This window comes from Orbicella franksi, chromosome 10, assembly GCF_964199315.1.
Source record: "Orbicella franksi chromosome 10, jaOrbFran1.1, whole genome shotgun sequence".
In the NCBI taxonomy this organism is placed as follows: Eukaryota; Metazoa; Cnidaria; class Anthozoa; order Scleractinia; family Merulinidae; genus Orbicella; species Orbicella franksi.
The window spans coordinates 29,853,030-29,925,118 of record NC_138154.1 but is presented as its reverse complement, the minus strand read 5'-3'; the positions used below and the strand labels follow the sequence as shown (position 1 = coordinate 29,925,118).

The following is a 72,089-nucleotide window of genomic DNA, read 5'->3' as shown; positions in this document are numbered from 1 at the left end:
GCGTTTTTTGTAGGCGTTTAATAGTGCCTTGGCCATCTGTTAGCGTTTGTTAAGCGTTTGGTGCGTTCTGTAGTGTTTGCAGCAGTCATATGGTCGTGAGAGCCCTGGGGCTGACATTGTCCAGCGGTATTTTTGGTTAGTACGTGTGTTGTCGTCCCATGTGCTCGCAGTGTGTTCATCGCTTTGTTAGTGTGGCGTTGTGGATTGTATTATAGTTTAGCGGTTCTCGGCGTTCCCTCCCTTCCCCCCCCTCTTTTCAGCATTTTTTTTCTTCCACCAACGCCATCTGGCTTAAGTGTGACGGATGCCTGTAGGGGGCTTGGCGCGGGGGGGCCCGTGGCTTGGTTGCGGGTTGGGCAGGTCAGTCGGGTGTTCTAGCGCCTTGGGGATGTGACTGCGGTTGCAGCCCCCGGGCTTCGTAGGCACCTTCCCTCAACTAGCGACTTGGGCGTTAACTCCCGTTTACGTAGCATCAGCCATCACAGTGATCAATAGATAATGTTATTATACGGCTGTGTCTCACAAGAACAGGGAACTACTGAATTCACGAATTTGATTGGCTGAAATCGATATTGACCGCGATCTAGATTTTCCCATCTAGACCGTCATCTAGACCGGGTACATTTTGCAGTAAAAAAGTTGCAGAATAAAATACAGAAGTATTGACTATTTTCTTCTCAAAGTACTAGTGGAAGTGACAAAAAGCCTGACGAGAAAAAAAAAAGTAAGGAGGACAAGAAAAATTAAAATTTGGCAGATTTAAGTTCAGCTCTTCGCCGTTCGCAAGCAAAACGTCAGCTAGTACAAACCAGTTACATTAAACGAATTAATTTCTTCTTGTTCGCCATATAATAAACATCTTATTAGCCGAGCTTAGTCGGTCGTGAGTAGAGAACTCACTGCGTTCGGCCTGTATTCACGACCTCGGTCAAGATTCTCCCATACAGACTTGCTCGGTTAATAAGAGCTAAATAAATCAAATACCTTCTTATTAATTGTAATTATTTTATATTCTTCAGGCCTGAATTTGAGAAGCTCACTGGGTCAGAAATGATGGAAACTTGTTATCTGGTTAACGAGTTATTTATTGGACCAGAGGAACAAAGTTAACCCAAGATAACCTTTTGACAACAGTAAGCCCAGCACTTATTTTCGGCATTTTGTATTGCAAGAAAATGGAACAAGTGAACGCGACTTCGACAAGATTAACATTTATTTCATGTATCATAATTTGCGGACAAAATCTTTCAGTTTGTGTGAGAACTGGTCCGTACCTTATAATAATTATGTAAATCGAGAATGTAAAGTTAGATGTCAAGAACCCCAGAGTTACAGATTGAAATTTTAAAATAGTCGTGGGCATAGTTTTATTCAAATGTAAATATATTTGTACATAACGTTTGAAACGAATCAATAGTGTGCATTAGTTTGTATTTTTAGAATTAAACAGGACAAAAATCCGAATGACTTTGTGCGAACGATTGAGTCAATGAATGAGTGACTGCAGTACGTGCAAGTATAAGTATAAACAGGTGGAGAGAGAGGAAGGGACAAAAAGAAGGAGGGTAAAAATGGAAGGAAGAAGAGAGTGTACGGGAGGACGGCTGGACGGCTGGACGGCTGGACGACGGAACGCACGCACGCACGCACGCACGCGCGCACGCATGCATGCTCGTGCATATGAGGGAGGAGCCAAGGGAGGCAGGGAAGGTGTGAGGGAGGGAAGGGTGGGAGGAAATTTGAGCATTCTTGGGATCAGGCAGAATTGCTCAAGCCTCCATCGATACCTCGAATGGTCAGCAGGAGTTAAAACGAATCTCCCCCGCTAGATTCGGACTCGACCCGTTAATGCATTGCATTTATCCTGTACTTTAAGGTTTTGAGGTAACAATCTTGGATGACATTACTTTTCTTGGCAAAACACGATTGCGTTTCACATTATACTAACTTTGAAGTTAAGATTTGCACTTGTAGAAACTTGGGCTCGACTTTTACCAGCCGTTCGGTAAACGAGACTGGACTCGAAAGAGCAGCGGAAATCGAACCTACTAGATAATGAGCCTTGAACAAGATGCCTTATGCAATCTCTCTCTCTCTCTCTCTCTCTCTCTCTTTTTATTTCTTTTTATGCTGTTGAGTAAAACCTTTGCACAGTAACAATATACTTAGCACCCACTGACTGAACTAGAAAAAACAATAAAGTCTTAATTTTTGGGTGTGGTAAATTTAGTTGGCACTTTTGTGGCCTTGTCTGTTAATGCTTTCAACGTCGAAAGTGACTGGAATTTTCTTTTCTGTCTAACTGATTTGCTAATGATTGGGAATGTGTAATTCTTGGCAATGATGCAGCTGACCCAGTCCCCCATGTTGCATCGGCACAACTTCATTTCTTCTATCACGAGGACTCGCCCAAGAACGAAGCATCTGAAGAAAGGCGTTCTTAAACTCTGATATTCTGAATGGATAAATTACTACGTTTACAAGCGAGTTGCTGAATTGTAAAAACTTAATGATATGAATAGTCATATTTATGTGAGGAAAACCTCCAAGGACACCGCGATTTGCCAGCACGTTCCAAATTTGAAATGGCAACCAGGTAAAAAGAGAAGCTGCAGTAATAATAAGCAGTGTTTTTGTCAATCATGTCTCCCTTAACACGTGATTCCGGTTACTTATCACTGTTGTCTGTTTTCGCCATATGACACCATTCGTTATGCACATCACTAATGGAGGCGTGCAAAGAATCAAGATGAGAGGATACAGGAAGTTCTCTATTGTTATGATAGATAGATAAAACAGTAAACTTATAGAAGTGAATATTGCTGTCAGGATCCATGGTATTGCAATAGCAAATATGTAAACACGAAAGTTTAAAGTTCTGCGTCGAAAAGGCCAGCCTATGGCGTACATTCTCTCCAAGGAGATAGCGGCAAGCGTTAAGATGGAGGCAATACTAGTAAAAATGTCAGTCAATAGCAGATTTGCACGTTGTTGTCGTTTGACTACAACCACCAGAATGACTTTCGTTTTTCTTTAGTATTTGAATTTTGAATTCCCAGTGCGGTTTAAATAACAACTACCCTAATTAGCACAAGACACAGAAAAAGTGAAGGATTCTGGTAGTTGAAATCAAATGACGTAATCATGCAAATTGCCTATTCGGACACCGATGTCACCATACGATACGCCAGACTCAAGTACGATATTGTATTAATAGCCATGTACAGAGGAACAGTCAGCAGCCCAAAATGCCAGTAAGTCAGTAACAGGCAAACTGATCAAAAGAAAATGAGCGCGCTTCCGAAGTCTCTTTTTACGAAATATCCAGATGGTAAGGAGATTTTCAACAACGATCAATGTCGCTAATAATCCAAAACACAAACTCCACACAATGTTCCATGAGTTAAAATCCATCGCGGAAGGCAATAGTTCATGGAGATGCTTTTAGTGAACAAAAATAAATTCGTATCTAAACAAGACGCTTTGCTGCGTGTACCCAGGCAGTCGTTATACTGAGAAGCAATAGCTATATTGCAATTGAGCTAAATGTTCTGCATTTGAAGTTGTACGAAATTCAATCGAATTGATGTGCTTAAGCTATTCTGCTTTTGATTGCATTTCTTGGAATCGATTAATAGCTTATTACTCGTTTGCAAGTCTTTAGGGTGTGAAATGAGTCAAGGTCTTTATATCAACCTATAAACGTTTCAGTCTATTTTCCTTAGCCTTTGTCGTTGTTATTTGCGTTTCTCAAACAAGGGAGACATTTTGAATTTCATTGTTATGGCGATGCGTGACATAGACCTACGAACGCGGTTGTCGAAATCATATACTTATCTCGTGATTTTTAGCCCATTTAGAAGTTGAAGTATTAGGAAAAGTGCTTCTGTAAATGCTTGTTTGTTCAGTACAGATAATCAGTCGTCTAGATAGCCAAAGTAAGTTCCAAATGTTTACAATATTTCCCGGCCGCAATGTAGGCGTACCGCGAAGGTACACCAACATGGCGGTTCCATACTGGTCTCTGTAAATTTGTGCAAAATATTTCGACGAATATCTGAGCTTGGGAAAACGCACAGACCTAAAAATTCGAGGAGTGTCATCTTTATTAATCTCCTATAACATCACAATTTCTTGATTTTATCCAGTAAATGGTTTTCGAATAAATTTTTTATTGCGTCAGGATTGCGTGACAGCGCAAACCAAGAATTGTTTTGCTGGGGTCACTGACATACATTAGGCCCAGTTCAGACACCGAACTTTTCATGAGCCGAACTTAATTCGACTTTGGACCGGCCCAAGTTATCAAAAGTACACCTGTTGATTCAGACGTCGAACTTAATTCGCCGAACTTTATTTGGTTTAAACCAAATCACATCGAAATGTCAGCGATTTTCAGGCAAATTGAAAACTACTTGAACAATACGTTACAATGATTTATGCATTAGGTTCGGCTCATGAAAAGTTCGACGTCTGAATCAAAGCCGTTCCAAAGCCGAAATTCCCGGCTGAGCTAGGCGGGAAGAACGGGCTGGGCCGTTCCAAATTCAAATACCCGTTCTTAACTGATTCAGACGCCGAACTTTTCATGTACTTATTTCAATGTATTTGCTTCGGCTCATGAAAAGTTCGGCGTCTGAACTGGGCCTTAGTTTCTTTCAGCTTAAATGTACAATAATTCGCTACATGAGTTTCACTCTTGTTAAGACACATAACTCTGTTACAAGCAAATAACGAGAGAATATCGTTTAGTTCGAGACTTTATCTTTATAATACTTTACGAAGTTTCTCAGAGCATTTTATTTAGGTGTACTCGAACTGATGAATTCGTAAACAAATTCTCTAACCTTTCTGCTCTTGTTACTCAGACGTTCTTGAGCTCGTGCTGGGATTCTGCTTGGTTCACGATCGCGTCTAAAAATACGAAGACGCTTCTGGAGATGCTTTTTATCAAGTTGAAGAGTTGATAGCCCCGGTTGATGACTCCTTTGATATAACATGATTCATGATTCACTCAAAATGTTCGCTCGTAAAATTGATCTCTCGTAAGGCTTGCAGCGACCCGTTCCGAAAACGCTTAACGTCCTTTAGTGTTGGTCTACCTTGAACGGTGTGTTCCTTTATATGTGATTTCATTGCCCCAGAAATCATGGAATCCGTGCTAACTTTTCTCGCCGACAACCTCTGTAAATTCCATGTGCTGTACGCATGCACAGGTGGCGCATGCGCTTTAGTGACCAGACGGCGATTTGTGACTGAACGCAGAAAAACAGAAAGCCGAAGTTTAAACCCAGGGCCTCACTGCCTGGGTAATAATTCACCCCTTCTTCAATTCTGCTTGCAGAACACTGAAATGTTTAATAATACTGTATTGGCCTAACTTCACATAGCGATCAGTGAATTTACAAGTATTGAACAATAGGCAGTAACAACCATGCATGCAAGATGCAATATATGTTTCACTAGTCAAGACAGTGATGATCAGTGATGACTAAGGCCGTTGATCATTCTTCCAGATTTGTGTTACAGTAAAACCCTGCATGTATTTACGTAAGAACCTGGTGATGTATTTATTAGAACCTACTGGCAGACATTTGCTATTTTGATAGCCAAAAACATAAGCACCTCTTTAACCAAGCAAGATCAAGCAAGCCCTTATATGTACGTGGGCTACAGTTAAATTATGATGAACATTGTAGCCTAGGCGGTGTGACTTTGAGATTGCTAATTTACATTACAAGAAAAGACATAACACAATTGTGAATAAATACTGCATATTCAAGGACAAAACGGTTTGAAACCTAGGTTTATTCATTTTTCTGGCAATCAACTCATATATTTCGTTCATAGAGATTAACAACCTAACTGAAAACCTACTGTACGGGCCAAATGAAACGACGAAGACTCGGCAGAATTCGGCATAGCAATTTAATGCGGTACTATTCAGACTAATCCGACTCTTCCCACAACAGAAAAACAAACACACAACAAAAAATCACACCCACACCCACATATCATTTAAATGTTCTACAGTCTCTTGGGACGTCTGATTGCACACCCATAACGTGTCCTGTATTTTTCGTCTTTGTCGGCTTCTACAGCTACTTAGCTTAAATTGCCAATGGCTACACCAAGATAAGAGAACCTATTTTGCAAGACTTCAAAACATGTAGCTTCTTGGACGTGGGTTTTTACTGTATTTACGTTGTAAAATGCCATTATGTTACACTAAACGAGTTGTGATTGAACAAAACAACATTCAATTCTTGATCATTGCAATGCTGTGTACATGACACGATGATCCGGTTTTTGGCCATATTTTGCATCAGAAACCAAGCAGACAGGGTAAACAAATATCAGCTCTATTCAAACAAGAACCAGGAAATGATGGCTTTTGAAATATATTTCTAAAATATATGTTTCAGTGAAATGTGTCTGTGTGTCTTCTAAGAATAAAACTTTGGTGGTAATCATTCTTGAATATTGAACTAAATAGAGACAACTCCCTGCAAAAAAACTTGTTTGACAATATTTACGTACCAGAGCAATGGCCACCTCTTCCTTTATTGTGCATTGGAACATTTAGTTATTGATTTTTGTTTTAATTAGCTGCTTGCGAATTATGAGTTTTTTTACCCTCATGAGTGTGTCTTCAAACTCTTCTGAATGGATCCTTATTGAAGGCTGCAAACATATGGCTAAATAGCTGATAATTAAAAGTTAGGGGAGAGAAATTACTTCTTTCGGTGCTATTTAGGAGTTTTGACTTTATTGCACTGAGTCACTACCAGCATCAACTAAAACAACAGAAAGTATTTTACTCAGTCCCGCAACTACTATGTGCATTATTTTTTCATCCTGTTTCACCCTTTTCACTACTCACTCCACACACAGGCGTACCTTCAGTTTACTTCTAGTTACGTTTAAGCATCCGTTTGTTTGTTTATGTTCCAATTTTCTAGCCAGAATTTTAGAAATGGTAGTTAAGTCAGTGTCATCGCTTCAGCATGCATTGCGTGCCGTTTATTGTAACTGGTAAGAAAAATGAGGATGTTATGTATGGCACTAGCGCTGGCCGTGATACTGTTGCCCAGGTTAGTAAACCACGAAGTCGGAAGTTTGATCCAACATGGCGTCTTTGTCTTGCATATATAACAAGGAGAACTTGTAATTCACTTTTCATTCTTACCATAACTTGTAAAACACTAAGCAATTTACACTTTACTTTACTTTCTATTACAAATGGAACCCAAAGTGAACTGAAGATATTAATGATTCATTTAGAGTTACTTTTACCAGCACTTAAATGTATGCACAGTACTTGGTCTTTGTATGGGTTTCTTATGGGTTTCTGTGTCTTCTATTCTAATAAAGCGGTCATTGTCTTATGCAGAGTTTTTGGCTGATAAAATTTAATTTCTTCTAATACCCTATTTTTGACATTAGGACGACAGCAGGCAGCTGCAAGAAATTGCATTTGTCTTGTACTTTAAGGTTTTGAGGTAACAATGTAGGATGACCTAGCAGAACACGATTCCGTTTCACCTTATATTTACTTTGAAGTCAAAATTTGCACTTGTAGAAACTTGGGCTCGACTTTTACTAACCGTTCGGGAAAAGAGACTGGACTCGAAAGAACAGCGGAAATCGAACCGTGTACAATCGTAAATTTTATTTTTTCTTCAAAATGTTTCGAAGACGTGCTACCTGTTCAGTTACTATAAAAGGCAATGGAAGTTTAAGAAACTGTTAAGAACATATTAGGTAATAAATTATTTCTTTATAAGCATTAGTGCCATGTTTTTTTCGCATTCTTTTGATTCAATTTTTATGCCGCTGAGTAAAACGTTTGGCGACAATTTTTAACATAGTTTTTTGGAAGGTTGTTGATTGTATATAGTTAATGTGTCAATGCAAATTAATGGATTTAATGAGACGTAACTGTAGAAAGCCTTCAGTCTACTCTTCAGAAGGTTTTTTCTAGTCTGGAACCCAATGAAACACACACACGCACACGCATTACACACACTTTATTTCAATTGAGTTTAAAAGTTAATACAAATGCAAAACTGATCCACTGGTAGTATTGCGCTATAATTTGTACACCTCTCGTACTACTATATCAAAATCTATGCAAACAACTGATATATAGGAATTTTGAGGCTTTGATAGAAGGACAACTTATTCATGCATACATGACGCACACTAGCCTCACTCAGCACGGTATGATGTTTACAAATAAATTGTCTTGAAATTAATCAATGGTTTCTAATTCAAATTCTCAAAACAGACTGATCATAGATTGCACAGTAACAGCGTACTTAGCACCCATTGATTGAACTAGAAAACAATGAAGTCTTTCTTGTTTTGGATGTGGTAAATCTAGTTAAAGTCACACTTTTATTACCTTTTCTGTTAATGCTTGCAACACCGAAAGTGACATGAATTTTACATTCCATCTAACTGATTTCCTAATGATTAGGAATGTGTAATTCTTGGCAATGATGCGGCTGACCCAGTCTCCCTTGATACATCGGCACAACTTCATTTCTTCTTTCACGAGGGCACACATGCGCACAACAACGAAGCATCTGAAGAAGGGCGTTCTTAAATTCTGTTATTCTGAATGGATAAATTATTACGTTTACAAGTGAGTTGCTAAATTGCAAAAACTTGATGATATAAGTAGTCATCTTTGTGTGAGGGAAATCTCCAAGTACACCGCGATTTACCAATAGGTTCATAATTTGAAATGGTAGCCAGGTCAAAAGAGAGGCTGTAGTGATAATGAACAGTGTTTTTGCTAATCTTGTCTCTCTTACCGCGTGATTCTGGTTACTCATCATTGTTTTTTGTTTCTTCCATACGACATAATATGCTATACACATCACTAATAGAGGCATGCTCTGAAACAAGACGAGAGAATACAGGAAGTTCTCTAGTGTTATGATAGAGAGTTTAGACAGTAATATTATAGAAGTGAATATCGCTGCCAAGATCCATGGTATGGTAATAGCAAATATATAAACACGAAAGTTTAGAGTTCTATGACGAAAAGGCCAACCCATTGCGTACATTCTCTCTAAGGAAATAGCCGCAAGCGTGAAGATGGAGGCAATACCAGTAAAAGGGTCACCGTAAATGTATATGAACGCCAACGTTACCGGCATTACTTTGCCAGGAGTTGCCACAATAGCTATGTACAGAGGAACAGTCAACAGCCCAACCAGTAAATCAGCAACAGCCAAACTAATCAAAAGAAAATGAGCGCGTTTACGAAGTCTCTGTTTCAGAAATATCCAGATGGTAAGGAGATTTCCGGCAACGATCAATGTCGCTAATAATCCAAAGCACAAACTCCACACGGTGTTCCATGAATTAAAATCCATGACGGAGGCAATGGTTCCTGGAGATGCTTCTAGTTTGCACCCATGTAAAGAAAAGGAAATTCGAATGTAAGGAAGTAATGATTAATTGATAACAGAAACGTTGCATAAAGCAAATATAATCAGACGGTACCTCAGTACCTTGTTAATCGGGAGCTTGGTACCCAGACTGTAAATCTATGTCCACGATCCTCTGAAATACCCCTCGTCCCACCTCCTCCCCACCCCTCCACTTAAGGTCTAATTTGTAGGAAGGGTTTAGAAAGTAAACAAATGCTCTAGTACATGTTGCTGCTTGTTGGCTGGGAAGTTCTGAAAGACTGGGAAACGACACTGGATGCGTTTTTTTCCTGGGATTGTTTAAGAACTAAAACGATCCCAGTAAATAGTGAAACATTTAAGGTTACAGTATACCTTCAGGTCGGCAATTTTCTTCAAATTTGGATTTTTGGGTCAAAGTAGTCGTCGAAGAATAATCTCTAATTCCTGAAAAAAATTTTTTTGAAAAAGACTAAATATTGGCGGAGAAATGGCGGTTTTACGTTTTCGCGAGAAGTAAAAGTTTACATCTTGATTTACAGCCCTATGGCGCGTGTGCAATCAACCGAGACGAATTGTCACGAATTGACTACTTATCAGTTGATCGGCTTTGCTGTTCTGACCACCAAGCATTTTTGGTATTAGGTCTAAGTCTATTAAGTTATAAGTAAAGGTAGACCACGTTAAAAACATAGACCAGTTCGAAAAAGCGAAAGCAGCGAACAACGAGTGAAAGTACATCAATGAGTGAAAGTACATCAATGAGTGAAGATGCGAAAGTTCGCCACGAGGATGAAGATATAGCTATCGTATAAGGCGGGCAAAAAAATCGAGGGAAGAGAAAAGAAAGGTTATGTAAAAATTTGGGAACTTGAGAGTGTTGTTAATATATTCCTTTTATAAAAAATAGCCATTTCAGTAATTTTCGTTCCACTCTTTAGTTCGGCGAAAGACGTTAACGACTTAAGGCAGGATATTCCCGTTACTAAAGAAAAGGGAAGTTGATTAGGACACAATGCCAGGCAATGACATTATTTATAACATACATACATACTTTATTTGCAACTCCCCAAAGGGGCTTATCAGTTACAAAAGGAATAAAAAAGATAAAAATACGTTAATTAAAATGAATAAACAAACTGGGTAAGGAGTCTAAAATTAATTACAGTATTAAAGATTTAAAAATTTACAAAGTTTAAAATTGAATATTAAGAATTTATGAAGCAGCAGGCTTCCTTTCCAATTGCTTAAATTGAAAAAAATTTATAAGTCTTAACGGTGTATTTAGTCTTCGTTTTCGCGGTTCTATTTTCCAAAATTGTGATTATTCGTAATATAGGAATCGTTGAAGAGGTGTTGCACTTTACTATTAAAGTGATGATTGAAATAATTTTGGCTTCCAAATGTCCCGTCTTTTACATAGGACGACAGCACGCCCACTAGTGCTGACAAAAAAAAAAAAAAGAAAAAAAACGTTTCTTTTTGATATTTTGTAATATAGAAAACGTTGAAGGGGTGTTGCACTTTACTAGTAAAATGATAACTGAAAGTGAAAAATGACCATCGCAGTAAATTTTCCAGTTTAAGCAATTGGAAAGAGGAAGCCTGAAAAAATCAGGGCTTCAACGGGATTCGAACCCATGACCTCCGCGATACCGGTGCGATGCTCTACTAACTGAGCTATGAAGCAGCAGGCTTCCTTTCCAATTGCTTAAATTGGAAAATTTACTGCGATGATCATTCCTCACTTTCATTTACAACCGCAGTTCACATATGAATTATTTCATATATACTTCACATCATTTCACTCCTCTAGAGAAGATATGAACTCAATTAATTGACCTCGCTCCCAATGTGTGGCTTCATAGCTCAGTTGGTAGAGCATCGCACCGGTATCGCGGAGGTCATGGGTTCGAATCCCGTTGAAGCCCTGATTATTTTCAGGCTTCCTCTTTCCAATTGCTTAAATTGGAAAATTTATTGCGATGATCATTCTTCACTTTCATCTACAACCGCAGTACACATATGCATTATTTCATATATACTTCACAAAATGATAACTGGAATAATTTTGGCTTCCAAATGTCCCGTCTTTTACATAGGACGACAGCACGCCCACCGGTACTGACAAAAAAAAAAAAAAAAACTTTTTTTGATTATTCCTAATATAGAAATCGTTGAAGGGGTGTTGCACTTTACTAGTAAAATGATAACTGAAATAATTTTGGCTTCCAAATGTCCCGTCTTTTACATAGGACGACAGCACGCCTACTAACGCTGACCAAGCAAACCTCTTTTAATAATCGAAAGTTAATTTGATGTCATCATCAGCTGCAATGCTGAGAGGAAAATGCAAAATTTTGACATCTTGAGGCTACTCACTTTTAGGCTATGTAAACGATAAAATTTGCTGCTTTCAGATATTAGTATTTAACTGAGGTAATGGTATTTCGACCAAGAATTAAAATCATAATTGAACCGTTTCCCAGCCGCTATATTTTGCATTCTTTCGCCATAAAACCCAAGCGAGATTTCCTCTGTTGCCTTATTTCACGTGCTTCAGCGGGCGTGTAGTTAAATGGCGTTTTTTATTGTGTTGCTTTACACACCTAAACGGGGGTAAATTTTGATGGCTTTTACGGGGTTTAAAATAAAAAAGAGCAAATGTACATTTGTATCGCGGCTCGCTTCCTTGCCGAGAAATGTTGACTCAATATTTTTTGCCGCAGACTGAAGTTGCCCACACGTGCGTAAAATAACATATAGCAGATGTAAATGCAAGATGTCGCCCGCGCGAAATGGGTTTCGGCGCGTAATTACTCCACAGACAACATAGAAACAAACAACGCAACCAATTCTAAATTTCCGTTTCTTTCGTGCTGTGTTTTTGCCTCAAGACTTCCTTTCAGGTGCTTCAAAAATTAAAAGCAATCAGATCTGGGATATTAGCCTTAAAATTTCACTGAACTACAAGTGCTAATTTTATTTTCAACGTTTTATTCTAAACAATTATTGGGGCAAGACTTGGTAATATCGGGGATTTTATGGCACATCCGGCTGCAACGCAGACGAGGTAATATTTGTTTTTACTGTTATTCCGTAGATGTAACTTTTGCTAAAGAATGAACAAAACGGCGAAAAAGCCTTTGAAATTACAAGCTGCATGGTGTGAAATGAACACTTCTCATTTTTCAGGAGCAGTTAATTAGCTGCGAGCCCATTGTTCCCGCAAACTGAAGACCACCCATTCATCGGTTTGTCACAATTTTTGGCAGATTGAAAAGTTTAATTCTAAAGTCCTTTGACTTGCAGCAGTTATCTACGATTTTTCTAAAAATGCATAATTTGTGTTTCTTAATTATCAACGGTAAGCTGAAAAAGACTCATCATTTTACTCATCTTCCTTCCTGTGACATATGAAAACAACGTGAAGTTTAAGTCTTGGCCAGGAAAAAAAAAATATTGTTCCAGATTAAAAGAAGAAGACTTGACGAAGACTCGTTTTTGGACCCAAAATGTCCACTAAAACGCTGAAAACGTAGAAGCGACTACGGAAAGAATTGAATTTGACTACACAGAACGAACAGAATTCGCTGAGAATTGCCGTGGAAACAAATTTCTTTGAAATTTTAAACTGCAACTCCGTTGTAAAATGCACAACTTGAAGGTATGTAAATTATTAATACTTGATCTGCTTACCTCAGAATAGCCGACCTTCACCATACAGCTTTTCTCTCATTTTATACTAATTAATAATTCCTTTTTGGAGTGCGATATAAGTACAACGAAAAACGAAATCTACAAAACTCTTACATCGACCGGTTGATCAAAGCCTAAAAGCAGTACATTTCATCGTCGGTTTCGCAGCAACATTCTGACCTAAAGGTCCGTCTAAACGTTTTATTATAGCTGATGCTTGTAGTTTAATATCTTATGAATTTCCTCTTTCTTCTAAATCTCTTTTTGTAGACTTGATGAACGCTCAAGGATTTCCATAGTTCTTGGTTTAAATATTCCAAAAAAAATGTGGCATAATTTATTTGATTTGACACCAGTTTGATCACGTTTTTATTTCAAACTCGGCTAAACCAGACCCAACTTAAATAGCTAAAAAAACAAGAAAACCGATTTGCTATTACTTGTTTTTACTCATGCATTTCCAGTACCGTCTGCTTAGTACTGGAGTACTTTATCTCCTTAGGTAAGAAGTACCGCCGTGGAAACGGAAGTTACCCAGGACTGACAGCAAAACACTTCCTTTGAATTTTAAGAGCTTAACAGGCTTTGAATTTTCAAACGATGCTGTTAAACGGCAACCATCCTAGCACTGGGTAAAAAGGAAGGTTTGAATAAAAAGCAAAACAATGTCCTTTTCTGAGGAGAGAATAAAGAATCCGGCGTAAAGAAGTTTAGAAAGGCACTCAACCTACCTCGTCAATAGAGGACTTAGTTCCTAGTGACAGGTCTCAGAGCTAATGCTTGGAGAACAGTCACACTGCAAGGATAAATTTTATGTTGCTTAAAAAGAAGAATTTAATTTAAACAATATTTCAAAATATCAAAATGTCAAAATGTCAAACTGAGTAAGAAATAATTAGTTGAACACTTTTCCCGTAATGATTTTCAGCTGTCTGGAATGAAAAGTGAAGTCACGTTTCTGACCAAAATTTCAGTGTAGCGTTCCTTTCGTTTATCCAAGAGGGTGACATATGATCTGTGGTAAAACGTATTGAGAGATATTCTTGAGAGTTTTTTAAACTGCGTTCTAGCTCTATGCTTAAAGATTTATCCTTCATGAGTAAAGATCTCCATCTTCCCTTCTGTTATTGCTAATACCGTTGACAGTTGTAAGAATGAAAATTGCTGCTTTCAGATTCTAGTATTTAACTGAAGTAATGGATGTTTCCACAAAGAATTAAAATCCCAATTGCACTGTTTGAACCTAAGGCCCTCTTTGCACGACCCCGGGTTGTTTGTCACCCCTGGTTGAATCACCGCCGCGGGCAACCCTTTTGCAGTCAAATGTTTATAAGCGTTTACATGAAAACAGTAGTCAAGCCGGGTCAGCCCCCTTTACCGGGTAACCCTTCTCGAGACTCCGGTTGACCCGGCGAGAACCGTTGAAATTTCTTCAATTCTTGCCGGTAAAGAGTGAGCCAAAAAGTAGCCCAGCTGGGTACTTTCAGTTAAATAAACATGTTGTTTCGTTTTTTTTCTTTTCTTTTTTTTTTTTTCAGTTTGTACATCAGGACCTCTCACCATTTCGTTATGCTTCCTAGGTTTTTTGTTTGTCATCTTTCTGAATCATGTTCTTAGTTTTTGATCGGTAGAAAGGCTGGCCCAGGTCAGGCTCGAAGCAAACCATACGCTATTGCAGATTGACAACCCAGGTTGATGTAAAGTGTTTATTTTTAGCACTCTCTGCGGTGTTTCAACCCGTAGTTAAAAGCAACTCGGAGTCGTGTAAAGAGAGCGTTAACTAAATTTCCATTATTGCCTTATTTTACACGCTTCAACGGGCGTGAATTTAAATGGCTTTTTCACTGTGTCACTTTACACGCCTCAACGGAGGTAAATTTTGATGGCTTTTACGGCTTTAAGATAAAATAGAACCAATCTACATTTATTTTTTTAAACGTACGTAAAATAACATAGAGGAGATGTAACATCGTGCACGGTGTCGCCCGCGCAAAACGGATTTCGATGCGTAACTACTCTACCAACAACGCAAAAACAATTAACGCAACTAATTCTAAATTCTTTTTCTTTCTTTCTGTTTGTTTTCTCTTTTTAAGACTTCCTTTCAGTTGCTTGAAAAGTTAAAAGTAGTTCAGTTAGATCTGACTTACTTACCTACTTGGATACAAATAAGCCTTTAAATTTCGCTTAACTACAAGTGCCAATTCGCTGTTCAGCATTTTATTCTCTAAATTATTGGCGCGAGGGTTGCCACTTCCACTACTCTAATATCGTGGTGGCTAATAGCTGTTTTCACTGTCATTCAGTAGGTCTAACTTTCGCTAAAGAGTCAGCATCAAAATGGCAAAAAAAGCCATAGAAATTACAACCTGGTGTGAACTGAACACTTCTCAATTATATTCCCTGTTTACGGTATACACTGTTGTAGAATTCAAATATTTGAGGTTTTATAACTTTTATTATTAAAAGAGATAGCCGCAAAAGGCGCGACAGATAGATTTTTCAGCAGTAGTTAATTAACTTCGAGCCAAATGTTCCCGCAAGCTGAAGACAGCCCATTCTTGGGTTTGTCACTTTTTTTGGCAGACTGAGGAGTTTAATTCTGAAGTCCTTTGACTTGCAGTGGTTATCTACCATTTTCATAAAAATGCACAATTTTTTATTTCTTAATTATCAACGGGAAGCTGAAAAAGATCCATCATTTATGCATCTTCCTTCCTTTGACATATTAGAACAACGTCAAGTTAAAGTCCGCGAAAAATTAAATAATAGGGCCATTTACACGACGAAAATAAGCGGCGGATTACACAAGCCGCGGTTTAAATAAGACGCAAACTTACCATATAAATGGTACATTTTAACCAGTTTACGTCTTACACAAGCCGCGGCTTGTGTAAGACGACGGTTTTGAGCTAGGCCTAAATAAGCCGCGGCTTATATAGGACGCGGAACCACTCCTATAAATAGTATCGCGGCTTGTTTGCGGCTTATATAAGACGCGAACTTACACTTCGCAAGCGCAAGGTTTTCCCGCGCTCGTGCGAGAGCTCGCGAAATTCCGCGATTGCTATGACAACCAACACAAAAGCGAGGGAATAGCCACGAATAAGCCGTGAACCATTTATACGAGCACTTCGCGTCTTATGTAAGCCTCGCTCGTATAAATGGTTCAGTTCGCGTCTTATGTAAGCCGCGGATTGTGTAATCCGCGGCTTATTTTTCTCGTATAAATGGCCTATTATTGCTCTGCGTTAAAAGACGAAGACTTCAAGAGGGTTTGTGTTTGGACCCAAAAAGAATTGTCAGCTGAATATTTTGTGCTTCAACCACTAAAACGCTGAAAATGTAGAAGCGACAACAGACCGAACGGAATAGTCAAATTCGGCTAACTCACGCGCGGGTGTCACGTGACTTGAATTGGGTACAACAACAACCAAAACAAGTGCGTACATATTGAAAAATTAAGCCACGATTCCCCGGTTTTGTTGCACCGGAGACTGTCAGAACAGCTCGGCTAACCGAAAAGATCTGACGTTTTACGGGTTTCCGTTAAATTTTAAGTCTCCTCTCTGTTTGGATCGTGAAAATGAAAAGAGATCCACGATATTTCAACGTCAATACTGCAGCGAACACTTTACATCAGAAGATTTTATTAATCCTTAGTCTAGTAAAAATCGATTGAAGGCCGATGCAGTTCCTTTTTTTTCGTGGGACAAAGATAAGCAGGAGAAGGTCCAAGCGGTGAAGAGGTACGCTTCAGAAAAGATGAATCAAAGCAGAAAAGAAAATGAAGCAACGGATTCGGCAGCATCTGAAAGAGAATGTGTCACGTTGGTTTCGACTAGGGCTGGCGAAGAAATGATTTCTCGAAAGACACAAACATCTTGAGGATGAAATCTGTAGTTAATTAGATGAACATCTTAGAATTCCCTGGTTACATAATTTTTCTGTATCCTACCTTCTTTCCGAATGTACAACCCAAAGAAAGAGGGAAAATTTATTACCCTTTTCACAGTATTTAACAGTCACGGTGAATTCCTGAATATCATTACAATTTCTGTTGCCTAATCTAGATAGAAAAATGCAGATTTACTGGGATACTACAACGAGAAAATCAAGTGTTATAAACACAGAGAAACTGCTCTCGAAATATACCAAGACTGGGGTAGTCATGTAAAGATTGCATTGTAACGGTAGGTTTTTCCTTGTGGACGTACGGGAAAACGGGCGAACTACGAACTTGAGATACGAGACGACTGCGACGAAACTTGCGGGGAAAATTAGACTCAACCGGGGCACTCGCTTGCAAGGAAGAGCCGTTACACTCTTGGGTACCGGGATCTAACCACGAACTGGACGGACAGCAACAGCAACAACTCAGCTTGGTTCCAACAGCAATTTATTCCGAGTTAGTTTGTAATCGAAAAAGCATAACAAGTTCGGTTGTTTATATACGATTTGTACAAGCGTCTATTGTTAACAGAGTATAATAAGTGCGCTAACACAAGAACGTGAAAAGTGATTACAAGTCCTTTGAGGATAGCGCAACCTAATAAAAATTCTAACTTAACTTTCCGAGTTTATTGTTAAAAGTGTTCGTTGCTTGGCGGAGAAAGTTACAACTAAAATTACACTAAATTAAAACTACCGAACGAAATTAAAACTAGTGAATAGCTCATCATTGTTTTTTGTTTTTTCCATACGACATAATATGCTATACACATCACTAATAGAGGCGTGCTAAGAAACAAGACGAGAGAATACAGGAAGTTCTCTAGTGTTATGATAGAGAGTTTAGACAGTAACATTATAGAAATGAATATTGCTGCCAAGATCCATGGTATGGCAATAACAAATATGTAAACACGAAAGTTTAGAGTTCTATGACGAAAAGGCCAACCTACTGCGTACATTCTCTCTAAGGAAATAGCGGCAAGCGTGAAGATGGAGGCAATACCAGAAAAAGGGTCACCGTAAATGTATATGAACGCCAACGTTACCGGCATTACTTTGCCAGGAGTTGCCGCAATAGCTATGTACAGAGGAACAGTCAACAGCCCAACCAGTAAATCAGCAACAGCCAAACTAATCAAAAGAAAATGAGCGCGTTTACGAAGTCTCTGTTTCAGAAATATCCAGATGGTAAGGAGATTTCCGGCAACGATCAATGTCGCTAATAGTCCAAAACACAAACTCCACACGATGTTCCATGAATTAAAATCCATGACGGAGGCAATGGTTCCTGGAGATGCTTCTAGTTTGCAGCCCTGTAAAGAAAAGAAATTCGAACGTAAGGAAGTAGTGATTAATTGATAATAGAAACGTTGCATAAAACAAATATAATCAGACGGTACCTCAGTACCTTGTTAATCGGGAGCTTGGTACCCAGACTGTAAATGTATGTCCTCGATCCTCTGAAATAGTCCTCGTCCCAACTCCTCCCCACCCCTCCACTTAAGGTATAATTTGTAGGAAGGGTTTAGAAAGTAAACAAATGCTTTAGTACATGTTGCTGCTTGTTGGCTGGGAAGTTCTGAAAGACTGGAAAACGACACTGGATGCGTTTTTTTTCCGGGATTGTTTAAGAACTAAAACGATCCCAGTAAATAGTGAAACATTTACGGTTACAGTATACCTTCAGGTCGGCAATTTTCTTCAAATTTGGATTTTTGGGTCAAAGTAGTCGTCGAAGAATAATCTCTAATTCCTGAAAAAAATTTTTTGAAAAAGGCTAAATATTGGCAGAGAAATGGCGGTTTTACCTTTTCGCGGGAAGTAAAAGTTTACATCTTGATTGACAGCCCTATGGCGCGTGTACAATCAACCGAGACGAATTGTCACGAAGAGACCATTTTACAGTTGTCTGCTCAGTGACCTGGCCTTTGTATGGCAGCGAGGCTAGAGTTGACCTTGTTTTGATACAGACCTCACTGCTTTTGTTGTGTAAAACAAGTTGTTTTGATGCTAACTAGGTGCATTTACATGACAAAAGTAGTGATGTCTGTACCAAAACAAGGTCAACTCTAGCCTCGCTGCCATTCAAAGGCCAGGTCACTGAGCAGACAACTGTAAAATGGTCTATTGACTACTCATCAGTTGATCGGCTTTGTTGTTTTGACCACCAAGCATTTTTGGTATTAGGTCTAAGTCTATTAAGTTATAAGTAAAGGTAGACCACGTTAAAAACATAGACCAGTTCGAAAAAGCGAAAGCAGCGAACAACGAGTGAAAGTACATCAATGAGGAAAGATGCGAAAGTTCGCCACGAGGATGAAGCTATAGCTATCGTATAAGGCGGGCAAAAAAATCGAGGGAAGAGAAAAGAAAGGTTATGTAAAAATTTGGGAACTTGACAGTGTTGTTAATATATTCCTTTTATTTAAAATAGCCATTTTAGTAATTTTCGTTCCACTCTTTATAGTTCGGCGAAAGACGTTAACGACTTAAGGCAGGATATTCCCGTTACTAAAGAAAAGGGAAGTTGATTAGGACACAATGCCAGGCAATGACATTATTTATAAGTCTTAACGGTGTATTTAGTCTTTATTTTCGCGGTTCTATTTTCCAAAATTGTGATTATTCGTAATATAGGAATCGTTGAAGAGGTGTTGCACTTTACTATTAAAGTGATGATTGAAATAATTTTGGCTTCCAAATGTCCCGTCTTTTACATAGGACGACAGCACGCCCACTAGTGCTGACAAAAAAAAAAAACAAAAAAAAAACAAAAAAAAAAACGTTTCTTTTTGATATTTGTAATATAGGAAACGTTGAAGGGGTGTTGCACTTTACTAGTAAAATGATCACTGAAAGTGAAGAATAAGCATCGCAGTAAATTTTCCAGTTTAAGTAATTGGAAAGAGGAAGCCTGAGAAAAATCAGGGCTTCAACGGGAATCGAATCCATGACCTCCGCGATACCGGTGCGATGCTCTACCAACTGAGCTATGAGGCAGCAGGCTTCCTCTTTCCAATTTCTTAAATTGGAAAATATTTACCCCTTATTTTACGTGCTTCAGCGGGCGTGTAGTTAAATGGCTTTTTTTATTGTGTTGTTTTACACCCCTAAACGGGGGTATATTTTGATGGCTTTTACGGGGTTTAAAATAAGATAGAGCAAATGTACATTTGTATCGCGGCTCGCTTCCTTGCCGAGAAATGTTGACTCTACATTTTTTGCCGCAGACTGAAGTTGCCCACACGTGCGTAAAATAACATATAGCAGATGTAAATGCAAGATGTCGCCCGCGCGAAATGAGTTTCGGCGCGTAATTACTCGACAGACAACATAGAAACAAACAACGCAACCAATTCTAAATTTCCGTTTCTTTCGTGCTGTGTTTTTGCCTCAAGACTTCCTTTCAGGTGCTTCAAAAATTAAAAGCAATCAGATCTTGGATATTAGCCTTAAAATTTCACTGAACTACAAGTGCTAATTTTATTTTCAGCGTTTTATTCTAAACAATTATTGGGGCAAGGCTTGGTAATATCGGGGATTTTATGGCACATTCGGCTGCAACGCAGACGAGGTAATATTTGTTTTTACTGTTATTCCATAGATGTAACTTTTGCTAAAGAATGAACAAAACGGCGAAAAAGCCTTTGAAATTACAAGCTGCATGGTGTGAAATGAACACTTCTCGTTTTTCAGCAGCAGTTAATTAGCTGCGAGTCCATTGTTCCCGCAAACTGAAGACCACCCATTCATCGGTTTGTCACATTTTTTGGCAGATTGAGAAGTTTAATTCCAAAGTCCTTTGACTTGCAGCAGTTATCTACAATTTTCCTAAAAATGCATAATATGTGTTTCTTAATTATCAACGGTAAGCTGAAAAAGACTCATCATTTTACTCATCTTCCTTCCTGTGACATATTAAAACAACGTGAAGTTTAAGTCTTGGCCAGGAAAAAAAATATATTGTTCCACATTAAAAGAAGAAGACTTGACGAAGACTCGTTTTTGGACCCAAAAAGTCCACTAAAACGCTGAAAACGTGGAAGCGACTACGGAAAGAATTGAATTTGACTACACAGAACGAACGGAATTCGCTGAGAATTGCCGTGGAAACAAATTTCTTTGAAATTTTAAATTGACTTTACTGTTAAACACAATGATTTCGAAGAGCTATAATTATAGAACCTATCTTTTCAACAGGAAACTTCAGTCCCTGCAAGGTAGCGCCGGCAGTGAAAACAGTCACTCTGTAAAGATATAATGTTGGTTTTATTAAAACTTAACAAAATAAAATAAAAGAATTATTAAAAATAAAATAAAACTGCAACTCCGTTGAAAATGCACAACTTGAAGGTATGTAAATTATTAATACTTGATCTGCTTACCTCAGAATAGCCGACCTACACCATACAGCTTTTTCTCTCATTTTATACTAATTAATAATTCCTTTTTAGAGTGCGATATAAGTACAACGAAAAACGAAATCTACAAAACTCTTACATCGACCGGTTGATCAAAGCCTAAAAGCAGTACATTTCATCGTCGGTTTCGCAGCAACATTCTGACCTAAAGGTCCGTCTAAACGTTTTATTATAGCTGATGCTTGTAGTTTAATATTTTATGAATTTCCTCTTTCTTCTAAATCTCTTTTAGTAGACTTGGTGAACGCTCAAGGATTTCCATAGTTCTTACGTAAAGAAGTTTAGAAAGTCACTCAACCTACCTCGTCAATAGAGGACTTAGTTCCTAGTGACAGGTCTCAGAGCTAATGCATGGAGAACAGTCACACTGCAAGGATAAATTTTATGTTGCTTGAAAAGGAGAATTTAATGTAAACAATATTTCAAAATATCAAAATGTCAAAATGTCAAACTGAGTAAGAAATAATTAGTTGAACACTTTTCCCGTAATTATTTTCAGCTGTCTGGAATGAAAAGTGAAGTCACGTTTCTGACCAAAATTTCAGTATAGCGTTCCTTTCATTTATCCAAGAGGGTGACATATGATCTGTGGCAAAACTTATTGAGAGATATTCTTGAGAGTTTTTTAGACTGCGTTCTATGCTCTATGCTTAAAGATTTATCCTTCATGAATAAAGATCTCCATCTTCCCTTCTGTTATTGCTAATACCGTTGACAGTTGTAAGAATGAAAATTGCTGCTTTCAGATTCTAGTATTTAACTGAAGTAATGGATATTTCCACAAAGAATTAAAATCCCAATTGCACTGTTTGAACCTAAGGCCCTCTTTGCACGACCCCGGGTTGTTTGTCACCCCTGGTTGAATCACCGCCGCGGGCAACCCTTTTGCAGTCAAATGTTTATAAGCGTTTACATGAAAACAGTAGTCAAGCCGGGTCAGCCCCCTTTACCGGGTAACCCTTCTCGAGACTCCGGTTGACCCGGCGAGAACCGTTGAAATTTCTTCAATTCTTGCCGGTAAAGAGTGAGCCAAAAAGTAGCCCGGCTGGGTACTTTCAGTTAAATAAACATGTTGTTTCGTTTTTTTTCTTTTCTTTTTTTTTTTTTTTAGTTTGTACATCAGGACCTCTCACCATTTCGTTATGCTTTCTAGGTTTTTTGTTTGTCATCTTTCTGGCTCATGTTCTTAGTTTTTAATCGGTAGAAAGGCTGGCCCGGGTCAGGCTCGAAGCAAACCATACGCTATTGCAGACTGACAACCCGGGTTGATGTGAAGTGCTTATTTTTAGCACTCTCTGCGGTGTTTCAACCCGTAGTTAAAAGCAACCCGGAGTCGTGTAAAGAGAGCTAAACTAAATTTCCATTATTGCCTTATTTTACGCGCTTCAACGGGCGTGAATTTAAATGGCTTTTTCACTGTGTCACTTTACACGCCTCAACGGAGGTAAATTTTGATGGCTTTTACGGCTTTAAGATAAAATAGAACCAATCTACATTTATTTTTTTAAACGTACGTAAAGTAACATAGAGGAGATGTAACATCGTGCACGGTGTCGCCCGCGCAAAACGGATTTCGATGCGTAACTACTCTACCGACAACGCAAAAACAATTAACGCGACTAATTCTAAATTCTTTTTCTTTCTTTCTGTTTGTTTTCTCTTTTTAAGACTTCCTTTCAGTTGCTTGAAAAGTTAAAAGTAGTTCAGTTAGATCTGACTTACTTACCTACTTGGATACAAATAAGCCTTTAAATTTCGCTTAACTACAAGTGCCAATTCGCTGTTCAGCATTTTATTCTCTAAATTATTGGCGCGAGGGTTGCCACTTCCACTACTCTAATATCGTGGTGGCTAGTAGCTGTTTTCACTGTTATTCAGTAGGTCTAACTTTCGCTAAAGAGTCAGCATCAAAATGGCAAAAAAGCCATAGAAATTACAACCTGGTGTGAACTGAACACTTCTCAATTATATTCCCTGTTTACGGTATACACTGTTGTAGAATTCAAATATTTGAGGTTTTATAACTTTTATTATTAGAAGAGATAGCCGCAAAAGGCGCGACAGTTTAGATTTTTCAGCAGTAGTTAATTAACTTCGAGCCAAATGTTCCCGCAAGCTGAAGACAGCCTATTCTTGGGTTTGTCATTTTTTTTTGGCAGACTGAGGAGTTTAATTCTGAAGTCCTTTGACTTGCAGTGGTTATCTACCATTTGATAAAAATGCATAATTTTTTATTTCTTAATTATCAACGGGAAGCTGAAAAAGACTCATCACTTATGCATCTTCCTTCCTCTGACATATTAGAACAACGTCAAGTTAAAGTCCGCGAAAAATTAAATAATAGGGCCATTTACACGACGAAAATAAGCGGCGGATTACACAAGCCGCGGTTTAAATAAGACGCAAACTTACCATATAAATGGTACATTTTAACCAGTTTACGTCTTACACAAGCCGCGGCTTGTGTAAGACGACGGTTTTGAGCTAGGCCTAAATAAGCCGCGGCTTATATAGGACGCGGAACCACTCCTATAAATAGTATCGCGGCTTGTTTGCGGCTTATATAAGACGCGAACTTACACTTCGCAAGCGCAAGGTTTTCCCGCGCTCGTGCGAGAGCTCGCGAAATTCCGCGATTGCTATGACAACCAACACTAAAGCGAGGGAATAGCCACGAATAAGCCGTGAACCATTTATACGAGCACTTCGCGTCTTATGTAAGCCTCGCTCGTATAAATGGTTCAGTTCGCGTCTTATGTAAGCCGCGGATTGTGTAATCCGCGGCTTATTTTTCTCGTATAAATGGCCTATTATTGCTCTGCGTTAAAAGACGAAGACTTCAAGAGGGTTTGTGTTTGGACCCAAAAAGAACTGTCAGCTGAATATTTAGTGCTTCAACCACTAAAACGCTGAAAATGCAGAAGCGACAACAGAACGAACGGAATAGTCAAATTCGGCTAACTCACGCGCGGGTGTCACGTGACTTGAATTGGGTAAAACAACAACCAAAACAAGTGCGTACATATTGAAATTTAGAGAAAAATTAAGCCACGATTCCCCGGTTTTGTTGCACCGGAGACTGTCAGAACAGCTCGGCTAACCGAAAAGATATGCAGTTTTACGGGTTTCCGTTAAATTTTAAAAGTCTCCTCTCTATTTGGATCGTGAAAATGAAAAGAGATCCACGATATTTCCTTAGTCTAGTAAAAATCGATTGAAGGCCGATGCAGTTCCTTTTTTTTCGTGGGATAAAGATAAACAGGAGAAGGTCCAAGCGGTGAAGAGGTACGCTTCAGAAAAGATGAATCAAAGCAGAAGAGAAAATGAAGCAACGGATTCGGCAGCATCTGAAAGAGAATGTGTCACGTTGGTTTTGACTAGGGCTGGCGAAGAAATTATTTCTCGAAAGACACAAACATCTTGAGGATGAAATCTGTAGTTAATTAGATGAACATCTTAGAATTCCCTGGTTACATAATTTTTCTGTATCCTACCTTCTTTCCGAATGTACAACCCAAAGAAAGAGGGAAAATTTATTACCCTTTTCACAGTATTTAATAGTCGCGGTGAATTCCTGAATATCATTACAATTTCTGTTGCCTAATCTAGATAGAAAAATGCAGATTTACTGGGATACTACAACGAGAAAATCAAGTGTTATAAACACAGAGAAACTACTCTCGAAATATACCAAGACTGGGGTAGTCATGTAAAGATTGCATCACTCGGGATATCTTTGATATTACGACATGAATAATCATTCAACTGGAACAATAATGCAAATACATGATTGCAGTGTCCTTCCTCCCTTACACGAAGAGCGTGCTTAATCAATTAAAAACGTCTGCCCTGCCATCGCTCTCCCTGAAGATTACGGCTAAAATGAGGCTCTTCAATTTTTCTTAGAGATCTTTAGCAACGTACCTTGACATGGAAATCCTCCAACTACTGACACGCGTAAACATCGTCAACATACCCTTCCCGAAAGAACTTATAGCTTTTCTCTACAGCATCCTTTTTTCCACCTTGCTCGAACCACGAAGACCATGTTCGTTGACCCAAATTTTGGAAAATTTGACCATTTCTATTCTTTATTGAAGAAACAACTACAGCAGCGCACATTAACACAACAAATACAAGCGGCTGTAGGACCCCGTTGATAACAGTACGTTGTACTGAAGGGTTATCCTGGGGAAATATTCGATTATTATTATCATTACTATTATTATTATTATTATTATTAATAAAGAAAATGTTAAGGGAGCCTCGTTTTCACGGAATGTAAACACCCAGTTCAATGTCACTTGTGTGTTAGCCGAATTTGTCTATTTGCTGGAAATTGCCGTGTAAACTGATTTTTTTGAAATTTTAAATTGACTTTACTTCTAAACACAATGGTTTCGAAGAACTATCATTATAGTACTTTTCAGTGCCGACAGGATATATCTGCAGTTAGTGAAAATTATCCGAAAAATGTTAAAAAGTTTTCCACCTACCTAGTCAACAGGAAACTTCAGTACCTGCGAGATAGCGCCGGCAGTGAAAACAGTCACACTGCAAAGATATAATGTTGGTTTGATCAAAAATTATTAAAACAAACAAGAAAAAAATATAGATAGAAATACAATAAAACTGCAACTCTGCTTTAAAATGCACAACTTGAAGGCAAGTAAATTGTTAATACTCGATCTGCTTACCTCAGAATAGCCGACCTACACCATACAGCTTTTCCATCATTTTATACTAATTAATAATTCCTGTTTAGAGTGCGATATAAGTACAACAAGTACAACGAAAAACGAAATCTACAAAACTCTTACATCGACCGGTTGATCAAAGCCTAAAAGCAATACATTTCATCGTCGGTTTCACAGCAGCATTCTGACCTAAAGGTCCGTCTAAACGTTTCATTATAGCTGATGTTTGTAGTTAAATATTTTAGAAATTTCCTCTTTCTTCTGAAGCTCTTTTTGTAGGCTTGATGAACGCTCAAGGACTTTTATTGTTCTTTGTTTAAATGTTAAAAAAAAATAGTGCATAATTTATTTTATTTAACACTAGGTTGATCCCGTTTTTAAATTCGGTTCAACAAAACCCAACTTTTCAACAGCTTAAAAGAAATGACTTGTTATTACGTGTTTTTACTCATGTATTGCCATTGTCTGCTTAGTACTGGAGTGTTTTATCTCCTTAGGTAAGAAGTAGTGCTTAACAGGCTTTGAATTTATAAACGATGCTGTTAAACGGCAACCATCCTAACACTGGGCAAAAAGGAAGGTTTGAATAAAAAGCAAAACAATGTTCTTTTCTGAGGAGAGAGTAAAGAATCAGTAAAGAAGTTTAGAAAGTCACTCAACCTGCCTCGTCAATAGAAGACTTAGTTCCTAGTGACAGGTCTCAGAGCTAATGGAGAACAGTCACACTGCAAGGATAAATTTTATGTTGCTTAAAAAGAAGAATTGAATGTAAACAATGCGTCAAAATGTCAAATTGTTAAATAATAATTGGTTGAACATTTTTCCGTTACGATTTTCAGCTGGGGAGAGTTTTTGGTTCGCAAGCAAAACGTCAGCTAGTACAAAGCAGTTGCATTAAACGAATTAATTTTTTCTTGTTCGCCATATAATGAACATTTTATTAACCGAGCTTAGTCGATCTCTATGGGAGAACCTTGACTAAATAAATCAAAACCTTCTTATTAATTGTAATTATTCTGTATTCTTGAGGCCTTAATTTGAGAAGCTAACTGGATCAGAAATGATGGAAACTTGTTATCTGGTACACGAGTTACAGTTATTGGATTAGAGGAACAAAGTGAACCTAAGATAAGCTTTTGACCACAGTAAGGCCAGCGCTTATTTTCCGCATTTTGTATTGCAAGAAAATGGAACAAGTGAACGCGACTTGGACAAGATTAATATATATTTCATATATCATAATTTGCGGACAAAAATCTTTCAGTTTGTGTGAGAACTGGTCCGTTTCTTATAAAAATTATGTAGATTGAGAATGTGAAGTTAGATGTCAAGAACCCCAGAGTTACAGAATGAAATTTTAAAATAGTCGTGGGTATAGTTTTATTCAAATGTAAATATATTTGTACATAACGTTTGAAACGAATCAATAGTGTGCATTATTTTGTATTTTTAGAATTAAACAGAACAAAAATCCGAATGACTTTGTGCGAGCGATTGAGTCAATGAATGAGTGACTGCAGTACGTGCAGACCATTTTAGTGTAAGTATAAACAGGTGGAGAAAGAGGAAGGGACGAAAAGAAGGAGGGTAAAAATGGAAGGAAGAAGAGAATGTACGGACGGACGGAGGAACGGGGATCAGTCATAGCTGTGAGCCCAAAAGGAGTAGGGTGGGGGGGGGGGGGGGGGAATCCAGAATAGCAAGAGAGAATACACCATGGCGACTTCATTGTACTGTAATTAAGGCATAGTTGGAAATATCACTTTCATATCACTAAATATACACGTCGAAAGGTGAATATGGCTACGAAGATATGGGGTGGGTGGGATCACGAAATTTATCAATAGTTATGAGGGGGGATCACTTCAGTAGAATAACATTTAAAGAGGGATCAGCTAAATGTTACTATCTTTGGCCGAAAATCCTCCGACAGGCGATAAATAATGGCTGGTTCCTAAACCACTGGTGGCCTCATGGTTAGTGCGCTCGCCTCCGGATCGAGCGGTCCGGGTTCGAGCCCTGGCTGGGGACATTGTGTTGTGTTCTTGGGCAAGACACTTTACTCTCGCAATGCCTCTCTCCACCCAGGTGTATAAATGGGTACCGGCGAACTTAATGCTGGGGGTAACCCTGCGATGGACTAGCATCCCATCCAGGGGAGTAGAAATACTCTTAGTCGCTTCATGCTACAGAAACCGGGATAAGCTCCGGCCTGATGGGCCACTTGGCTCGCATGCAGACTTTACCTTACCTCCTAAACCAGGAAAATACGCTTCACAGCTTGTAATATTTAAATCTCTCGTATTATAATATCAAAATCGATACAAGAAACTAATATATGGGAACTTTAAACCCGTAATAAAAGGACAAATAATCGGTGTAAAACATAAGGACCTTCAAAACAAATTATCTTAGCGTAACCAATGTTTTCTAAGTTATAATCTAAAGACTTGTGAGCACGGTAGAATCTGCCTAGCACCCAGTGGCTAAACTGAGAAAACACGCTGTTGCCGTCAAGTTATTGAGTGTGGGAAATCAAGTTAAAATAGCCCTTCAATTGCCTTGAATATTAATGATGGGAACTCCAAAAGAACAACAAATTGTTATCACCTTGTAAAATTTTCTAGTAATTAGAAACCTGTAGTTCTCGGTTATAATTCAACTGACCCAGTGTCAGCTGACGAATCGGCGCAGCTTCATTACTTCTAACAACACGAGAACTCACACTACAATGAAGCATCTGAAGAAGGGAGTTCTTAAATTCTGATATTCTGAATTGATAGCGGAGCTCCGGCGGCCCGAAGGGCCGCCAAGCGGAGCCCCATAATCATATGGGAAACAAAAGGAAATCCATGAATGAATTTTCTCATGGTTTTCATGGTAGCGGTATTGCTCGTGGGCGCGTACGCACGACGACGACGACGACAGCGGCGGAGTTGCCCAACATGGCGGCCATACTCCAGCTAATAGGTCGACAGAGACATGCACCCTCGGTCTCTAGCAGAAGAATGCCATTTTTCTTGACGGGATTTTTAAAGAAAAGAAAACGCATTTCTATTTGTTATGTCGACAAATGATAGCGGAGGTTGATCTAATGTTTTTAAGATAGGGTTGCACTGAAGGAATTAAAAAGAAAGCAAGAATTAACAGGCAAAGAAGTAGCGAAGAAGATCGCGAAAAAGAGCGGGCCAGCGCTGGGGAAGGAGGCGAAACAGTACTGAACAATGGCGTGAATTATAGCGAGTCAAGGGCTAGAGAAAGGAAGTGAAATAATACCGAACAATGCCGTTAACCAAAGCTAACGAGGGCCATAGATAGGATGTGAAAGTACTCAGAAGACTGCAGTGCCAAGTTTTTTAAAATTCGCGCGTTGTGACGCTGTGCAGCCGTGCAAGAAAAGTCACATGATTTGGTCAGGTGATGAACAAGAGAAATCAAACATGTCCGAGTGTTACAAAACAGTAAACACAGCGGGAAAAAGTGGTTGATTCGTTGATCTGTCAAAAAGATTAGTTCAGTTCAGTCTTCACAACTTTTGCTGCAAGTTTCTGCCTGGAAGATTTACACTGGCCGAGCTGATGTTGCTAACTTGCGGTAAGTGACTTTTGCTGTTGCGTTTGCTATGAAAATTAACAAGTTGCCTCAGCGATATAAGCTTATTTTCAATTGGAATCCTTTGAAAGTCTTCCTTATTTGAAGCCATGTTGTGAGACAATTTATAAATTGCATCGTTTTAATTTCTCTCATCTCTAAACAATAGCAAGTGAATCGCTTTGTGGAGGTTGTTGTAAGTTGTAAACAAATTAAGCTTTCTGTCGATTTTCGTCGTCAACCTAAGCTCACGTCTAAAAATAAGCTTAACCAAAACCGTATTTGTAAACACGGCCGGGCGAGTTTTGAAGTTTTCTCTGTGTTAGTTGGCACAGCCGCCTCGTAGACAGCTAGAATTTCTTCTTCTGTTGTTGAAAACCAAGAAAGGTGTACAAACAGGATTTGCTAAATTTACTTTCAACGTTCCTATGGGAAGATTTGCATATTGTGATTACAAAGTATGCAGATTTCCTCGTTTTGTTAGTTCAGTTTATTCGGTTTGGCGAAATGCTTGGGTGAATTCCCAGGTTAATTTGGCTGAAGACTGGCAAAGCTACCGCCGATAAAATGACTGCAAAGCTAAATTAAGCCTTCGGCAAAAATGCACACTGTAATATTCAAATTTAAGCGTGAATAATTATTAAACTTTTAACACTGCAAGGTTAAACGATTTTCTTTATCCTCTCTTTCATTCGGTTACCTTTCAATGAGAAGGATTTGCTTTTGATACTCAGATGAAGTGATATGCATAATTATTGTGTTTATAATGTAGATTTCCTCGTTTTATTTTGTTGTCTGTCCAATTAGTTCGGTTTGGTGAAATGCTTATATAGTCCAAATGTCGAGTAGACGATTGTGCATGTAAATCCTGTGTGCAAATAAAGCTCTACTTTCATTTTGATTTACTATTTCATTTTATTAGTGCCACTACTTTTGGTTGGGGGTACATGGGTTATTCCCCAAATATGCAGTATTTACACTTAATATGGAAATGTCCCTCAAGAGTGAGATAGTACTAATGGAAAAAAAAAATGCGAAGAGCTTTACTCGGTAAATTGAACAGTGTAAATGACATTTACATACTTAGAAAAAATTTAGTGAGTAGAAGTTCTTGCCCTGACCATTTCTCGGTAATAGAAATAAGTTTTACATACATACATACATACACAATTTAGTTGGTGAGAGCGCTCTCCTCTCTCCACACACACACTCTCTCTCTCTGCTCTTTTCTTCACACTAATTTTGTTATTAACTACATTGTAACTCATTAACCGAATGTCACTCACTGTTTTCTTTGTTGTGCATGCATACTTTTTTTGCTCGTCAAAGAAAGTTTCAGTTTCTTCCTGGCTGTTTCCTTTGTCCTGTCCAGTACCAATTCCTTTGTAATATAATTTTGTGAATTCTCTATTCTCCTTAAATTTTATCTTGTCAGGGTGATAGAATGCACTCTCAGAGTGTTCAATCATTGTTTTCAGTCACTACAATTTTCGGGAAAAAAGCAATAGTTTTCTTAATTTCCTTTTACTTTGTGTTAGGACCTTTTAGCATGCTCGTAATTGACCCATGGGCATAATTTTGAATAAAGTAAAGAATTAGATCTGTTTTAGTGTTAAGTATTTTTAAATTATTATGAATTACATGTAGGCATTTCTTTTTAGTTTTTATTTTTTATTTTAGTCACATGTGATGTTTTATGATTTTACCGACGTATACCATGTAAATGTAAATAATACACTAGAATTAGCCAATCAGAGTGTGCATTATATCAGCTTTAAACACAAACCACATGTAATAAATGTATGTAAATGATATTTTTATGACAGAGAACTGGACAGGGCAATTATATATATATTCATTCCTGTCATTGCTGTCAAAATGTCTTAGGAACCTTCATTTTTGATAGCCCATTATTTTCCACCATACCTAGCACAGAAGCTCACAAAATCCTAACTAATAACCAACATGTGTGTATCTCTGGCCTTTGCTGTGTACTATGTGTATATTCTGTTATCCTGTCTTAACTGCTAGAAACAATGTTGACAGAGCTGTTTCAACAGTTTCACTTAAATTAATTCCCAGTAACAGCGCTACATGTGGCAGTGTTATTGGGTATGAACTTTATGGAGGGTTTAAATTTTTATTTTTTATGATTACAGGAGGCAACAAAATATACATGTGTATACATAACCTGATGTTGGTGTTGGTTGCGAATCATAGTTCATAATAGTCATCCTATTACAGGTAAGGGGGAAACGTTCAGAGAGTTTAGAACATCTCTTCCCCCAGCACACCTTCTGTCTACAGGTGCAATTATTGAGAGGTTATATATATATACGAAGAGTAATGTAAAGTTATAAACTTAACATTAAAATCTGACGTTTGAACGCCTCCTTTGCTAAAATTAGTCACGATTTAATTGTTATCATTCCCTGTGAATTCATAGAGATTTCAGAGGCAAATTATCACCTAATGTGGAAGTCCTGTCTTCAAGTTAGGGAAAATGACATAAAAAAAGTTACAGTGAAAGTAAAGAGAATTGTGAATGTTGATGTGGTGTACTTTGCACATCATGTAAAGGTATTTGGTGAGTGCCAAAGGCATAACATTTCATGCATTGCTTTTTCAGGACAAATTATATAACAGTGATGTTTTAAGGTGTGATCACAAAAATAGTGAGTACAATGTCCAGGCAGTACCAGTTTATGGAAGGCATATGCAGACAGTAAGAGGAACTGTAAGCATTACCAGGTAAGTTTGTTTTATGCTTTTGACTTCTTGTACTTGGATTTTTGTCATTTCATCACAAGAATAGGTGATGAAAGATGCAATAGTTGTTGCAGTTTATTTTTGAAGGCAAACTTATAAGTCTGCCTATGCTGGATAACAGCCATGCGTAAACTGAATGTAAAGCAAATACTCTGTTAAAAGTGGGGCAACCCTAAAACCCAGAAACTGGAAGCCGGAATCCAGAATGAAAAACTGGAATCCAGTAACTGGAAACCAGAATCCACAAATCAAAGAAAACAAGTTCTTCAAATACTCGAAAATTGTTTTGCTTAGGTTTTTGCCTGTAAAAAATAAGTGGCCAAGTAAAAAGGACCTCAAACTGACACAAAAATTCCCCATCTGTCGAAATTCGTGCAACCGTTATTTCTAGTGAGGGCTATAATTATGAGAATCTTAGTAAAGTGCGTCATAATTTAATTCCAAGCACCCTGAGAGCGTCTAAAATAAGCTTGCTGGCAATAAACTGCACGGCCATGGGCCGAGCGCGGTTCGTGTTCTACCAGTGTTTTTTTTTTTTTTTTTTGTGGTCGGTGACCAGACCCAAACTTCCTCTCAGCCAAATTTTGAATCACGCAACCTGTGATGTTTATTCGCCATAAGCTGTTGAAACGTTAATACAAGGACAATGTTACGGATATTGTTTTCTTTATTTGTGTATAATATATATTTTCTTCTGGTTTTATCGAAGCGTCGGATTCAAAGGGAAATAATAAATACGCTAAAAACGCTAAAAAAGGGTATTACGTCAGCCATGGAATGCGCTGACATTGCAGCTTTCATTTTCGCTACATGGCAAATGCACTGTAAGATCATGTTTACTTTGCAAGTTTATTTTGCCAGAAGCGATGGTCATTAATTTATGTGCAATTTTGTGAGTATTTCTTGTGGGTTTCGGCAAATGAAGCGAATTCTTTGGCTGTTTCATCGCAGTGAGTTAAGAGATTTGAAGAAAAATTAAGTATTTGCCAAGGTAAACAAGAGCTTTCCAGAACTTGCAATGTTTAAGTCAGTGCTAGGAGAAAAAACACAACCGTTCCAAAATTAGCTGTGGATAATGTAAACCCCCCTGATTGTGTGACTTGTGTGACCACTTCAAAGCGCAAGCAAATTAAATTTTGACGTTTCAGGAAGAAAGCTGTTTATTAAAAGCATTATTAATAGCGTGACACTCGTTTCCTTTTGTATCATTCATGGGCATGTCCCGAGCAAACTTCCAGATTAAGACCATTACATCATCATAGATTTCGCAAAGGCTAAGACTGATGGTGCAATAAGATACGACACAGTTTGTGTTGATCAAGTCATGTGTTTACAGTAATCAATGAATCATCAAGGACTACTCTGGAATGTGCACTGCGTTGTGACTGTAGTATTAACAAAACAGTTAAATTTTAAAAGCGCGGTTATAAGATTTAAAAGATCTTCTTGCCATTTTGTTTAATAAGTGATCTGCAATTTACCGGAGGTATAAATTTACCCTTTATGTCTAGTAGATACTGAACAAGATAGAAAATGTCATAGAGAACAGGATGTCTGTCAGTGGCAGTCCCCTGTACATTGACGGTCACACCCCCCACTTTCGAAGTTCAAAGGCTAACCTGGCTCATCTTAATATAATATTTGATTTGTCCAACAGATACCAAACTAGTTCCGGATCAACACTATTTCCACACTGATACTGTGACAAATCAGCATTTCATATTCTTGGCGGCCATCATATTAAAACAATTTATAGAAATGTTGCACACTTACTTCCCTCTGCTTCTCACTTGCTAACAGATCGGACCACATGTTGTTAAAAGATGCTTAAAGACTGCCAGAAACTCACCAAAATAGCTTGTTGTTATTGTGCTACTCACCAGTCTTCTCATAGCAATTTGATCTAGACAAGAACTGCACTCTCACCAGAGCCAGATTGAACAAAAGATGGGTAACTAAGCCTTTGAGCAGGCTCTTGTGTTTGGGCCGGGGGCATGAGCGGTAAAGCTGCATGAAGGCACTCGCTGACATGCCAATGCAGAAAAACACTAGACACTTATTTAGCCTGCTCAGGCACTAGAGACAGATAGTAGAGCCTGCTCGCAGGCTATGAGTAACTCTATCCACCTGAAAAATCACTAACCCTGACTGGAAAGTGATTATCCAATGGATAGCTTTATCCAGCTTTTGAACAATTGGGCCAGATGTATAGCTAAGGGTTGTTCAGAACTAGTCAAAAATGTTTTAGCAATTACAGTTTGTAGCTGAAGTAAAGCCAAGAAAGTAAATAACAGCAAAATAGTTTTTCCCCATATTTATTTATTAGACATTGCTGAAGTGAATTATTTCTATCATCATTCATAATATCTGGATTCAGGATTCTAGTTTCCAGTTCCGGATTCCGGTTTCCGGAATCAGTTTTTTAGGGTTGTCCTTAATGATGCATGTGCATGTTAATCTTGAATAATCTGAGATTTCAGAGAGGTTAAGAATATCATATCATATCTGTGATGGTTCTGTATCTGTGGGTGTGCAATGATCTTCACCAATATTTCAACGTAATGATGTACAGTGTATATTAATTAACCAAATTATGCTGTTTTTAGTTGACCAATGCTACTATTGTAATGTGATGTTGAAGCCCACAAATTGACAAACATGCCCAGTGTCAACTTGTCAAATATATGAAGTGGCCAGACAGTCTAGATTACAAAATTTTCTGAAAGTTGGAATTACCAGGTAAGATATTTCTTAAACATTATTTTGTAATTAATGATTTCTCAGACATTGTTTTCTTCAAGAAAAGATTCATACCCCACATGGAGGTTTTTTCTCTATTAGAGCTCTATCTTCCTGATACTTTAATTTGGAATTTTTGAAGACTGGCCATGAATGGGTGTTGGGTGTGAATATCTTCTGGTACTGCACATTCAGATTTACATGTAGTAAACAAGAACATCAGTATTTATCCTGACAAACTCTGATTTTCTTTTGGAAGCTGAACTCATATGCAGTTGTACAGTTATATGTACAACCAAACAGCCTGGATGGCCCTTTGATTGGGACTGGGCACATTGTTGTAACTTGCAATGTTCCAGTTTCTTGTTTAAAGCAAACTGCATTTGATCTCAAAAGCAAGTCGCCAAGTTCATTTCAGTTAGTAAGTTTTCTTTGCATCTCAGGGCAGAACCTGCCACTGTGAAAGTTGGGGTACCAGCCTGAGGGAGGTACTTTGGGAATTTCTGGGTGGGGATGTGCCGCTTGGACCCTGGAACCCTTAGCCTATACTAGAGCTAGTTTAGCTGAATTTTGCTACCCTACACTAGAGTAAACTCCCCAAATCCCCCCATCTATCGACACTGTTGAGGCTGATTTGCCTAAATTTAAACTTGCTGATTTGATTTTTTTATATTTTTGAGTGGCAATTCCTGATTTCCTTAGTCTAACTAAAATTTTCAACCAACTAGTCAATTTTGTGAAAATGATATCCTACTCTAGACCCAAACACTCTGATTTATATACCCTATCCTAGAGTAAACTGCTTGAAAACCATACCCTTCACAGCGGCACATACCTATATAGCCCATATATGGCAGTGCCCCCCCCCCCCCGGGGGTACCAGCCCCTAGCATTTGATTCACTAACACTGAGTAAACAACTAACAATGAAGTACACTGTATATCAAAGAAAGGAATGTCATCTGTTTGTGTGTAAAGATTATGATAAATTATAATCGATATGTTTTTATCTGAATAACAGTGGTGTTCAAGTAGCAGCTACAGTATGATTGCATGTCTGTTCCTGTCATTCAATATATGAACAGTTTACACATGGGCAGCCTGTATTAAGACATCAAAGATTTTCAAAGCAACCATGGCCTGGTGAGATATTTCTGAAGAAATATAAATTTAAAGTCCTTATGATTGCTTATAGGCATTGATTTTTATTGTAAACAATATCTTACTGAGTGTATTTTTCTTGTGTACTAATTGTTGTAGAACACAGAGATCACTATAAGTATGACAGAGATATTAAAGTGTGAAAAGTTCTATAAACAAATGCATGCAGGAACAAATTAATTTATGATGGATGCAGCTTCTGAGAGATCCCCAATGTTAATGGAACATACACCGTACATACATGCAAAAGAGTTCAATAATTTATTACTTAAGATTGCAATGATTTGTTTGGTTTCTCTGTATTTACAGACAACTTGATGGGATTATAATTTCTGCACCAAGGTCATTGAATAAACTGGCTTAGAAGTTGAGTTCTGCAACCCATCCTGTGTGTTGTAATATCATGGCTGCAACATTGTGACAGATACACTGTATTACATTATTAAGAAACACATATATTAACTAATTATTTAAGGTGCCTGTTAAATTAATCAGTTTTTCTTAGAGATAATTTACTCATGGTTTATTTAAATAAGTGCTTTTTTGGCTTTAAAGTGATATTTATCGTGTTTGTAAATCAATTTTGTGATAATCTGCATTGGACATGGCATAAATTAATATTTTGCCAACACGAAATGGAGACAGACAGCCTTGCCATTCGCAACGTCCAATAAGGCTAATTTGTTCTCTACTGTTGTACAAATAGTGTTCTCTTGTTTATAAATTATTTCAATCTGTTGTTTAAATGATTGCCTCGTAACCCCTATGTCCAGTTTGGTGCATGTAGGATATTGATGTATTGTTTATCCATTTTGCTGTAAATTATCTTAATTGATGTGTCAATCAAAACATATCTTGGATATGCTGGGCTCTTCTGACAAATGTACCCATGATGATAACCTTTGAGTGCATTTGGTTGTGTAGTGCAGACAAAATACATGTACATAATATAACTTACTCTTAGCTTGCTTATAATTCTTGGTATAATTTAATCATAGCAAAATTAATTAATGGAACCCAATAACAGCTCCTGTAGTCCACAATCTCAGTCAAGAAGAAGAACAAATCACATGGAAATTGAATAATAAAATTATTATTAGAAGCCTATGCAAGTATTCATGATGACCAAAAAAAAAAAATATCACAATTACCATTCATGTGAGAGTGATTTTGCTTATTGCAAACCCTTTCAGCAGGAGGAGACTCCAGACAAAAGTGAAGATGGCTAAATGTATCTTTGGGGACAAGTTAGAAAACAAAACTTTCCAACTTTTCACATATGTATACTATTTTGGTATTTTTGCGAGATTTCATTTGGTAGAGATTTAGGGACTGAGTATTGTAACCGCTGCATTTCAATCAGTCCCCACAGCAAAAAAATGTTTAAACTTCTTTTGTGTGGGAGTCCCCATGTTAACTAAGAAAGAATATAATGATTAATAACAATGTCTTGTCTTTCTGAATAAGGTAGGAAAGAACAGGAAATGCCACCAAAAAGCACAGAAGACAGTTCTGTTATGTGATCAAGATTTTTAGTGGCTTCCCAGAAATCCTTGAAATCATGGCTCTATATTTCACAATCATACCATCTTACACCTCGATCTGCTGATGTGATCCTATTTCCAGCTGAAACTATTAAATAGTTCGCAATTTACCTCACATACATGTTCGATTATTTTCATTAGTAACAGCATTCCGAAAAAATACTGAGGAGTTCCGCTTTTAGGCTCGGCTAAATCTATATATTAAATTATTACGTTTATAAGCGAGTTGCTGAATTAAAAAAACTTTATGATATGAGTAGTTATGTTTATGTAAGAGAAATAGCTAATTACACCAAAGTATAGCAACACATTCAGAATCTGAAATGGCAGCCAGGTCAAAAGAGAAGCTGCAGTTATAATAAAGAGCGTTTTTGCTAATCTTGTCTCTCTTACCACGTGATTCCGGTTACCCATCATTGTTTTTTGTTTCTCCCATACAACAAAATATGCTATACAAATCACTAATAGAGGCGTACTAAGAAACAAGATGAGAGTACACGTAGTTTTCAAATGCTATGATAGAGAAGTAAAGCAGTAACCTTACAGAAGTGAATATTGTTGTGAAAATCCATGGCATGGCAATAGCAAATATGTACACACGAAAGGTTAGAGTTCTATGACGAAAAGGCCAACCTATGGCGTACATTCTCTCCAAGGAAATAGCGGCAAGTGCGGAGATGGAGGCAATACCAGCAAAAATGTCAGTCAATTGGCACAAGCTGAATCACAGCAGACAATTCGACAGACCCAAGCACAATATTGAATTCATCGCTATGTACAAAGGAACAGTCAGCAGCCCAACCAGTAAATCAGCAACAGCCAAACTAATCAAAAGAAAATAAGCGCGTTTGCGAAGTCTCCGCTTGAGAAATATCCAGATGGTAAGGAGATTTCCAACAACGATCACTGTCGCTAATAATCCAAAACACAAACTCCACACGATGTTCCATGAATTAAAATCCATCACTGAAGCTAATGGTTCCTGGAGATCCTTCTAGTTCGCACCCTACGTGAAGAAAACCAAACTGAAATGAAACTATGCTAGAACTGATAAACTAATTATAGAAACGTTGCATACAACAAATATAAGCAGGCAGTGCCTCAGTACTTTGTTAATCGTAGGTGAGTGCACAAACGGCACGTCATTATTCTTCTTCAACCTTCCTTCATCCCCACGCCTAAACTTAAGGTCTAAATCTTAGGAAGGGTTTAGAAAAAAGCAAATGGTGCAGTGCATGTCGCTACTTGCTGGTCGGTTTTCTGAGTACCTCCCACACACACGCTCTTAGGGCTCGTCTCATGAGGAAGGAACGCGCGACAAGCCCTAATAAGAGCGTTTGCAAGGGAGGCCACGTAAGTTTTCAAGCTGTTGTCTAATTCTTTTTCCGGAAATTTTAGTTATCATAGTTTGCTATTTATTGTAATTTTTATGATTAATTGGTAACAGGACCTCATGTTGTCCAATTCTGTCTGTAATCATTCTCGTGATTAAACAAATCGGACTCCCGCTTCGCGGTCCTCAAATTTTGTTAATTATGTGTATGATTGCGCACCGAATTGGACTCCACTCAGTTCTGTTACCATTATTTACAGGGTATTTAGCCTTCATTTTTGCGATTTTATTATCCAAAATATAGATTATTTGTAATATATGAAATATTTGAAGAGGTGTTGGACATTTTTAGTAAAGTTAGAACTGAAACGATTTCCTTTTAACATGGCTTCCAAAGTCTCATCTTGTACATGGGATGACAGCAAGCCCGCTGATGCTGAAAATAAAACTTTTTCACAGTAAAATTAATTTTGATGTCATTATCAGCTGCAATATTTAAATGTAAATGCGATATTTTAATATCTTGCGGCCACCGACTTATAGTCTAAGTAAACGATGAAAATTGCGGCTTTCAGATATTTGTATTAATTGAGGTAATGGATATTTTGAGGAAGAATTAAAATTAGGCTCCGAGAAGCCGATTTTAATTCCTGAAATGACAATGCTAAGATTATACAAATCACAGGGAAAGAAAAGAGGCCGCGCATCTTGCGGTTTGATTGAAAATGCCGGGAAACGAAACCTGTCGCACGCTAGGAAAAGAAAGAGACTGCACGCAGTCTAGATTAAAGTCCCTGTTGAACCGTTTCCCAGTCTCTTCACTTATATTAAAAACCTAAGCAAGATTTCCACTATTGCCTTACTTTTAATAGACGCTGAAATGGGCGTAAAATTTTAAAATACCTTGTACTTGCGAGAAATAATAGAGAGCAGATGCATCTGCGAAAAGAGTTGAACTTAATCTAATTTTTGCCGTAGACGCAAGGAATCAAAGTATTGATTCTAAAGATTCGGTGTTTTGCTACGCTTGCACTGGGTGTGTTCGTTTGTGACCAGAACCCCCACTATATATGTGTGTGGTGGTGTGTGAGGCGGCGGGGCGGCGGGGGGTGGCGGCCGGGCGGCGGGGGTGGTGGCGGGGTGGCGGGTGGCGGCGGGGCGGAAGCGGAACGTGTGTTGGAGGCGGCGGCGGCCGCGGCCGCGGTGTCGGCTGGTGTGCCCTTCACTTGTTTGTAGAAAACTGTACCAGAAAATTTTTCCTATTGGAGAAGTGCACGCTCAGTGTATACTGCGCCGGCATGGCTGCCGCAAGATACTCGTCCGATGTTCTTCAAATGTTCTACGGCCCAATACCGAGGGAGGAAAGAATAAACCTTCCCGAGCCGTTGAGATACGAGGTTTGAGCACTATACGACGGGTTCCAAATATCCCAAAACGATTTCCAAGAATGGCTCCGTGTGTGGAGAATGGATATATCCGAAAGGAACCCAAACAATAAAGATCTTTTGAGGTTTGCAAGAGAAAACAAAGAAAAGATCACCGATTTGGTCGAACAAGAAACCCTGAGGTTAAATAGCGTAAAAGTAAGTTTCGGGTTACAAGTAAAGTTCTCAATAGAAAGAAACGACGAAACTCAATACATGGAGCATTATTTAAAAAACGACGAACCGCACGTTTTCAAAAAGAATGATGAGGGTCTGATAAAACAAAAATTTGACGAATTCATTGAAAACGCAAAAGGAGAAATAGAACACTGGTCCGTGAAGGGATCGGGATGGGCGGTTGAAGGGATACAGGTCGCGTACGTGAATGTTGCGCGCTACCAGCCACTTCGCGGAGGGACCTACTTGCCTCTTCCCGCCAAACTGGCGAAAAAGAAAGCGATAATCAACGTCCAAAACAGGGACAACGAATGTTTGAAGTGGGCACTCAGAGCCGCTTTATTCCCTCCAAAAGATGGAAAGAACCCGCAAAGACCAAGCAAATATCCGGTCAATGACGGTATCAACTACGTTGGCATTGATTTCCCCACACCGGTAAAACAGATAGAAAAGCTCGAGGCACAAAACCCGAAACTCGCAATTAACGTATTTGGCTGGGAAAACGATTGTGTGATCGTGCACCAGATAAGCAAAAAACGAGAGAACGTGCCGCGGATAAACCTGATGTTAATCGAGTCAGGGGAAATCCAGCACTACTGTTACGTAAAAAGAGAAAGCGCTTTGCTTTTCGATCAGACCAAGCACAAAGATAAAAAGCACTTTTGCATGCTGTGCTTGACCGGTTTCTCAAGAGCAGACTTGTTCGTGGATCACAAAAAATATTGCAACGGTGTGAACGGCAGGCCGACAAGGATCGTGATGCCGAAAGAGGGGGAAAACATCCTTTCCTTCGAAAACTTCAAAAAACAGATGAAGATGCCCTTCATTATTTACGCGGACTTTGAGGCAATTATCAGAAAGATTCTGGGCTGTGAGCGTGGGAGAATGCAAACAAGCTATACAGAGAAGATCGAAAGGCACGAGGCAAGCGGTTACTCTTACCTTGTTGTGAGAAGCGATGGCGAAGTGGTTGGTTCCAACACTTACAGGGCTGAAAACGCGGTTGGGGAGTTTTTAAGTGCCATTTTGCAGGAGGAGGAGAAAATAAGAGAGAGTTTGGCCACACCAAAACCGATTGAAATGACGTGGAAGGACTGGGAAGACTTCAAGAAAGCGGTCGATTGCCACGTTTGCAAAAAAGCTCTGATAAAAGACGAATTCATGGATTCTTTGCCCGTCTGCAACGCTGAAGAAGAACCGGATAAAGAAGGCGTAAGAGAAAAATGGGTTTATTGGGGGCAAGGCCACAAAAAATGTTTCTACATGGCACAGAAAGAGAATGAGAAGTGGGGACTTCAAAGGCTGAAAAGGCTGGAAGATGAAAAAGACAAGCTGGAAGCCGAAACACAGGAAAACTGCAAGTACTGTGGAAACCCTTTACTTCAGAAAAACTTCAGAGACGCGGTAAATGACCATTGCCATATAACGGGCAGGTTCCGCGGAGTCGCGCACGCCGAATGTAACAAGAAATTGCGAATTAACCCCAAGACGGATCCAATACCAGTCGTATTCCACAACCTGAGGGGCTACGACGCGCACCACTTGATGCAAGCGATGTCGAAGCTGGAGAAAGAGGTGAAATGCGTCGCCAACAACATGGAGAAATATATCACATTCTCGGTCGGAGGCCTGCGTTTCATAGACAGCTTGAACTTTTTGCAAGGAAGCCTCGATTCACTTGTAAGCACAACGCCGAAGGAGTCATTGAAAATAACATCAACGATCTCGAAAGGCAGCGACCTGCTTTACAAAAAAGGGATCTATCCTTATGAGTACATGGACTCAAGGGAAAGATTCAGCGAGACAATGCTTCCGGACAAAGAGAAGTTTTACAGCAAGCTGAACGACGAGAACATAACAGACGAAGAGTACTCGCACGCGCAGGCCGTCTGGGAGGCTTTTGGATGCAAAACGCTGGGCGATTACCACGACCTTTACGTGAAAACTGACGTCGCGCTGCTGGCGGATGTGTTTGAGAACTTCCGAAAACTGTGCCTTGATCAGTACGGGCTGGATCCGGCGCACTATTTCACGTCGCCAGGCCTTTCCTGGGACGCGCTCCTGAAAAAGACTGGGATCGAGCTTGAGCTCTTCACAGACTGCGAGATGCACCTATTCGTGGAAAGGGGAATGCGGGGCGGAATCTCCATGGTGAGCAGCAGGTACGCCAAGGCAAACAACCCGCAGGTACCGGGCTACGACCCCAGCAAGCCAAAAAAATACCTCCTCTATCTCGACGCAAACAACCTTTACGGATGGGCGATGTGCAAGCCCCTCCCGATAAGAGGTTTCAAGTGGAAAAGCGAGTTGCCCACAGAGGAGGAGATCCTTGGTATGAAAGAAAACGCGAAGAAGGGGTGCATTCTCGAGGTTGATCTCGAATACCCTGCAGAACTTCACGAGGAGCACAACAGCTATCCCCTGGCGCCGGAGAAAAAGGCCGTAAAAAAGGAGTGGATGTCGGACTACCAAAAGGGGCTGATGAAAGACCTGGACCTGAAACCCCCGGACAGCAAGAAGCTGCTGCTAACGCTTCATGACAAAAAGAACTACGTCGTGCATTACAGGAACTTGCAGTTTCATTTGAAGCAGGGCATGAAACTGAAGCGCGTACACAGGGTGCTGGAGTTCGAACAAGAACGCTGGGTGGAGCCGTACATACGGATGAACACAGAGTTCAGGAAGAAAGCAAAGAGGCCTTTGAAAAGAACTTTTACAAGCTCATGAACAACTCGGTTTTCGGCAAAACCATGGAAAACCTGCGCAACCGCGTTGACATAAGAATAGTGCGCAGCAACGAGACGGTCAAAATAAGGAAATTGATCGCCAGCCCTTTGTACTCAAGGCATGTTTTATTTTCAAACGACATGGCGGGGATTGACATGCGAAAAAGCAAGCTGCTTCTAAACAAGCCGGTCTACACGGGGATGACGATCCTTGACAACAGCAAGATCCTGATGTACGACTTCTTTTACAACGAGCTAAAAAAGAAGTACGGCTCAAAAGTCGAGCTCTTGTACACGGACACCGACAGCCTTCTGATTATAATCGAAACAGAAGACGTCAACGAAGACATGAAAAACAGCATGCACCTTTACGACACGAGCGACTACCCGAATGAGCATCCACTCCAATCAAACAAGAACAAAAAGGTCTTGGGCAAGATGAAAGACGAATGTGCAGGAACCCCCATCGCAGAGTACGTTGGTCTAAGACCGAAAATGTACTCCATCTTGAAGACGGACGAAAAAAATATCAAAAAAGCGAAGGGTGTGAAAAAGAACGTTGTCAAGAAACAAATAACGCATGAACAGTATAAGGAAACGCTTCTCGGTGGGAAGCAGCAATGGCATGGAATGAATATTCTTCGAAGCGAGGGTCACGAGATCTACGGTATGCATCTTAACAAAATTTCGCTTTCGCCATTTGATTCAAAGCGATGGATAGATGACGACGGTATCCATACAAAAGCTTACGGATACACCTGCATGGATATGTTGTCAACATTAACAGATGACAAACTTAGAGGGTTGGAGGCCGAAGTTTCAAAGTTGCTCTGGGGGTAATTGTGTGTTCGGAGGAACAACCAGCAGCTCTTCGGGCACGAAGCCGCGCTTGGGCCCGTCGCGCAGATAGTATAGAACGGGCTGATCCGGTTTGGAAAAAGACCTTTCAATGCCGAAAACTTTCAAAGACCAGATTGGATCCGAGGCCCTTTTCACGCCTCCTTCAAGCTCGCCGGGCTGGTAGAGATAACGAGCTTGGACAAGAGAGGGGAGGATTTTTTCGCGTTTTCCAACAGCCCTCGTGTAAGGTGTCGACGGCCTTGCGTAAACAGATATTTCTTTGATGGCGACGGCGAGTTTCATGCCGATGCTTGTGACCTCTTGTTCAGAGCCGAAACAACTTCAGGAAGTCTTTTCACCCAGGCGGTGGACCGCTTGCCCTCAGGGAGAAGCATCTCCGCAGCGTACTGGTGCCCGAACAAGCGCTCCGCCAGGGTGCGGTTGAAACGTTTGACAAGTGCCTGGTCTCGGTGAATGTTAACGCGCCCGCGCCGGATATATGTCTTGTGCTTTTCCATCTCTTGTGTGACAGCGCCCATGAATTCGCGCCCGGGGTCAACTTGCAGCATTTCGGGCCATTCGAGAGGCGAGCGCTTGTAAATCTTCTGAAAGGCCAGGGCGACCTCATCAGAATTTTTCGAAGTTAGGGATTCGGCCTCTTTGTAGCGGCTGGCCACGTCGACAACGGTGAGAGCATATTTGAAAACTTTGCGGCCGCGAGGGAGCTTGTCGTGCGGCAGAAAAAGAAGGTCCGCCTGATGGACCTTGTTGAGCGTGGGAACGTCGAATTTCGGCCGAGGAATCCGCTTCGGCGCGGGGAGGTATATCTGCCAGAGCGCTTGCCTGTTGAGCCACTTTTTTGCGGCTTCTTCAGGTACCTTGGCGGCCTCGGCCAATTTTTTGATCGCGGCGATTCCTCTCCAGTAGCCCCCGGTGCCGTAGTATATCTTTGCAAGTTTGACGTCCATATACGTAAGGCGTAAAAAAGTTTAAAGGAACCGGAAGGCAGCGTAGCCCAGAGCGAGCACCCCGGCGCCCACGAACGCGAGTTCGCCGTTTTTCTGCTGCTCGCTTGGCTGATAGAAACCTGGGAACTTTGGCTCCTTGGGGGGCACCATCTGTTCGTCAGGATGCGCCTGGTTTTAGAGTTTGAAGGCGTAGTCCGTGTTGGTCATGTTCTGCTTGGCCTGCTCCTTTGTTTGCGCGTTGGTCGCGATCCAGTCGAGAAGTTGTGTCCGGTCTCGCGTGTATTTGGCGTAAGCGGCTTGATAATCTTCGAGAGCTTTGTCGTGGCGCTTCTTTTCTTCAAGCGCGGCTTTGTCGCCCCCGCCGAGCGCCCTCGCCAGATAATTGCCCCCGATAAAAGCCGTGGCGTTCAACACAGCCCCGCCAATCATGATCGCGATGCTCGCCATGGCAATATATTATCGGAAGATTTTTTCAAATCGTTGCTTTCAAACGCTGGCGTGGAGGATTTTCTGGCCCTCAAGGTACCCTTTTAGCGCAATGCTGCCCGCCACGACGACGGTGAACTTCATGTAATTCATAAAGCTGCTGCTGGGATCAGAAGTGAAATTCTCTTTCACAACCTTTTTCGTGGCCCAGCCGATGCCCGCGGCTAATCCCGTGAGAGTTGCGGCGTCAATGACGATCTTGACAAGCTTGTTTTCGGACATGGCGCGCTTGATATAAGGAAAGAGCGAAAGTTTAAAACAAAATTAATTGGGGACCTGTCTTTCAGCTTCTTCTTCCGCTAATTCTTTGATTTTGTCTCCTATTTCAATTTTTCGCCTGACCTCTTGTTCCATTTTTCTCCGCCTTTCTCTGTGTTGAGAGACCTTATCGGCAAACATTTCGTTGGCAAGCATTGACACCGCTCCATAAGCATTCTCGGTGAGAGTGGCCCAAAAAAGCGTAATCCCTCCGATTGCTGCTGTATAGATGAGAAACTGCGTAATGCTTGGGATCGTCATCGTGAGATATGAATCACGCGCAAACATTTAAATCATTTTTTTAAATCCTCTTGGCCGTGTATCGCGAGCAGGTTTTGGCTCGACACTCACGGGCTCAGGGGCGGGCTCCGGCGCGGGCTTCGGCGTTTTGAATTTGTCGAACACGGCCTTGGCCATTGCCATGAGCTCTTCACGCTTGTAATAGAGCCCGGCCAGGGAAACGCCTATGCCGCCAATACCAATCCATTGGTTGGCGCTTAGGCCAAAAAGGCCGCCGCCCTTTGGGCTTTCTTCTTTTGTATCCGAGGCTGGCTTTGGGGCCGCTGTGGCGGCTTTCGCTTGCTTTTCTGCGTAATAAGCCTCGGCCGCTTTCTTCTGTTCTTCCCGGGCCAGACGATTTCTTTCGGCAACTATTTTTCCGGCGGCCACACGCTTGGGGTTGCAGTCGGAGTCGTCGCTTGCTGTGTGGTATCGGCGGCAGGCGCTGTCTTGGTCTCTACCTGAGGCGCAGTGATGGCGGCAGGCGCTGCCTTGGCCTCTACCTGAGGCACAGTCACTATGGCAGGCGCGCTCTCGGATTGTTCGGTTGACATTGAAGCGAACCGTATTATAAGCAAATTAAAAAAGTTTAATTGTTAACGAATTGTCAGCAAAACCTCAGCATTTGTTGATGAATGGTGACCATTTATTCTGCAGTTGCTGAGCAAGGTACTCCATCAACGCCCTCAAGCGGGTAGCCGTGTTCATCGCGAGAAGGGTGAGGTGGCGCCTACACTGTCTGCAAAAACAAGGACCAATATCTCAACAACTCAATATCTAAAGACTCTAAAAGATGGAACACCTTTTTCTCGTATTTACGCTGCTTTGACCGAAATGTTTCCAACTTTTCTTGTACATCAGACTTTATTCTCAAAATTAGTTCTTTTTTATGCTCTTCTTTTATCCCACTGCCAGAGCGGATAATTTGGAAGAATTTTTCAAAAAACTCTTTTTCTTTTTCGTAAATTTGCTTTGATTTATTCACTTCTTCAAAGTCTTCTTGAAGTTCTTTCCATTTGTTTTCTGCCTCGATACTTGCAGGACTTTTCCACGGATGGTTCTCCATGATGTTATACAACAAAAGCAGCCACTCTCCAACTGGCCGCACTGTTGATGATTGGTGACGAGTTATTCTGTTGTTGCTGAGTCGGGTACTTCATCAACGCCCTCAAGCGGATTGCCGTTTTCATCACGAGAAGGGTGGATCTTCTCCGGCAACTGTGTGGGGTTCCACCCCACATCCCCGGGGCGTGGGCCAGAGCCCCGCTGTGGACTAAAATCAATATGTTTCGTGGTGATGAACACCGCGTTGGCCGCGGCAAGAAACCGGCCGCACTTCAAAGAAACGTTGCCGGCCAGATTAGAGAGCTCTTTGTTCAAGATGTAGTCGTTTCTGAGCTCTTTTTGGTAAGCCTCGATGTCTTTGATTTTGACGGCCATTCCGACCACTTTGGTTGCAAGAAAAATGAAGCTGTCGATCAGGCTGTCCGTTGTCTTCGAGCCCACGTATGTCTCGTAGCGTTTGGGGTATTTCTCGACATCTTTGTGGCTCAGGCGCTTCACCTGCTCGTGTGTCAGCTGCACTCCGATGGCCTCTTTGGCTTTGCCTGTGGACACCAGCACGGCCAGCTGCTCGCGAAGAGCGGGAATGTCGGGTCCGGGAGCGGTTGGAACAAGGCCGCCTGCGGGGCCACTCGACGGCTCGGGCTCGGTTTGAAGAAGGTTCAAAACTTCTGCTAACGCGGCATCTTCTGCAGCCATTGTGCAAGGCTATATACAGCTCGCATTTTTTATTCAAATAACTTTATCCCGTACGGGTGGCGAAGCGCGAACACAAGATAAGAGAACTTTCTCTCTTTCAGCTTTGAAACCAGACCTTTGTACTCATCCGGGGAGAGCTCACCGGCGTAATCCTCGAAGATGGCTTTCGTGGTCCTGGCCGAGGGGGTGTAAAAGAGGACGATCGCCGCCACGTTCTCCCGGAAGGAAGCTGTTATGCCGGTCAACGTCTGGGTGAGCGCCCACACGCTGATGCCCATATATCGCGCAGAAAAGGCGAGATTCACCAGCTCGCCTGTGCGCCCTTTCACATCTTTGGAGGCCGCGCAGTCGTCGAGGATTATGAGCGTGTTGGTGCCCTCGGAAAGCCATCTCACGAGCTTCAACCACCTTTCCACGTCGTGCTGCTCACAGACTATCACATCCATTCTCGGATCGTTTTCGCCAAGACGGTGGTAGGTCTTGTTGTGCGTGAACGTCGGGCAGATGAGCACGATGTAGTCGAACTTTCCGCGGAACGGGCCGTAGAGCTGGTCCACCACGAACCTCGATTTGCCAGAATTGGTCGGCCCCACGATGAGAGCGTTGAAGGGTATCTTGCTCGGGTCCATGTTATATTCAATGCTGTACAGATTCTAGCTGTCTGTCCATAACATTCAACTGGTAGTCGGCGATGACGAATACGTGGCAGTTCAAGTCGGCTGAGAATGCTTTCCTCTCGATTTCCAGCTGGACGCCGTCTGTACTGTTCACAATGCGCCTGCCGCTTTCGTGCATTTCTTGGTCCGCCATGGTGCGCATATCAATCAGAAGCCCGAAATTATCTCCAGTGTAAAACTTTGTCGCATCCATGTGCTCGGTTTTATTTTTTTCCTTCACGAAGAAGCGTTGGGCCTCTTCCCACATGTCCTTGCTTTCGACGCCGGCGTTGTAAATCATGTTGGGCGAGCCGTTGATCGTGACGCTGACTTTCGTCAGATCCGGGAAGACGTATTTTTCTGAATCTCTGGCGCCATTAGCGTACGGCTCTATGAAAAGTAGCAAGAGGGCTTTCATCGACATTTTTTGGGAGTCGATTTTGATGTTCTTCGTCGTGTTGGAGTTTTTTTCGAATTCCACCACTTTGGAACACATCACGTGGTCATAGGCGAACTCTTTTCCGCTGGAGTAAACGCTGTACGCCTCTTCTGCCAGAGTCTTGCTGCGGATCATTTCGTACTCGAGATGGATGTTCGTCAGCTTGTATTTTAGCTTGGTCGCATCAGAGCCTTTGACCACATGTTCAGCTCCAGCAAGGGTTACTTCGAACATGAGGTCGTTGTAAAGGGCATGGGGGTAGAAAACACCGTGATCAGTTAGGATCTGATGGTCAAGCCTGATCCGGTACTTTTTTGCGTATACCTCGTTCAGCTTTTCTTCGGCGTCGACGCCAGAGGTTTTCTTGTCTCCGGCGTTTGAGCGGGTCTTGCACAGATCCTCGCTCTGAATCCCTTCGAGAATCCTGCTGTCTCGCTCTTCCTGTGAAAGGAAAAGGTCATCAAAGATTTTGTAGATGCCGTAGCCGACCGTGTCTTGCGGGATTTCGCCTCCAAACTTCACGTGCAGCCTGTCAACGAGCGCCCGCGTGACGTTCTGTACGAGGAAGTTGTTGGCTTCCCCTCCAGAAAGGTCGATGTCAAAGACAAGCGCAAGCGAGCCCGGCACCGGAACCTCGTTCACGTTCAGCTTTGGCACTGAAACATACAGCGTGTCTCCGGGGTTGGCTTCAGTGCGGTCAAAGGTGGGCCGCTTGACCGCGCGCTCGGCCTGCATGGCGCCCAATGTTTTTTTGCTGTATGTTGGGCGAAGGTTCTCTGGAACTGACATCGTATTACCCGCCGGCGATAATTTCTAATTTGAAAAATAATATGCTTGAAATATATCGCTATGGCGGAAGGCGGTGGCGAATTTGGTTACGAAGACCCGGACCTTGACAATCGGCTTGATCACGACTCTGATGAAGGCGAACTAGAGGTTGACACAACCCGTCCTTTTCAGCCAGGCGCGGCGTCCACTCCCTACCAACCTGGCGACCCCTACCACGGGGGCGAACAAACGGAAATTAGTACTTTTCCTCACGAGCAGTCCGGCCTGCCTGACACTTCTTATCAAGAAGAAACCCCTTTGCTCGGTGATTTCTTACATACCGATGACAAACCGGCCATGCTTGAAAGGGCAAAAGAAAAAATCAGAAGATGGTTCCCGAAGGTACACTTTAAAAAATTGGGCCCAATTGGTTTCAGCAAAAAAGGAAATCAATCTGAGATCGTTTCATTTGGCTCCCGGGGGGGTGAGTCTAAAATTTTCAAGCTTGGCGACGAAGGGTTACTAAAAAGTTTCACAGACGCGAAAAAATCAGCTCTGGGGCAAAGAGCTGAAGACATCATTGCTGAAGACCGCGACACCATCAGAGAACAACGCCAAAGACTGAAAGAATCTAAAAAACAACTTCAACAGGCGGAAAAATTATCTGAGCAAAGAGAAAAAGAAAAGAGAGAAGTGGAAGTTTTGAGAAGTAAAATACAGCAAACCGCCGCTAAGATTGATTCCATTCAGGATCAACAAGGTTCGAACCTTGAAAGTGAAGCAGAACTGCGAAGGCTCAAACAACAGAAAAAGAACTATCAAACCGATCTTGAAAACAGGAAAAAAGCTTTGGACTCGCTCACAAAAAAAGCAATGGCCAGAGAAAAGGAACAAACCAAGGTTGACAGACTCAGGGCCAGCCTCGCAGCAGAAGAAAGTGAAACAAACGCCATGGAAGAAAGGCTCAACCAAACAAAACCGTTGGACGACCTGAAAGAGCAGGAAAGCGAGCTGCAGCGCCAAAACGAGGATGACCAGGCGATCATCCAGATGAGAATGCCTCGCCCTCCGAAAAAGAAGCCGCTGAAGGCAGAGTGGCAGAAAGAAACGAGGAGATCGCGCGTTTGCAAACTCAGATCGCGGAAAGGGAAATGGAGCGGTCTCTCTTGGAAAGGGTCAAGGAGATCTTAAAAATATGGCGTGACGTTGACCGCCATTCTTCTCGCCGCCGGGACCACAATCGGAGCAGTCATCGGGGTCCTCACCAGAGGTTTGAAAGCCACCGGCAAAGCTTTGGGAAATGGCCTCAAAGATATTGCCGCGAAACTCGGTTCTCTGCTGCCCGAGCTGATTGGCTCGATCGTGAGCTTCCTGTTCAAAGCCGCCGGCCAAGTCGTCGGGTTTCTGGCCGAGCACACCTGGCTGCTCATTCTTGCCGCGGTGGCCTTTTTGTTCGAAAAATATTTTAAGAAGCAGCGTTAACCAGCGGGGCTGTTAGGTGGAACCCCACACTTTACCGCCAAGCCATGAACAGCAACGCCGATAATCCAACAACGCCGACAATTACCGCCGTTTTGTTAATTTCGTGTTGCGGTGTTTTATCTTGAGCCGTGGGCTCTATTTTTTGTGCCGTTGGCTACGCTTGCTGAGTTTCGGTCGAAGCTGGTTTCCTGTGGTGTTCCACCCCACGCCCCGGGTCGAGGGGCTTGCCCCTGCTTGATTCAGCTGTTGCGGCTTTGTGTATCGGGTTGGCCGGGTGGCTGTTGGGAGGGTTAATCTTTGATGGGCCGCCTGCCATGAGTTTGAGCCCAGCTTTTTTTGTGTCTGGACTTACCTCGTTGTTCACCCCAAGTTTCATCCCAGAGACCGCCTGTTTAAGCTTGTTGTTGTAACCTATCGTGCTTGCGGTGTTGATTATCATCTGCGCGGGCATGAGCCAGGCCATGGGGACAACAGCGAGATTGAGCCTGACCTTCGCTTGGTCCACCGCGAGCTGGTACCTTTGCACGCTCGCGGCCAAGTCGGGCTGTCTGATTGCGTCTTCCATCAGCACCAGGAACTCGCTCTGAGCTTCTCCCGCCCGACCGCCAGAGCCGAGAATGCTGTTGCGGACGTTGACTTGCGCGCCCAGGATGCAGTAAACGAAAGTTTCAATTGACTGATTTATTCTTGACAAGCCCGCCTGCGTCAAACCATTCGCGGTGTTTGGCGCGAACCAGTCAGCTTGAGCATCAGAAGCGGTCCCCGGCTCGATGAAATAAATCAGGTTTCCTTTTATCCCTTTCCCGCCTTCATCACTAAATTTGTTCCATCCCGGGTATTGGTAGTCAGTTTTTGTCGCGCCTGACGCGTACACGTAAACGCTTCCCAGACCGTGGTTTTCTCCGTGCGTGAAGCGGAAATCACTCGAGGAGGCAATGCCGAACTCGCTGCATATCCTTTTGTATGAAGCGACGTCGTAATGATTATTGTATTGGTTGAAAGGCGGGTCTCCGGGCAAAGCGCTCATGCTCTGAATACCTCCTAGCTGGAACAAAATGCGCCTGACTGTGAAATACACGTGGAATTTGTAGAAAGCTCTTATCTGCAGGGGGAGATCCATCCCGCTGTCAAAGATTTCGCGAGAAACTCCGCACCCCTGTGTCGCGCAGAAAACCGCGAAGTTGAGCTGCTGCGGCCAATATTTCATGTCAGGCCCTCCCAGCCAGCGTTTTGATTCGACTGCCGACGTGTGCCTGAGTTTGGTTTTTTCAAATATTTCTCGGAATTTTGTCGTGAAATATTGATCAGGCGTGACGTATATTTGGATTGGGGCGTCGAATATTTTTTTCAAACTTTGCGCTTTGCCGTCGAAAGGTACGGAAGGGATGGGCAAAGAAACTTTTGAACCAAGCGGCGCCAGCTGGTAAGGAAAACCTCCAACGGCCCCCGAGCGCTTGTCTTCCAAACCGAGCGCCTTTTTCATTTCCTCGCTCCAATATTTTTTGTCTGAGCCGAAGACGCTTTGCAGCGAGCCTGGGCCCTCTTTGAAAAAGATTTCTTCCGTTACGTTTTTTCCGTCTGTACTCCCCTGAGCGACGAAACGCGATCTATCGGCCTTGGGGAAATGTGCTGCAAATTCTATCCATGCGTTTGTCTTGGCTATTGCGTCTTTTATCACAATGTTTGGATCTTTCCACACATTCGCCATATTATTTGAACACAATTTTATTTGTTGAATATAAAAATGGTTGTTCTCACTCTTGTCACCCAACAGAACGGCGAGACCATCTATTTTGAAGAACCGATACCGAGAGTCGATTTCATGAAACTCATTTCGTGCAGTTTATACAACAGCTGGGACAATTTGAAAAGAGAAGGTTCCACCACCTTGGGAGATAATAATGACGCCAAAAGTATCACTTTGCCAGTTGGTCAAGTACTCCCAGGGCATTACAATTTAGAAAGAATTGCACTTGAAATAGGCAATCGTTTCATCAAATATAACTATAAGTTGGAAACAGAAATAAACCAACCTCTTGGCCAGCTTGTAATCAAAAATTCTGGGTCAAGACCGATAGAACTTGATCGCGATTTAGCCGGTTTGCTTGGTATTGGGAGAAAGCTAAAGTTTATAAACTTCATTAAAAGGCTTAGATCTCCAACGGCATATTTCATTCATTGCGACTTGATCGACAAACAAAAGAATCTGTTCAATGGCAAAAGGTCGATATCTTGGCCTCTTTTGATGTGAAAGGGAAGCCTTGTGAACAAATAAGCTACCAGGTTTTTCCGCAACAGGTTTTGCGAAACTGCTCTACAGACCAGTCCATAAATAGCATAACCATTTGTGTGAAAGATGAAAATGGCGAACTCTTTGATTTCAAGGGCTTACCTCTTCTTTTTGAATTAGAGTTAAATTAAATTTCTATATATACGCAATGTCTTCGGCAAATCTGTTGCCACCAAGCGCGCCGCCTGCCGAGAATGAAAGAAGAATCTATCCAAGCCTTCCCGAAATGCCAAATGCCGAAAATTTCCGGCTAACAGAGATCAGCAGAATTGAAAAAGAAATTTCTGCTGAGGTCGAGCATTACAGGCTTGTGTTGAAAAAATACAAAAAAGCCCGGAAAGCGCTTCACTATTCCGTGGTTGGTCTTGGCGCCTTCACAGCAGTTCTGTCTTCTGGGGCTGTCGCAACATCACTCGCTGGTGTTGGAATTGTTGTTGGCGCGCCTTTTGCCGGGATAGCCGCTTTATCTGGCGCAGTTTCCACTGGCCTGTCCGTTGTCAACAAGAAGCTTGAACGCAAAGTCAATAAGCACTCCAGAATCCATTCTCTGGCTATTGCGAAACATGACTCGATTAACCTCGCCGTCTCACAGGCTCTTAATTATAATCGGGTTTCTGACACCGAATTTCAGCTGATCACTCGTGAAATGCAAAAATATCGCCAGCTTAAAGAGACTTTACGCTCGAACTTCTCGCGAACACAGACAAGTCCAATCCAGCCAGATATCGAAAAAATAAGAAACCAGGTTCGGGACCAGGTTCGGGAAGAATATAGAAAAAAACTTCCAGATTAAACAGCAGATTTGAACTAAATTTTGCGCGAAAAAACACGAAACTATCTCTTTGTCTTATCAAAAACAGGTGATTGTGATATTTGTCATGTCACAAAAATAGTCTTGAACTTTCTTGAAGGTTACTCACTGACGCAGTCAAGTGCGAAATAGGGAAAAACCCCCGATCAGCTGTTTCTTTTTATCGCTCTAGTGAAGTCTCTTTGTTCTACCGCGTTTCGTGCCCAATTTTTCCTCGAAAAAAGGTGAAAAGTGCCATTTTTATTGGCCAGGCCGAGAAGAAATACCGTATTCTAACAAACTGTGGACAAAAAATAGAAATCCGCCTGTAAAATTCCTTTTGACTTCAACATTCCTGATGGCTTTGAAAATTCCTGATCGCTTCAACTGAAGCCAAGAGGAATGCAACAAGCTTAAACTGAAGCCTTCAGGAATTCGCAACGGGAAGCTGTATCGCCTCAACCGGAACCGCGTCATAAAAGCAATCGACAACTTCGCGTGTAATATCACGCACATGTCTCTGCCACTCAGGCGTGAAATATTCATTCACGAGAAACGCAATCAAGTGAACACTGACAAGCATGTTTTTATGGTATGCAAATGAAGCCGTGTATTTTTAATGTAATTATTCAAACGGATGTTATATCGTCGCCGCCTTTTTCGCTAACGCTCCCTGCCAAAAAGGAACCACTCGTGCCAGTCATAACCGTCCCCTGAGCATACTTTTAAAAAATTCTTGTACTCAGGAGTGGCTTCTACGAGAGGTATTATCGGCGGGTTTAGCGTTGCTTTATGAATAGTTCCACTTTCGAAACAGGGGAAACAACATTCCTCGAAAAAACAGTCCATGTATTCGAAACAAATAACCATCGGCACAATCTGCTCCCTGTATTGGCAGAAAGGCAGTTTTAAAATATTCTTGTGTACCTTGTCCCACCCTATTTCGTTTTTTCCTTAATTTTTGTCGCTATGTACTCCTTGAGAATCATCTCACGAAGCTCTGGAGGGAGGCTTTGAATGGCCTCGGAAAGTCCACATGCAGCCATGTCGGCGCAGTATACACTGAGCGTGCACTTCTCCAATAGGAAAAATTTTATGGCACAGTTTTGTACAAACAAGTGAAGGGCACACCAGCCGACACCGCGGCCGCCGCCGCCTCCAAGACACGTTCCGCTTCCGCCCCGCCGCCACCACCCCCGCCGCCCGGCCGCCACCCCGCCGCCACCACCCCCGCCGCTCGGCCGCCGCCCCGCCGCCACCCCGCCGCCACCCCGCCGCCACCACCCCCGCCGCCCGGCCGCCACCCCCCGCCGCCCCGCCGCCTCACACACCACCACACACACATATATAGTGGGGGTTCTGGTCACAAACGAACACACCCAGTGCAAGCGTAGCAAAACACCGAATCTTCAGATGAGGTGTTTTGCTACGCTTGCACTGGGTGTGTGAGTGCTGTGCCAGAACCCCCACTATATATGTGTGTGTCTTCTTAGAATAAAACTTTGATGGAAATCATTCTTGAATATTGAACTAAATAGAGACAACTCCCTGCGAAACAACTTGTTTGACTATATTTACGTACCAGAGCAATAGCCACTTCTTCCTTTATTGTGCATTGGAACATTTAGTTATTGATGTTTGTTTTAATTAGCTGCTTGGGAATTGTGCTTTTTTACCCTCATGAGTGTGTCTTGAAACTCTTCTGAATGGATCCTTATTGAAGGCTGCAAACATATGGCTAAATAGCCGATAATTAAAAGTTAGGGGAGAGAAATTACTTCTCCGATTTAGGAGTTTTGACTTTATTGCATTGAATCACAACCAGCATCAACTGAAACAACAGAAAGTATTTTACTCAGTCCCGCAACTACTATGTGCGTTATTTTTTCATCCTGTTTCACCCTTTTCACTTCTCACTCCACACACAGGTTGTACCTTCAGTTTACTTCTAGTTACGTTTAAGCATCCGTTTGTTTGTTTATGTTCCAATTTTCTAGTCAGAATTTTAGAAATGGTAGTTAAGTCAGTGTCACCGCTTCAGCATGCATTGCGTGCCGTTTATTGTAACTGGTAAGAAAAATGAGGATGTTATGTATGGCACTAGCGCTGACCGTGATACTGTTGCCCAGGTTAGTAAACCACGCAGTCGGAAGTTTGATCCAACATGGCGTCTTTGTCTTGCATATATAACAAGGAGAACTTGTAATTCACTTTTCATTCTTACCATAATTTGTAAAACACTAAGGAATTTACAGTTTACTTTACTTTCTATTAAAAATGGAACCCAATGTGAACTGAAGATATTAATGATTCATTTAGAGTTACTTTTACCAGCACTTAAATGCATGCACAGTACTTGGTCTTTGTATGGGTTTCTTATGGGTTTCTGTGCCTTCTATTCTAATAAAGCGGTCATTGTCTTATGCAGAGTTTTTGGCTGATAAAATTTAATTTCTTCTAATACCCTATTTTTGACATTAGGACGACAGCAGGCAGCTGCAAGAAATTGCATTTGTCTTGTACTTTAAGGTTTTGAGGTAACAATGTAGGATGACCTAGCAGAACACGATTCTGTTTCACCTTATATTTACTTTGAAGTCAAAATTTGCACTTGTAGAAACTTGGGCTCGACTTTTACTAACCGTTCGGGAAAAGAGACTGAACTCGAAAGAGCAGCGGAAATCGAACCGTGTACAATCGTAAATTTTATTTGTTCTTCAAAATGTTTCGAAGACGTACTACCTGTTCAGTTACTAGAAAAAAAAAAAAAAAAGGCAATGGAAGTTTAAGAAACTGTTAAGAACATATTAGGTAATAAATTATTTCTTTATAAGTATTAGTGCCATGTTTTTTTTGCATTCTTTTGATTTAATTTCTATGCAGCTGAGTAAAACGTTTGGCGACAATTTTTAACATAGTTTTTTGGAAGGTTGTTGATTGTATATAGTTAATGTGTCAGTGCAAATTAATGGATTTAATGAGACGTAACTGTAGAAAGCCTTCACTCTACTCTTCAGAAGGTTTTTTCTAGTCTGGAACCCAATGAAACACACACACGCACACTCATTACACACACTTTATTTCAACTGAATTTAAAAGTTAATACAAATGCCAAAACTGATCCACTGGTGGTATTGCGCTATAATTTGTACACCCCTCGTACTACTATATCAAAATCAATGCAAACAACTAACATATAGGAATTTTGAGGCTTTGATAGAAGGACAACTTATTGGTGTATACATGACGCGCACTAGCCTCACCAAGCACGTTATGATGTTTACAAATAAATTGTCTTGAAAGTAATCAGTGGTTTCTAATTCAAATTCTAAAAACAGACTGATCATAGATTGCACAGTAACATTGTACTTAGCACCCACTGATTGAACTAGAAAACAATGAAGTCTTTCTTGTTTTGGATGTGGTAAATGTAGTTAAAGTCACACTTTTATTACCTTTTCTGTTAATGCTTGCGACACCGAAAGTGACATGAATTTTACATTCCATCTAACTGATTTCCTAATGATTGGGAATGTGTAATTCTTGGCAATGATGCGGTTGACCCAGTCTCCCTTGATGCATCGGCACAACTTCATTTCTTCTTTCACGATGGTACACATGCGCACAACAACGAAGCATCTGAAGAAGGGCGTTCTTAAATTCTATTATTCTGAATGGATAAATTATTACGTTTACAAAGGAGTTGCTAAATTGCAAAAACTTGATGATATAAGTAGTCATCTTAATGTAGGGAAATCTCCAAGTACACCGCGATTTACCAATAGGGTCAGAATTTGAAATGGCAATCAGGTCAAAAGAGAGGTGGTAGTGATAATGAACAGTGTTTTTGCTAATCTTGTCTCTCTTACCGCGTGATTCTGGTTACTCATCATTGTTTTTTGTTTCTTCCATACAACATAATATGCTATACACATCACTAATAGAGGCGTGCTAAGAAACAAGACGAGAGAATACAGGAAGTTCTCTGGTGTTATGATAGAGAGTTTAAGCAGTAACATTATAGAAATGAATATTGCTGCCAAGATCCATGGTATGTGTAACAACCGCGTGTCTTTCTGTTTATGAATACCGTTTAATAACAAGAACACTTCGCCGACTACATCTGACAACGTGGTACTATAAGCGATGTATGCGCATGTGCAAAACTGAACTATACTGGAATTGTCGGAATGGTGGACTGGATATTACAGTATGGCAATAGCAAATATGTAAACACGAAAGTTTAGAGTTCTATGACGAAAAGGCCAACCTACTGCGTACATTCTCTCTAAGGAAATAGCGGCAAGCGTGAAGATGGAGGCAATACCAGAAAAAGGGTCACCGTAAACGTATATGAACGCCAACGTTACCGGCATTACTTTGCCAGGAGTTGCCGCAATAGCTATGTACAGAGGAACAGTCAACAGCCCAACCAGTAAATCAGCAACAGCCAAACTAATCAAAAGAAAATGAGCGCGTTTACGAAGTCTCTGTTTCAGAAATATCCAGATGGTAAGGAGATTTCCGGCAACGATCAATGTCGCTAATAATCCAAAACACAAACTCCACACAATGTCCCATGAATTAAAATCCATGACGGAGGCAATGGTTCCTGGAGATGCCTCTAGTTTGCACTCCTGTAAAGAAAAAGAAATTCGAATGTAAGGAAGTAATAATTAATTGATTATAGAAACGTTGTATAAAACAAATATAATCAGACGGTACCTCAGTACCTTGTTAATTGGTACCCAGACTTAAATACCCCTCGTCCCACCTCCTCCCCACCCCTCCACTTAAGGTCTAATTTGTAGGGAGGGTTTAGAAAGTAAACAAATGCTCTAGTACATGTTGCTGCTTGTTGGTTGGGAAGTTCTGAAAGACTGGGAAACGACACTTTGGATGCGTTTTTTTTCCGGGATTGTTTAAGAACTAAAACGATCCCAGTAAATAGTGAAACATTTAAGGTTACAGTATACCTTCAGGTCGGCAATTTTCTTCAAATTTGGATTTTTGGGTCAAAGTAGTGGTCGAAGAATAAGGCCGTCGATAAAACCAGGAACATGGAACATTCCGGAACATCCCGGAACATCGAATAATTATCATAACTACGCGAAAAATATGTAAAATAAAATTTAAAAAATTAAATCAAACAAAAATAAACTGGTATCAGCTCGGAAAATAGAAAAAAACAAAAACGTAAAAAAAAAAGAAAAAAGAAAGAAAAATGAAAGTGACTGCAATGAGTGAAGGCTCCTCTTCTTTCCCGCCAATTGCGTCACGTCGCTTTTCAGCACTCTGTTTTTCAACACAAACATGGACGATTCTGACGTTGAATGCCAGGTAATTCATTGCGTCTCCTTTTTTGATCCCTGATTTCATGAACATTTGAGGTGTTTGTCTGAGCGTCATACTGTTGCTTGTTAAGTCGGTATTCATAGTTTAGTCCCTATTCCATCTTCACGTTGCTATTTATCATGCCCAGTTTTCGCTCCGCTCCGCTAGGAACTCCTGGCACTATGACCGACTAAGTGCAGAGTCGGCCTTTCTGGAAGCCCGAGCACCAAGCAAGTTATTATTAATAAACTAGAGGTAATCAAAGATTTATAGAGCAGCGCGTTCACGCGCGGTTTTCGCATGTCTGGTTTACTTTGGTGGTGTTCGAATGGCTCGATAGAAAACTTAGTTTGATCGAATGTCAGATAACGATCTGCACGTGAAGTTGAACTAGCGATGAATAGATTATAGCCTGCGGTAAAAGTATTTTTAATTAATTAAGTATTAACTTGTACCTGACGAACATTTTCCAGGAGATGCATTTGAACTGTTGGCGACACTTGGAATTCAATTTCAGATCGCCAACACTTATAACAAATATTTCTAGAGACAATAAAGTTTTGACCAGCGACCCCGCAAGACAGCGCGCGCGTCGCCAAATGTTTTTAAATTTTGTGTTTGTATTTGTTTACAATGTCATCAGAGGTCGAGCAGTCCGAACTAGTTTAGACAAGAAACTCGATACCAAAGAGATTCTATGTCTATCTCATGGAGAAACTATTTCTTCATGAGAAATCGTGTATACGCATATCTTTGTATTGACGTAATGAATTGAATAAAGAAATCACACTCGTGTACCCATACTTTTAAGTCTAATTAAGGAGTTCGAACGCCACCACCTTAGTTTTCCGTGAAGAACGAAATCTGGGAGTAAAGAACAGTCACGTGATTAAACTGACGGTGAACGACTGGAAGGAATGGATTACTCTTCTTAGTTGCTAGCCTTCACTCATTGCAGTCACTTTCATTTTTATTTCTTTTTCCTTTTTTTTTATGTTTTTGTTTTTTTCTATTTTCCGAGCCGATACCAGTTTATTTTTGTTTGATTTAATTTTTTAAAATTTTATTTTACATATTTTTCGCGTAATTATGATAATTATTCCATGTTCCGGGATGTTCCGGAATGTTTCATGTTCCTGGTATTATCGACGGCCCGAAGAATAATCTCTAATTCCTGAAAAAAAAATTTTGAATAGGACTAAGTATTGGCGGAGAAATGGCGGTTTTACGTTTTCGCGGGAAGTAAAAGTTTACATCTTGATTGACAGCCCTATGGCGCGTGTGCAATCAACCGAGACGAATTGTCAAGAATTGACTACTCATCAGTTGATCGGCTTTGTTGTTCTGACCACCAAGCATTTTTGGTATTAGGTATAATTCTATTAAGTTATAAGTGGATGTTACTAAAACTGGTAACGGGCATCGACAGTGCGAGAGTCTCGGTAAGCTGTTAATTTGAACTATTTATGCGATACAAATAATAAATGTTATTGTTATTGTTATTGTGCTGGACGGATTGCTTTCCAGGTTACGCATGTACTATATTGTGCGCGAATGTTTCTGTTTCAAACAACTGAAATGCTCAATGCTTTTTTCTTTTTTTCTTCAGCCTTAAAACTTAAGGTTAGAGTTAGGCTAAACCCTAAACTGTTTTGGCGGCCAACCTATTTTTGGCTAATTGCTTAATCAAATTATATATATATTTCATTGAAATTCGCTCTTCCGTGACCGACTTCCGCGAACAAAACAAGATGGATGTTAACTGTTCATTAAAGACTACAATCCTGGTCAAAACTGTTGGGACAGTTACGGCAGATGACTTCACAGGCAGCCTCTCTTAAGACCAAAACCGCGCAAGCCCGCCTACCCCTCTCCCCCCTTTCAATGTGATAAAAATCTTGAAGAAAAAAAAAATCCTTGACAATAGCTTCAGAATAGCCACGTTTCAAGAATTGTCCGCCTCCTAGAACAGTATTCTCGAACTAAAGAAACGATAGGATAGATTTTCACGTCTTATTCCAAAAATAGCGATTTTTCAGCAATCGCGTTTGGTTCCAACACAACTGTCTAACCGCTTTCTATTGTCCCTTGTTCCTTTTTTCCCACACCCGATCTAGTCTTCAGAATAGCTTCATTTTCATGCAACATTGCAAGGCATTGCAAACCCAATTTATACTTTCTTGCGCAGATGACGACGATGGCATGATCGAAAACCTCGACGGTTCTAGATATTAAGTAAAGACTTGTTGTCGAGGCAACAAACTGCTTGTTAACCATTCCATCATGAATGTTCCCGGAGTTATCGTCGTGTGCAAACGGTTAAGAATCCGAATATCCTTTAACTGTAAACCCCATCTAATCCGAATACTCTAAAAATGATGAATCCGGGAACTTTAGCGAATCCAAAAAAACTCCTTTAGTGTAAACCTAGTCCTCGATCGACCACTGTAATGTTTATTTGTCTACCAGTGTTATGATCTGCAAATTTCAGTTAATTGATCAAACAACCAAAGTAGAAAAGATGGATTTTTTTCCCCAGTATGATTGAAACTTAAACGCAATTTCTTCCTCGGCTAATTCAATTCAAGAAATTCCGGGTTTTCTAGCTGAGTTTGAGCATATTGTGTAGGTACAAATGTTCTACACAGCTAGAAGAGCTGAGATGCCGTCACGCTGTTAGTAGTTTATAGAAATTATGGTATTTCCACTTGACTTTTTTTGTCAGTCAATGATTCAATTGCCATAAACCATAGAGGATTGGTTAAGTTAAAACTACCACTATATTGTAAGTTATCAGTGAAATCAATAAAATAAACAAGTGTTAAAATCATTTCCCGGAGTACTGTACGTAGTAACGTTCTTTATCAGGGATGTCGTGGGTGTTGCAATGCGAGTGAAAAAAACATATATATTTATACTAACTTAAACAAAACAAAAAAAATGAAAGTGAAGTATGATCATCGCAGTAAATTTTCCAATTTAAGCAACTGGAAAGAAGAAGCCTGAAAAAAATCAGGGCTTCAACGGGATTCGAACCCGTGACCTCCGCGATACCGGTGCGATGCTCTACCAACTGAGCTATGAAGCCACACATTGGGAGCGAGGTCAGGTCAATTTTTCAGGCTTCTTCTTTCCAGTTGCTTAAATTGGAAAATTTACTGCGATGATCATACTTCACTTTCATCTACTACCGCAGTTCAAATATGAATTATTTCATATATACTTCACAAAACAAACAAAAAATTCCATTATTTTAACCACACAACGTTTCAAAAATTGCTTTCATCGGATTGCTGGAAACGAATATTTTACTCGAGAGTGGCTATCCGCGTCACGCAATTGTTTACATTCCAACGGCGGATTTTGGGCAAAATCTATGAGAAACACAGGCCAAGGCGGGCGACTTGAAACCACTTGTCCAGAGATATTTTTTGATATCCTAACAGGTGGGTGTATATTTAACCCGTACAAAGTGTTTTTATGGTATTTAAAGTTAAAGCCCATAGAAAAATATGGCGATGTTTTTATGCAATAATTCTCTTGCGACACACTGTAAAACTTTGCCTGTCAGTTTGATCTCTCTTCGGGCTCAAAACTAACTTTGATTTATTTTATTTTTCCCTCAGTCATACCACGAAGACCTGAACTGAATATAAAATCCATTGAAAGATTCTCAAGTAGCTGTTCTGCGGAGCGCGAAGCAATCAAATATTCGGAAAATTCAGCAAAACCGGAAGTAGATTTTGAACCGAATCGGGTCGAAATCGTTTTTGGCGTATTTCTACCAAAGAAAGCTGTATTAGCAGAAACTAACTATGGTCCGTTTCAATTCTTACTAGGACCTATCTATGGACAAAGTACAAGCGAATTTAATTTTTCGACTTGTGCCATTGATAGGCGATTTAGGTCCATTTTTATAGGCATTCACTCTTAAATTCTACAAAGAAACTGAATTCTAGATATAGAAGCGCTAAATTAAAATACCGTAGTGCAGCACGTGCTTTCCAGAGAACTTCGTCCGCAGGAATTTTTATGGTCAAAATTAAAAATGTTGGTTGTATCGACGGTTAGATCTTCATGCGATTGCGTAAGCTTATTCATTGTCAGAGAAAAGTTTTTCTTCCAAAGATATTTTCCAAAGATGTGAAAAAGAGGTAAGAGAACTGAGTATGCGTCATAATTTGCGCGCGCATAAATTTCGTCATTATTAAAGTTGAATTATGACGCAGCTATAATTATTTAGCTGGACCAAAAGTACGTTTTACGACGCTTCACCGCTGTGTTCTTGTCTGCGCGATTTTCGACAGTTAAAGGCCAATTTCGATTTATTAAATGTTTTACTTAGCTCTGAGGCTTAGGGGAATAAAACCAAAGAAACCGCCTTGGGTCTAAGGGATGAATAATTAACTTTTTTTTTATTATTATCCCGTTAAACCTGGCGGAGCCAAGTTAGAATTTTAATATATCAAGATTGGCCTATTAACTACAAACATAGCATATTCGGACCAAAATTCCTTTCAGGTGCGTGTTTTTCTCCCAAGTTGCTCATTTTTCACAATTCAAAGCACACAATCTTAACTTGGGATGCATTTCTTTTGTTCAAAGCATATTTCTCGTGGCTGTAATGAATTTTAATGTGGGTATATATAAAGAAGTGTAGAATTACACACCCATTTTAGCGTCGGTCGCCGTTGCATTGAAGGCAAGGGCGAAGACATCTTAGTCGCTGTGCTCCCTTCAGGCAAGTCCATATTTTCTTTATTTATCGCCGTTGAATTGAAGGCAAGGGCGAAGACATCTTAGTCGATGTGCTTCCTTCAGGTAAGTCCACATTTTCTCTAGCTAGTTACGTGTCCTAGCTGTTTCCCTCGTCTTTCAATTTGATCATTTAATGGTATAATAAAACTCTCCTCAATGCTGTGAAAGCTTCGAGGTTCATGTGTTTTTCCTTGACACCGAAGACTGTATTTAGGCGAAGTTGAAAAACCGAATAGCAAACATTTCTCTTGTGAGTAACTGGGTGATTATTTTTAATAAAATGTTTGTTTACAGCTTGATAATCTGCTTGGTTTGCCGTTTGACTTTGTCATTCGCAATTTGTTTCGTCACCTCGGAGCGCCACAATGTACACTCTTTTTAACTGTTATAAAAACAGAAAATTCCAACCGCCTTTGCCTTTGCTCTGATACGAAGAGAACAGTTATGTAGTTATATCAAAACCTATAACTAATCTTCAGTTCGTTCCCACTGCAGTGCACCACTTTGTTGGTAGTCGTTTAAAAGTGTTATTCCACATTTTGAGGGAGTTTTGTTAAGTGCAAGGCCGATAGACGTCCGTTAACTGATACTAATACTCAATCAAGACAGTTTTGCTTGAGTTAACACGCGAAAAACTTAACCATGAATTTCCTGGTTTTTTCACAAGAATTGACCAGAGGCAGCAAAGTTGTATCCAAAGGAATTGAATTGGAGTGACAGGCGTCATTCACCAATTCAAATAAAGTGTAGCACGACCAGCTATGGACTCCTGGCAAGTTTCATGTTGACGACAACTCCGTTGAAGTTCAGATAAGTGAATCATAGTTGTCGCTAGATTACATTTAATATAATCCTTTGAAGTTTTGCAGCTAAGTCCACTTTGGGGGCATTCAGACGTAACATTAGAACCGGTTTGCACTTTAATAAAGAATGTGATCGATTTCAAAACGAGTGCATGTCGCTGGTAATTTCGTATGCCTTGGTGCTGAATGTTTCGTAATTCTAATGGACGAGTCTCGTGTTTGGACGTATTTTTGCTTAAAATTAACCCACAGACAAAAGTGACTCGTGTTATTTATTTCGTACTATTAAGTTAAAACATTTTCATTTATCTTACAAATACAGGAAATCGAGTACCGAGTCTAAGATCTTGGTGGCACTAAAGTTTTACTGTTTTTTTTTTTTTACATAATCCATTCGTAGAATGCTTCAGTTTATCGTCCTGCGACCGTTTTTTTCTGTTTAAAAAAGGACGTTTTTGAAATCCATAGCAAGAATCTAAGAACTTCTAACTTATTGACTACACTGACAAATTCGTTTATTAATTCTAAAGAAAAAATTCTATCTGAGCTGAAGCCAACTGACGAACTTATAGGCGTAGTTCAGTGAGGAAAATGAACAAAAAAAGAGCAAAATTCTCAGCACGGGACAAGATTTGCAAGCTCGTTAGGCTAGCTATACTGTTATTTGTTCTCCAACATGAGAGCAATTGGCTTTTGAAACAGAGCTGTTTGGTTGTACAAAAATTGAATTCAAAACAATTGACATCAATGTCTGCAAGCAGTGAATATTGCTCTTTATCTCTGATCTGTTGACAGAAAAACTTATAGCCAGAATGTTGTCATGGAAATCAAACGCCGATGAATCCGATGGATTGACCACACACTTCCCAAGGTTGCCTAGAGATGGACACCAACTGGCAACAGCAAACCTGGTTGGCCAAAAACCACCTGGCGCCTGCCATGAGCTCAATGAGGAACAACATATCGTACAAAATAGATGTAGATGGATTGTGGCTGCCTTGTGTCGCACAGAGAACGAAGAGGATCAATTAAAAAAGTAAGTAAATCTCGTTATCAGCCTTACAGCAAGTCTTTTATCGTAAATGGCGGCTGTCCTTCATTATCAACTCATTCTTGCGCTACCAAGTTGAATGGGAATACATGAAAGATGAAGAGTTGTTCCAAATCGATTGTTTTAATTTGTGACCGCCATTTATTATGGTTCAACTTTATGACGACAACATACGAACAAGTTTTTGGGGTGAGCAGGTTATCTTTCCATGGAATAATCATAAATAAACCTAAGTGATTAAATAAGTAAAGTTGCTGCCGTTTGCCCTGCTATCTCCAGGATGACCAGAGATGTGTTAAAGGACAGTCCGCGAGTTTCTGGATTTATTGATCAACCTTAATTAATTGAATTTCATCAACGTTAACTGAATTTTGGATGGCAGTGTGCAGAGCTTCACTTCTGGCGTACGATCGATGACTATTGGAAAAACATCTCAGCTCAGATAAGTAGATAATGATTTTCCTATCTTTACACTCCAAGAGTGTTAAAAATCGTGATTCTGATTGTAAAATATATATATTTTCAAGTTTCGCACCATTGCTGCATATTAAGCGTACGGCTGTCTTGTTGTCCAGAAAATGCCATAATTTATATCACTACAATACACGTGCACTGCATTATGTTCGATAATAATTATTATAATGAGACTACCGTTTGTTTGGAAGGAATTTGGGTCGAACTTTTGTTGACTCGGATCATTTTCGCGTGGGAGCCGGGGGGGGGGGGAGTTATTATGTGAAGGACCATCTTGCACTTTTCATTTTACGTTCTTGGAATTAAGCGTCTGAAAACGTTTAGGTGAAGAGGAGAATACCACGACGTAAATAGTCATAAAAAAGATTCTTTAATAATCATTAACTCCAATTTTAATAGCTAGCTTATATTATAACCAAGTTAGATAGCATTATCCTTGATTCTTAGAAGCGCAAACAATACAACCCATCTTGGATTCCATGGGAATTCTATTTCATTTTTTTAGAAAATGCTAAAATTTGAAGACACATCAAAACACTACTGTTTTCTGAAACTTTACATAGTTATCAACTGTATCTAACACTGCAGTAAATTTATTAGTTGATAAGGTAGTGTTGATTAAATATTCTTTTTTCTCTGTCTCTCTCGCTCCAGGCGGCTGATATATCACTGTTGACAGAAAGGGTAGCCATCTTGGATCGCAATGTACTGTTGGACTCTGGCACAAGTTGACTATTGGAAACATCAAATCTCAGATAAGTACATTATTTCTACTCTCGTTAGCTTTTAACAGTTTCAGTGTAAGCATTATGAGAATCTCAGAAACTGATTAACAAGAAGATATTGTCTTAATTAAGAACCAAATTCTTAGAATTAATATTAACAACAATATGAGAAAATCAGTAACGAGAATACACATTTTGAGCATGGCATGTACCTAAGAGTTACCACTTTGAAAAACTAAATTCTCAGAGTTAACATTTAAAACAATATGAGAAAACCAGTAGTGAGAATATACATTTTGAGCATGGGATGTGTTAAAAGTTACCACTCAGTTCGTTATGCTGGAGGTCAACCTGAAACTATCGAATGTTATTTCTCGTAATTCTTGTTTTTTTCAAGGCATTGATGAAGACCATAACCAAAAGTTGCGGAAATTTAGATAAGAGAAAAAAGCATTTTGCTAAATTGAGAACAATGGATGTTTCTCCTCGAGAAAAATTTAAATGAAGAGGAAGGGGTAGTAAGTAATTAATACATGGCCGCGGCTTATCAATGAAATCATCTCGTGAATGCTCACTAGTTTTCCCATTAAGCCGAGATGAATGATACATCGAACTGTCGTTTTGCATGTATGCATCCTTTGCATTTGAGTAGTATTCTCGAGAATATAACGTGAAGTATCTCAATTGAAAGTTTTTAATCTTCCAGTTCGTCACTTCTCATACAGTGCAAACTTCATGTAAGATTGCTGTTTGTACAGCCGTATTACTCTTGACGGTATCACAATGAGCCAAATTAAAAGTAAGACTGCTCTAAAAAGGACTTCTGTTTTTTTGTTTGTTTGTTTGTTTTTGTCGAGTAAAGAAGGAGTTTAAATCTTGAAAAAAATCTTGGAAAGGCACAGCTAGTCACATAAATAAGAAGACCTCTCTCCAGGTTTTAGGTCTATGCGCTAACCCAAACTTCAGTTATTTGCCTAAGTGTTTTGCACAAATTTACAGAGCTCAGTATGGTGCCGCCATATTGGTGTACCTCCGTGGTACACCAATTGGCGAATCTTTGCTTACAATATTTGCCCCATAAGTGATACAGTTTCTGATGGAAATTCTGAATATTGAAAGGGCATAGCACGATCAACTCTGTCAAGGTGCTCGATGTACTGAATAAGTTTTGAGCGACGCGGGTTTAAAAACTCAAAATTTAACAAAGAATGCAAAAGCTCATTAGGGCGTTTGCCACCCAGAAATTTGGCAGTTTTTGAAGGCCAATTTCCCCTCGAATATTTCAGCCAAAGAGCCAAAAGTTTCACCAATTACTAAGTTTTACAAGCTCTTTAAATTGTTGTAGTCAATTCGTGTCTAGCGTGATACCTTTTCCGTGCAAAGTAGTACGTCAATGAGAAAAAATGTAAAAAATGACCTTAGCAAAGATTCGCCAATATGGCAGCCGGAAAATAGTGTGACAATCTGGATCTTCTTGGTTATCTAGGCCACTGATTGCCTATTCGGCACAAACCAACGTATTAACACTTAACTGCTACTTTTATTTCACGAAGGGCTAAAAATCATGAGATAAGTATATATTTTTCGACAAACGCGATGTCCCGCACTGCCATAACTCTAAAATTCAAAATGCACTTGTTTCCAAACGAAGGACACCATTGCGCTGAAATGCTTTCAAGATGTATAATTTTTGCACTTCTTATGCCTGATGAGGATAGAAACTCTGGTGGCTCTTTCCGTTTGGATTTAAAAGCTTGATGACGTCACGTGAAAACGTTCCACTGAATTGAGCATAGAATAATTAAAGTCGCCTTATTCAGATCTAATCATTAATTAGTTCTACAATAATAATTGAGACAAAATCCGAAAGGAACTGGAGCAATTTTAGTTTTTATTGGACAAAAACCTCCATCCAGAATAATTCTAAGTATCTTGCAGTCCTTTCTGCATTTTCTAAAAGGTTAATATATAAATAGTTGCTTGAAATAACACCGAAAACCATTCCCCATGGAAACGTGGGAAAATAAGTTTCAAAGTTCAGAGAAATTGTGCAGACAAAGGTAAACTTTCATCATCAGTTTCATTTCACCAGTAATTTCAAGTATTTCATATGAACTTCAAAATCTGTTTCAGCCGACATTTGGTGTTGTTAGAAATAATTTCCTTTGAGAGGATATTTAAAACAGTCGCACAGCCGTTTGCAATACGATGTGAACAATCTCGGTACAAAGTTTTTTTCCACTTGTTGCTCAAACGTCTTCTAGATTCCTTCTTAATTACTCGGAGGAAGGTTATTGAATGAACTTGGTGAGCAATTGTAAAAGGAGACCATGAAACAACTTTCATACCGTTACTGAAATTTTTTGACACAGGATTTGGCAATATGACTTCTACCAATACCAGAGTATACAAGCTTATTGAAGTGCCTTTGCAATTAATTCTCAACTTGTTTTTTTACTTGCATAATGTTAACATTTATGGAGCCCTGAGTAGTTTGTTTTTTTTTTCATCACGGCATGCTTATGAAAGTACGTAAGGATACTTTTTTGAATATTTTAACCGACCCAACCCTCCAAAAGAATGAAAAACGGCCAAAATATATAGGGACTTTCAGAATATATTTACGTGATTTCAGAATATATTTGCACATTGACCAGTCAAAATCTGTGCAATGTCTTCTTAGGGGGGTTAAATCTTACACGGACTCGTAGATAGATCAGAAAGAGAAAATTAACAAAAATATTGCTATGACTTAATTTAGGTCTACGGGTTAAATTTGGCGGAGAAAACGTTTTTTCGCAATTTGCGATGAGTTCTCTTTCATCAAATTTTCTCTCATGAACTGTTCGTGGTACAATGTTAACCGAAAACTGAAGTACATTTAAAAGTTTAACAACGCAAATTTGTACTTATTAGAGTGTTTCAAGTGAAAAAACGTTTTGAATGACATTCCAATGGGGAAAGGAGTGTTGTTGACTGGCCGTATTATCTATTGGATGGAACTTTGTGCTAAAATATTCAGAAAATATAAATTTTAAAGAAGACTCATGAATTATTAGAACTGATCATAAAACGAAACTTAAAACTGTGTTAACACAACGATATTAAAGACATGATAAAAGGTCAGCTAGACGTCGAACTGGAAATCCTTGAAAAAAAAAACGCAGATTATATAATTAATAAATGGAATTTCTGTCGCTTATTTAAATCGACTTAAAAGGGCATACTTCGTGACTGGTTTTAAACCCACTAATTTGTTTTTAATTTCATTGGAAACTGAATGCGAAAACCTCTGTTTTTCATACATGAAAGAATGAATTTTAAGTTGTGGATAAGAAATGAAATAGTTAGCTTAAGCAACGACGATACCTACGCCCGGGACGACTCCTAGAAAGAAAAATGATATTTATAATCTCGTAACAATCTGGATATCTGCTCCGTACGCCAATCAGTACTTAAAACTTGCTCAAACTAAATATGTAATGCCAGCGATCCATTCCAAAAAGAAAGACAAAAAATTTGCCATCCCGACCTTTGTTCTTCAAAATGCACAGAACCTGTTCATGTCACGTTACGGCTACAAAATGCACAAAGATTTAAAACGCACGCGCCCAATCATTGTTCTACTCAATGAACCTTTTGTTTGGTGACGTTTTCGTTGCCGTTTTATGTTTTTTTTTCTTCATGTAGGATTTTTTATTTCCACAATTACGTCAATTACAATCCTTTTTTAACAATTAATTTACAGAAGAACGAATAAAGTTTGGTTTACAGAAGTTAACAATGACACCATATTGAATTAATTAAGAAAAAATATTTTGTCAATTCTTATCTTCATACTTATTTAACTTAACGATTTTCCTTAATAATCGCTTGTCTACTATGGTTATTAGTTAAAATTGTTTCCTCAAAGATCTTCTATTATTCTTTAAACAAATTCGTTTTATTCGATTTGAAATATGTGTTTTTCAGTTTTATATTTAATTACCTAAATTCTTATGAAGTGGCTCAAGGAAGGTAATGTTTCTCTACATCGACAAGTCCACAAGAAAGATTTTCCTAAAATTACTATATTTAACAAATAGATTCCATGTTGCCGTGCGTCTGTTCAGTAATAGATCACAGATGACGTCAAAATGTGTTAAGAACAAACAAGTGGCACACGAGGCGATAGCCGAGTGTGTCACTGATGTTCTTACCACATTTTGACGTCTTCTGTGATCTATTACTGAACAGCCGCACGTCAACATGGAATCTATTTGTTTTAC

General features: G+C 40.2%; 4 protein-coding genes and 2 pseudogenes across 4 annotated transcripts in view; 1 reads left to right on the top strand and 5 right to left on the bottom strand.

Annotated features, from left to right (window-relative positions):
* The window catches only part of LOC145500682 (serine/threonine-protein kinase Nek1-like), a 19,830-nt gene extending 18,366 nt beyond the window's left edge, over window positions 1-1,464 (top strand). The window contains exon 17 of the mRNA XM_081480207.1: window positions 1,020-1,464. Within this exon, the coding sequence (XP_081336333.1) occupies window positions 1,020-1,110 (91 nt within the window). The 3' untranslated portion in view covers window positions 1,111-1,464. The remainder of the gene's footprint in view (window positions 1-1,019) is intronic.
* A 676-nt stretch (window positions 1,465-2,140) lies between these two features.
* Window positions 2,141-3,799, bottom strand: LOC145500563 (histamine H2 receptor-like; annotated as a pseudogene).
* Window positions 3,800-8,471: 4,672 nt separating this feature from the next.
* On the bottom strand, window positions 8,472-9,455 carry LOC145499865 (histamine H2 receptor-like). Its single transcript, XM_081479393.1, has one exon. It carries the CDS (start codon window positions 9,387-9,389, stop codon window positions 8,472-8,474), a length of 918 nt encoding a protein of 305 aa, XP_081335519.1. The 5' UTR covers window positions 9,390-9,455.
* An 8,297-nt stretch (window positions 9,456-17,752) lies between these two features.
* On the bottom strand, window positions 17,753-64,063 carry LOC145501817 (5-hydroxytryptamine receptor 2B-like). The gene is made up of 2 exons (XM_081481207.1): window positions 63,995-64,063; window positions 17,753-18,391 (listed from the first exon to the last, which is right to left on the bottom strand). Exon 2 carries the CDS (start codon window positions 18,347-18,349, stop codon window positions 17,753-17,755), a length of 597 nt encoding a protein of 198 aa, XP_081337333.1. The 5' UTR covers window positions 18,350-18,391; window positions 63,995-64,063.
* Window positions 26,765-40,365, bottom strand: LOC145500709 (adenosine receptor A3-like; annotated as a pseudogene).
* LOC145500668 (adenosine receptor A3-like) lies at window positions 58,179-59,448 on the bottom strand. Its single transcript, XM_081480195.1, is given in 3 exon segments — window positions 58,179-58,455; window positions 58,458-58,731; window positions 58,891-59,448. Coding segments are annotated over 3 exon segments (915 nt in total). The 5' UTR covers window positions 59,272-59,448; the 3' UTR covers window positions 58,179-58,195.
* Window positions 64,064-72,089: the final 8,026 nt, after the last annotated feature.

Bases quoted from the DNA above. Each gene is read 5' to 3' on its own strand.
- LOC145499865 (XM_081479393.1), bottom strand. From the start codon at position 9,389: ATGGATTTTAATTCATGGAACACCGTGTGGAGTTTGTGCTTTGGATTA.
- LOC145501817 (XM_081481207.1), bottom strand. From the start codon at position 18,349: ATGGATTTTAATTCATGGAACATCGTGTGGAGTTTGTGTTTTGGACTA.